The sequence below is a fragment of the Humulus lupulus genome, chromosome 4 (assembly GCF_963169125.1).
Source record: "Humulus lupulus chromosome 4, drHumLupu1.1, whole genome shotgun sequence".
NCBI classification, from domain to species: Eukaryota; Viridiplantae; Streptophyta; class Magnoliopsida; order Rosales; family Cannabaceae; genus Humulus; species Humulus lupulus.
In genome coordinates, this window is record NC_084796.1 from 34,227,402 (window position 1) to 34,299,490 (window position 72,089).

The window sequence follows — 72,089 nt, forward strand, 5'->3', positions numbered from 1 at the left end:
AATTGTAGAAAGATTAACCTTAAATGTTTCTCGTGCTCGACTTTATCCTTTGAGTACACCAAGATGTCGTCGATGAAAGCTACGATGAATTTATCCAAGTAGTCCTTAAAGACCATATTCATTAAATCCATAAACGCGGTTGGAGCGTTGGTAAGACCAAAATATATAACTAGAAACTCATAATGTCCATAACGAGTTCTAAAAGACGTCTTGGGAATATCCTCTTCCCGTACCTTGAGCTGATGGTACCCGGATCGTAAATCAATCTTTGAAAATACAGTCGCACCTCGGAGTTGATCAAACAAATCATCGATCCGGGGTAGTGGGTACTTATTCTTAATTGTTACTTTATTCAGCTCGCGGTAGTCTATGCACATCGGCATACTTCCGTCCTTCTTCTTCACGAATAGCACTGGTGCTCCCCATGGTTAATGGCTCGGCCTAATAAAACCCAAGTCTAGGAGTTCTTGTAGCTGCGTCTTTAACTCCTTGAGTTCCGTAGGTGCCATCCAGTACAGTGCCTTGGAAATAGGCTACGTGCCTTGTACTAATTCTATCGTGAAGTCAATTTCCCGAATTGACGGAAATCCTGGCAAGTCATCAGGAAATACCTCTGGGAATTCTCTTACAATACAGACGTCTCCAACCTTGAGTGGTGTTTCCTTTACCACATCTATGATGCTGGCTAAGAATACTTGAAATCCTTTTCCCATCATTCTTTGAGCTTTGAGAGATGCTACTAACAGTGTGCGTAATCCTGAAGCTTGTCCCATGAAGCATAGTTTCTGGCCATCAGGAGTCTCGAACATCACCTTCGTGCGTTTGCAGTCGATGGTTGCGCCATGCCGTGCTAGCCAGTCCATGCCTAGTATCACGTCAAAGTCCTTTATCACCAGTTCTATCAGGCCTCCTTCTATTTCTACGTCCTCAATCTTGATCAGTACGCCTCGTACTATCCGTGATGATAGAACTACTTCACCCAAAGGCAACTATGTCACAAACCTAGTTCTACAAGGTTTGTCTAATTTCTCTATCATTCCTAACGAGATATACGAGTATGTTGCTCCTAAATCAAGCGATATTAGAACATATACTATCGAGGATAGGAATCTGACCTGTAACTTCTTGTTACTAGCAAGGGCTCCTCCCTGGGTCAAGGCAAAGACTTTGGTCTGGAACCATCGTTTAATTCCTCTTCTCCTTCTGCTTGAGCTATGGACATTCCTTCTTTTGATGACTTTCCTAACCACAGTTGAAGCATCCCTTGATGTTTGCATGAAATTCCTCAAGATGTTTCTTTTGGCCCTTAGAGCATTGCGGGTATTCTACATAACCCGACTTATTGCCTCCATTGTTTGTTCGTGCTTTTTTTATCACCATTGGCCTGCTTATCATTAGGATTCCTTCTCTCCTGACCATGACTATTATTATTGCTATGCTGACAACTATTGTTGTGGTTGTTCCGACCATTTTGAGGTTGACACTGCTGTTTACAGGTCAACTATTCTAGAAACTGTTGTTGTAACGACCCAACTATTCTAGACCTTGGACCATTAATAACTACTATACTAATCTTAAGAAAACGTACATATGAAATAACCATAACTTTATTTAAAAACTGTAAAGTAAAGGTTAAATACATAAAAATTCATTTAGGATATGGGATCCCATTGTTTTGAAAATAAAACAAAACATAACTTAAATAAATTGGTTACAAAATTAAGTGCGGAAAAAAAATAATACATAGAAATCATAACTATAAAAGACTAAAAAAAAACTTCATCCTCTAATTGAACGCTCAGTCTATCGATTCCATCCTGCCTCAATACACATCCCCAAGCTGCCAAGAATCTTTCTGCCGCCATAACTATTTTCCTGCACATATAAAACATAAAGGAATGAGCCTAATGCCCAGCAAGGAAAGTCTAACACATAATTCATATACATAAAATTCATGACGTAGCATATAATAAAACATATCATAAACATATGTCACACATACTATAATGGCCATTATTACTTGGGGTCCCATAACTAAACAAGTCATATGCCCATTAGCTTTGTGGGGCTTGCTAGCTAAGCAAGTCATATGCCCATAAATTTATTGGGGCTTGTTAGTGTACAGGTCATATGCCCAAGTCTACAAACATACATAACATACAAATCATAAGTTAACAGAACACATAAATCATAAGAAAACATATGACATCACACATAATATCCTATCCTATTTTCCTTACCAATATACCGGGATGATGAGAACAAAGTCGAGATTTTGGAACACTCCTAAAAACCATAATATAGAAGTGAGTATTCTAAAAGAAATCGATGAATGAACTAAAAACCACCGAGAATATTCTTACCGACAAGAAACCTCAAGTTCGAAGAAATTAGATGCCTAACCAAGAATGTAGAAGACTGAGTTAGGACTATAAAAATAATGAAACAATACTGAAAAGAACTAAGAATAGGAATACCTTTGAAATTGCTATGATCGAACTACACATCGAAACCGAAATACACACTATGAACCTTACTTCCCAAGTGTTTATTAAGCTTATAACCCCAACCCAAGTGTTTATCACTCTATAGTCTCACTAGCACTTGGAAGGTTCTGATCAATGCTTGAAGAATGAATGAAAAGGCTTGGTGCTAGGTCCTATTTATAGAGTTCTAGGAATAAAAATCTTCTTTTTGGCTTTGAATAAAAATAATAAATTTAATTAAAATATTTGAATATCCTTCAGCCAAAGGCTTAGGAATTGATCAATTTTTTCAGAGATATTTAAGGATTCAAAGCTTGATTTTTAAAACAAAAATAATAAAAACAAATAGAATCCTAACTTCTAACTCACTAAATCTCGTAACTCTAAACTCCCCTACAGTAAAATCAACATATCTAGAGCTTTAGGACTCCGATTTAGACTCTCTTTATACCTCTAGAAATCTAATTAAATTATCTACAACTTTCTAGAAATACTATTTTTCAAAATTCATAACATAACTGGGTCAAAAATAGGTTGGAAGTTACAGTACCCTAAAGTTACGAAAAATCTATTTAATTATCTAAATAACACAAATAAATAAAATTGTGATAAATGTCATGCTCCTAACAGATTCTGGTGAAGACAAGTCTTATATTTCCCTTATTTTATCATTAAAATAATAATTTCTTAATAATCATGCATATGACAAATGACATAATCCTATTGGCTCTATCTAAACCTTAGGAATAATCATGCTCATGACAAGTGTCATATTCTTATTAGCTCTATTTAAACCTTAGGTTATAATAATTATCATATTAATAACCAGCAATATTAATCAAACCTTATGTTATAATTAATATTCTCAAACTATAGGTTAAACTTATAAAATCCATAACTATTGCTAAGAGTTTCTTAACTATTGCTCTGATACCAACTTGTAACGACCCAGTATTCTAGACTTTGGACCATCACTAATTACTATACTAATCTTAAGAAAATGTACATATGAAATAACCATAACTTTATTTCAAAACTGTAAGGTAAAGGTTCAAAACTATATAAAATTCATAAGTAGGACATTGAGATCCCATTGTTGAAACAAACATAACTTTGACATAACGACAACTTAATTAAAGCTTATTACAAACCAAATGCGGAAAAATACATAGAAAACCATAATTAAAAAGACTTCATCCTCGAATCAAACGCTCGGTCCTTCAATTCCATTCCACCTCAATACACATCCCCAAGCTTCTAAGAACCTTTCCCGCCACCAAAGCTATTTTCCTGCACATATAAACATAAAGGAGTGAGCCTAATGCCTAGTAAGGAAAATCTAACACATAAATCATATACATAAAATTCATATAAACATATACTAAAACATATCATAACATATGTCACATATACTATAATGGCCATTATTACTTGGGGTCCCATAAACTAAACAAGTCATATGCCCATTAGATTCGTGGGGCTTGCTGGCTAAGCAAGTCATATGCCCATAAATTTATTGAGGCTTGTTAGTTGTACAGGTCATATGCCCAAGTCTACAAACATACATAACACACAAATCATAAGTTAACATAACACATAAATCATAAGATAACATATGGCATAACACATAATATCCTATCCTATTTTCCTTACAAAAGTACTGGAATATGAGAACAAGATCGAGACATTAGAACACTCCTAAAAACCATAATAGAGAGGTGAGTATACTAAAGAAAAGAGATGGAAAGAATAAACTACACCATTGAAACGATACTTACCAACGACAACCTTAAGTTCGAAGAACTTAGATGCCTAAACAAGAATAGAGAATACGAGTTAGGATTTGAGTAGAAAAACTATAAGAACTTAAGGAAACAATACATAAATGAACTAGAATTTGGAATACCTTTAATGCTTCTATGACCGAACTACTCCTCAAAATTGAAATATACTATAAACCTTACTTCCCGAGTGTTTATTAAGCTTATAATGATTAAGCTCACTCTATAGTCTCACTAGCACCTGGAAGGCTCTGATCAATACTTGAAGAATGAATGAAAAGGCTTGGTGCTAGGTCCTATTTATAGAGTTCTAGGAATAAAAATATTCTTTTTGGCTTTGAATAAAAATAATGAATTTAATTGAAAATATTTGAATATTCTTCAGCCAAAGGCTTAGGACTTGGTCAAATTGTTTAGAGAGAGGTTTAAGGAGTCAAAGATTGATTTTTAAAACAAAAATAATAAAAACAAATAGAATCCTAAATCTCGTAACTCTAAACTCACCTGCAGTAAAATCAATATATCTGGATCTGTAGAACTTCGATTTAGACTCTCTTTATACCATCAGAAAGCTAACTCAATTATCTACAACCTTTTAGAAATACTATTTTTCGAAATTCATAACATAACTGGGTAAAAAATTGGTTGGAAGTTACAGTACCCTACAGTTACGAAAAATCTATTTACAACCTAATCCACAAATAAATAAAATTGTGACAAATGTTATGCTCCTAACAGATTCTGGTGAATGCTAAGTCTTATATTTCTCTTATTTTATCATTAAAATAATAATTCCTTAATAATCATGCATATGACAAATGTCATAATCCTATTGGCTCTATCTAAACCTTAGGAATAACCATGCTCATGACAAGTGTCATATTCTTATTAGCTCTATCTAAAACTTAGGTTATAATAATTGTCATATTAATAACCAGCAATATTAATCACACCTTATGTTATAATTAATATTCTTAAACTATAGGTTAAACTTATAAAATCCCTAACTATTGCTAGGAGTTTCCAACTAAGTCCTGTCTTGAACCAAAATCCACAGTCATTAACATACTACAACTACTACTAGCTATTACTATTACTACTACTATCTAACTAGCTAAGTAAAGTTCTTGGACTCTACAGAACTCCTAGCTAGTGTGGTGGATACCACTTAGGTTGTGCCAATGAGATTAGGACAGACTGGATTAGTCTGTGAGGTGCTGGATGTATCTCCAGGGGATTTTCCAGGGTTACCTTTACATAAAAAAAGAAAGATAAATGGTGATTGGATTAGTGCCAGGGATGGAATCAGATCTAGGGCACTGTTTTAAACGGCTCAACAGAGTTGTAAGAACTAAAGGCTCAGTTATTGAGTAAGATGGTATTCTCCAGGGCAGATCTTTGATCTGGTTATTACCAGCTAGAGATCAGGGAGAAGGATATGCAAAAGACTGATGTTATATTAGATAAAGGCACTGAGAATGCTAAGTTATGTTTCGAGGATTTAATTAATGGCAAGTTGTTTTTATGAATTAGATGAACAAAGTATTCAAGAATATTTGAATTGGATTTATGATCGTCTTGATCAATGGTATTATGGCATACTCTCAGTTGGAGATTTGCCAAGGTCAAGGAACGCCTCAGGGGGTAGGAGTTTCCTTGGGCAGGCATGATTGTACATATACTTTGTAGATGAGTTATGAGTCTTCTTACAGACCAGAATCAATTGGTAGGTTGTTATAACACCTCAGTGTCATGGAAATAGGAATTTCCTATGCATCATGTTAGTTAAAGGATCTTACCAGGACTAGAGTAGAGTTTCTGGTGGGCCAGGTGGCCAGAGTTACACTTGAGTTTACTCTTTCAAAGAAGATCAAAGGGAAAACAGTTAAGTGAAATCATGGATGGGAAGAAGTGAGTAAAAAGTCTTAGCTAAGGATTATGCAGTGTCAGGTATGAGTTTATTGCGGTATAAGGATCAGACTTGGGATTCGATGGACACTGGGATTAAATGGGAGATTATGGATGAATCTTATATTATCCTCTTATTCTCTTCATCCAGGCATCATGGAAATGTACAGAGTTTGAAAGCCTCATATTGATGGCCTGGGATGGAGAGGGACATAATGGAATATGTGACAAAGTTCTTAACCTATTAGCAGGTCAAGATAGAGTATCAGAAAGCAGTAAGGCAATTGTAGCCTTTGAGTATTCTATATTGGAAATAAGGAAACATCGCAATGGGTTTCGCGGTGGGGCTGCCAAGATAGTGGGTTAGCGTGATTTGGATTGGGTCGTTATGGACCAGTATTTAAAGTGAGCCCACCTTTATTAGTAAGGACAAGTAACACAATTGATTAGTATTCAAATCTTTATGTGAGAAAGGTGGTATGCTTTCATGGGAATTCAAGGTCCATATTATCATATGAAGACTCTATTATTACTTCCAAGTTTTGGAAGGGTTGCAGAAGGTGTTGAATACACAGTTGGAATTTAACACAGTTTACTACTCTTAGGCTGATGGTAAATCAGAGAGAGAGAGAGAGTTATCCAATTATTATTGGAAGAGCATCTTATAAGATGAATGAGATATTATATCCGGATCCTAAGATAGTTCAGGGGAGCATGGAGGTTTTTGAAAAGGTTGAAGCTTGGATGCTTACTTGTCAGAGTAAGTGGAAAAGTTATATTGATTCGAGATGCAGGAACATGGAGTTCCAAGTAGAAGATTGTATATTCCTTAAAGTATTACCATGGAAAAGGGTGAAGAGGTAAGAGAAAGTTGAGCTCTAGATTAGAAAAGACCGTATGAATCCTGGATAGGACCGGTCAAGTAGCCTTTGGATTGGCCACGTCTTTGGCACTGTCAGCAGTATACAGTGTATTATGTATCTCCATGTTAAGGACATGGGTTAGAGGAGACTCATGAGTTGAGTTATGAGAATTTGAAGATTTAGGCTAAGTTATCATGTAAGGAATAGCCAATCCAGATATGAGATAGAAAGAATAAGGTTCTAAGAAAGAAAATTGTACCTTGAGTCAAGGTAATGATACAGGAACAGTGAGGTCGAGGAAACGACCTAGGAAACTGGAATCAATTGTGCGGAATTCATATTTCGTGTAGTTCAGATAAATTTCGAGGACAAAATTTCTGTAAGGAGGGGGCGATATATTGCCTCCTTCAGTATATTTCAAAAGTTTTTGAATTCTTTTTCCTTTCAGCCATTCAACTTCTTGATAAGTCCAACACCTTTTTGAACGAGTCTTCAGCCTTTGCTGAACGATTATTCAAATCATTTTCACCTAAAAAGCTATTATTTTTATTCAAGTAAAATTTAGATCCTTTCATTCCTAAACTCTATAAATAGGACCTAGTACTCAGCCATTATTCATCTTTTGCTCTAAGTTCAGAGGCTGCAAGTGCTAAGTGAGTGTGAGAGTGTAAACACCTGGGTTGGGGAATCATAAGCTTAAACATCATAAGCTTATCAAACACTTTGGGAAGTAAGGTTTTATAATATTTCAGTTTGAGGTGTAGATTGGTCTTCCAAGTCTTCAAGGTAACCCAAAACTCTAGTTCATTGGTTTTATGTTATTTTCTTTCTCATAGTCTTCTACTCAGTCTTCTAACCTCACTCTTATTTTGGTTAGGAAATCTAAGAACTTGCTCATAAGTTTTTGGTAAGTATGTTTCTCAAAGGTTTAGTCATTCCATTCCTTCCATTCTTTTCATTACTTTTTCTTCAATCTACTCACCCTGTTATACATGGTTTTAGGAGTGTTCCAAAAGTCTCAACGCTGTCCTCTTATCCCGGTAACTTTGGTAAGGAAAATATGATAGAAATGCATATGTTATATGTTCTATATGTTATCTTATGTTTCTTATGTTATGATAAGTGTTATGATATATATGTTTGTAGGCTTGGGCATATGACCCATATGACTAACAAGACCCCAAATAGATTATGGGCATATGACCGACTTAGCTAGTAGGACCCCACTAATCTCATGGGCATATGACTTGTTTAGTCTATGGGACCCCAAGTAATAATGGCCATTATAGTATGTGTATGTAATAAGTGTTATGTTATGTCCTTATGTTTATTATGAAATGTATGTATATGAACTATATGTTAGATTTTCCTTGCTGGGCATTAGGCTCATTCCTTTTTGTTTATATGTGCAGGAAAATAGCTGTAGTGGCGGTAAGATTCGTGGATGCTTGGGATTTTGTATCGGTGGTGAATGGATTCAAGGAGTCGAGAGTTCGATTTCGAGGATGTAGTCTTTTATTTATGGTTTACATGTATTTTCCGCACTTGTTATGTAATTCCTTTCATTTTAAATCATGTTTTGTTTTTAAAGACAATGGGATCCCATATCCTACTTCTTTTATGAGAGTAACTTTTATTTCTACAAGTTTCTAATAAATTTATGGTATTTTCGCAAATGTAAGTTTTGTTAAGGATTTGTATGTATAGTTTTGTTAATGGTCCAAAAGTCTAGAGTAGTGGGTCATTACAGTTCTTAACAAAACTGTTACCATTATGTGACGCCCCACGTCACTATGGCTGCTTTCTAGAATGACGACTGGCCCTACAAACCGAGACAAGTCTTTCCAGCGTGTTTTGTCCTCACTAGCAAACTTCCTGGGAAAACTTCCCAGGAGGTCATCCATCCCTAGATTACTCCAGGCCAAGTACGCTTAACCATGGAGTTCTTAAGTAATGGGCTACCGAAAAGAAGATGCACCTTCCTGACCACAGTTGAAACACTCCTTGGTGTTGGCGCGACATTCTATAGGATGCTTCTTCTGACAATTAGAACATGGCGGGTATTCCACGTAGCCCAGCCTATTTCCCCCATTATTCACACGTGCCCTATTATCGCTGTCGAACTTCTTGTTATCAGGATGCCGTATTTTCTGGCCACTACCGTTGTTGCTGGACTGATTGTTGCCGTTATGGTTGTTGCTCCGACTGGCCTGAGGTTGGCTCTACAGTCTAGGTTCCGGCTTGCTGGCTTCTTCTTTGCTTACATTGGCCTGCAACCTTTCTACTTCGATTTCCATCTCAAGAACGTCGGCATATGTAGTGTTTCCCGGGTTTGCTAGCTTAACCCACATCTCGATCTTCGATCAAACTCCTCCAACAAACTTGTTCACCCTCAGAAAATCGGTTGGAACCATCTCAGAGGTGAACTTGGCTAAGCGGTCAAACTGACGAGCATATTCCGCCACTGATAAATTGCCTTGCTTCAAGTTGGCAAACTCCTCAACTCTTGAAGCGAGTACAACTGAGTTGTAGTACTTTTTGTGGAACAGCTCCACAAATCGGCTCCATGTCATGGTGGCAGCATCATGGGATTGCTGGACCAAGTCCCACCATATCCTGGCATCTTTCTTGAGCAAAGACGAGACGCAGGATATGCGGTCCGCATTATTGAGATTCATGTGGGCCAGAATCGGCTCCACATTCCTTAGCCACTCTTCTGCCTCAAAGGGGTCTGTAGTCCCTTCGAAGTTTGGAGCGTGCTGCTTGCGGAACCTCTCATACACTGGCTCCAAGTGCTGTACTGGATACGGCGCGTAGTTCGTCATTGGCCATCCCCCAAATGGACCAACTTGTTGAGGTGCTGGGGCCATTGGCTGTGGCTGCGGCTGTGGCTGTGGTGGAGGCTGAGGCTGAGGCTGAGGCTGAGATTGAGCCTGTTGGCGTTGTTGCTGCAAAAGTTCCTTGACTTGCTGTCGCAGTCTGGCAATCTTCGCAGCACCCCAACAAGTTGGTCCATTTGGGCACTGTAATGACCCATTACTCTAGACTTTTGGACCATTAACGAAACTATACATACAAATCCTTAACAAAACTTACATTTGCGAAAATACCATAAATTTATTAGAAACTTGTAGAAATAAAAGTTACTCTCATAAAAGAAGTAGGATGTGGGATCCCATTGTCTTTAAAAACAAAACATGATTTAAAATGAAAGGAATTACATAACAAGTGCGGAAAATACATGTAAACCATAAATAAAAGACTACATCCTCGAAATCGAACTCTTGACTCCTTGAATCCATTCACCACCGATACACAATCCCAAGCATCCACGAACCTTACCGCCACTAAAGCTATTTTCCTGCACATAAAACAAAAAGGAATGAGCCTAATGCCCAGCAAGGAAAATCTAACACATACATCATGTACATAAATTTCATAATAAACATAAAGACAGAACATAACACTTATTACATACACATACTATAATGGCCATTATTACTTGGGGTCCCATAGACTAAACAAGTCATATGCCCATGAGATTAGTGGGGTCCTACTAGCTAAGTAGGTCATATGCCCATAATCTATTTGGGGTCTTGTTAGTCATATGGGTCATATGCCCAAGCCTACAAACATATATATCATAACACTTATCTTAACATAAGAAACATAAGATAACATATAGAACATATAACATATGCATTTCTATCCTATTTTCCTTACCAAAGTTACCGGGATAAGAGGACAGCGTTGGAACTTTTGGAACACTCCTAAAACCATGTATAACAGGGTGAGTAGATTGAAGAAAAATTAATGAAAAGAATGGAAGGAATGGAATGACTAAACCTTTGAGAAACATACTTACCAAAAACTTATGAGCAAGTTCTTAGATTTCCTAACCAAAATAAGAGTGAGGTTAGAAGACTGAGTAGAAGACTATGAGAAAGAAAATAACATAAAACCAATGAACTAGAGTTTTGGGTTACCTTGAAGACTTGTAAGACCAATCTACACCTCAAACTGAAATATTATAAAACCTTACTTCCCAAAGTGTTTGATAAGCTTATGATGTTTAAGCTTATGATTCCCCAACCCAGGTGTTTACACTCTCACACTCACTTAGCACTTGCAGCCTCTGAACTTAGAGAAAAAGATGAATAATGGCTGAGTACTAGGTCCTATTTATAGAGTTTAGGAATGAAAGGATCTAAATTTTACTTGAATAAAAATAATAGCTTTTTAGGTGAAAATGATTTGAATAATCGTTCAGCAAAGGCTGAAGACTCGTTCAAAAAGGTGTTGGACTTATCAAGAAGTTGAATGGCAGAAAGGAAAAAGAATTCAAAAACTTTTGAAATATACTGAAGGAGGCAATATATCGCCCCCTGTAGGCGATATATCGCCTGGGCCAGTATGCCCGAGGCTGTCGTGCATCGTCTCGTGTTTTCCGTATCTACGTGCTGCGATATATCGCCCCCTATAGCTGCGATATATCGACACACGCTGATTAATTAATCACGAAATTACACATTTTTAGCTAAGTTTGAATGGAGTAAACAGCCTTGACTAAGCCCTCAACGTATTCAAAGCTGCTGATTGACCTTATAACATTCAAACTTTACTCCTTATTAAATTTAATCCTCAAAATACTTAATTCTTAATCACCCATTCATAACATGTGCTTAAAATCCTATTGGTTGTTATCTAAACCTTATAGTATAATAAATATTATCCTTAATATCAGTCATATAATCAAACCTTAGGTTAACATTAATATTCTTACACTATAGGTTAAACTTAGAAAATCTATAAGTACTACTATGAGTGTCCAAATAATTTCCAGTCTGAACCAAAAATCCATAGTTACAAAGATAATACTATAAATATTATAATACTACTATCTAACTAGCTAAGTAAAGTTCTTGGACTCTACAATTCTCCCCTACTAAAAAAGAATTTCGTCCTCAAAATTTACTTACCAAATAATTACGGATACCGGCCTTGCATGTCCTCCTCCAACTCCCATGTTGCCTCTCGTTGAGAACTATTACTCCATAAGACTTTGACTATAGGAAAGCTCTTGGACCATAACTGCTTCATCCCTCTATCTAGGATGCTAACCGGTCGTTCCTCGTAACTTAAGTCTTTCTGGAGCGCTATCGTATCGTACTTGAGGACGTGAGATGGGTCTGACACATATTTGCGTAGCATCGAAATGTGGAAGATGTTGTGACTATCGGCTAGTGCTGGCGGTAGGGCTAGTCTATACGCAACTGGTCCCACTTTGTCCAATATCTCAAAAGGACCTATGAATCAGGGACTAAGCTTGCCTTTCTTCCCGAACCGTTTGACACCTTTCATAGGAGATATCTTCAGGAAGACTTGATCTCCAACTAGGAACTCCACATCGCATCGCTTGGTATCCGCATAGCTTTTCTGACAGCTTTGAGTGGCAAGCATACACTGTCTAATTAGCGCTACTACTTCTTGAGCTTGTCTAACAACTTCGGGCCCTAGAAGCTGCCTTTCTTCTACCTCGTCCCAGTGCAACGGTGATCAGCACCTTCTTCCATACAGCAACTCATAAGGTGCCATCCCAATCGTCGACTGGCAGCTATTGTTGTACGAGAACTCGATCAGCGGCAAGTACTTGTTCCATGATCCTCCGAAATCGAGTACACACGCGTGTAGCATATCCTCTAAAATCTGAATCGTACGCTCGGATTGCCCATCTGTTTGAGGATGGAAAGCTATACTAAGACTTAACTTAGTACCCATAGCTTGCTGTAAACTTCCCCAAAATCTCGACGTAAACACCGATCCTCTATCTGACACTATCGTCTTGGGGACTCCATGCAGTCGTACAATCTCTTGGATGTAGATGTCTGCATATTGGTCTGCCGTGTATGAAGTTCTAACAGGCAGGAAATGAGCTGACTTGGTTAGTCTATCTATCACTACCCAAGCGGAATCATGCTGCTTATTCGTCTTTGGCAGACCCGTCACGAAGTCCATGGCTATATCGTCCCACTTCCATTCTGGCACGCTAAGTGGTTGTAATAAACCTGCAGGGCGCTGATGCTCCGCTTTCACTTGCTGACATACCAGACACTTAGATACATACTCCGCTATATCCTTCTTCATCCCTGGCTACCAATAGATTACCTTGATGTCATGAGTCATCTTGGTAGACCCTGGATGAACTGAGTACGGGGTGCTGTGCGCTTCTTCCTGAATCTTCTTCTTAATACTTTGATCATTTGGCACGCATACCCGGTCCTTATATCTCAATAAGCCTTGGCTAGATATTGAGAAATCGGTATTCTTGCCTTCTCTGACTATCTCTATATGTGCTGCTAGCGATTCATCATGTCTCTGACCAATCCGTATGTCCTCTAGCAGATTCGATTGGATAGACAAGTTAGCCAGCTTGCCTACAACCACTTCTATTCCGGCACTGATAAGCTCCTGCTGTAGCGGCTTTTCTATTCCGGATAAGGCTGCTAAATTCCCATAGCTTTTCCTACTAAGTGCATCGGCAACCACGTTCGCCTTTCCTGGGTGGTATATGATTTCGCAGTCGTAATCCTTGACTAACTCTAACCACCTGCGCTGCCTCATGTTGAGCTCCTTTTGAGTAAAGAACTACTTTAAACTTTTGTGGTCCGTATAAATCTCACACCATTCTCCGTAAAGATAATGGCACCAGATTTTTAACACAAAGACCACCGCTGCCAACTCCATATCGTGAGTTGGATAGCGCTGTTCGTACTCCTTTAGCTGTCGTGAGGCGTAGGCTATTACCTTTTCGTTTTGCATCAGCACACATCCCAATCCTAGCTTTGATGCATCGCAGTAGACAACGAACTTATCGTTGGGTGTTGGTACACTAAGGACTGGTGTTGAGCAAAGCTTATCCTTGAGCAATTGGAAGCTTTCCTCACACTTATCATTCCAGTTAAACTTTTGTTGCTTTCAGCTCAGGTTGGTGAGCGGAGTGGCTATCTTAGAAAAGCCCTCTACAAACTTCCTATAATAACCTGCTAGCCCTAGGAAGTTTCTTACTCCAGATTCGTTCTTTGGCCTGGGCCAATCCTTCACGGCCTCGACCTTTGATGGATCTACTACAACTCCGTCTTTCAATATAATGTGCCCGAGGAACGCCACTTGCGAAAGACAAAACTCGCATTTCTTGAACTTTGCGTAGAGTTGATGCTCCTTCAATCGCGTCAAAATCAACCTCAAGTGTTCCTCGTGCTCTACTTAATCCTTGGAGTAAATTAAAATGTCGTCGATGAACACAACGATGAATTTATCCAAGTAGTCTTTGAAGACCTTATTCATTAAGTCCATAAACGCAGCTGGCACATTAGTAAGACCAAAAGACATAACCAAGAACTCGTAATGTCCATAACGAGTCCTAAGGGCTGTCTTAGGAATATCTTCTCCCTTTACCTTGAGCTGATGATACCCGGATCGTAAATCGATCTTAGAAAATACAGTCGCGCCTCAGAGTTGATCAAACAAATCATCAATCCGAGGTAGCGAGTATTTGTTCTTAATTGTTACTTTATTCAGCTCACGATAGTCTATGCACATCCACATACTTCCGTCCTTCTTCTTCACGAATAGTACCGAAGCTCCCCATGGTGAATGGATTGGCCTAATAAAACCCAAGTCTAGGAGTTCTTGTAGCTGCGTCTTTAAGTCCTTGAGTTCCGTAGGTGCCATCCGGTATGGTGCCTTAGAGATAGGCTCAGTGCTTGGTACTAATTCTATCGTGAAGTCTATTTCTCGATTTGGCGGCAATCCTGGCAAGTCATCGGGAAATACCTCTGGAAATTCTTGTATAACTCGGACATCTCCAACCTTAAGCGGCGTCTCCCTTTCCACGTTCGTGATGCTGGCTAAGAATGCTTGACATCCTTTCTCCATCATTCTCTGAGCTTTGAGAGATGACACTAACGGGGTGCGCAATCCTGAAGCTTGTCCCATGAAGCATCGTCTCTGGCCGTCAGGAGTCTCGAACATCACCTTCTTGCGTTACAGTCGATCGTTGCGCCATGCCGTGCTAGCCAATCCATGCCTAGTATTACATTGAAGTCCTTGATCACTAGCTCTATCAGGTCTCCTTTTAGTTCTATGTCCTTAATCTTGATCGGTACGCCTCGTACTATTCGTGATGATAAAACTACTTTGCCCGAAGGCAACTCGGTTACAAACCTAGTTCTAAATCTTTCACTAGGTTTGTCTAGTTTTTCTATCATTCCTAACGAGATATACGAGTGAGTGGCTCCCGAATCAAATAATACATGACATAAGTTATTGAGGATAGAAACCTGACCTGTGACCACCTTGTTGCTAGCATCAGCCTCTCCTTGGATTAAAGCAAAAACCCTAGCAGGAACCATCTTTTTGTCCTTCTTCCCTTCTGGATTTTGCTGAGGACAGTCTCTTTTACGATGCCCTTCTTGACCACAGGTGAAGCACTCCTTGGTGTTGGCGCGACATTCTCCAAGATGCTTCTTCTGACACTTAGAACATGGCGGGTATTCCACGTAGCTCGGCCTATTTCCCCCATTATTCGCACGTGCCCTTTTATCGTTGTCGAACTTCTTGTTATCAGGATGCCGTCTTTTCTGGCCGTTACCGTTGTTGCTGGACTGATTGTTGCCGTTATGGTTGTTGCTCCGACTGGCCTGAGGTTGGCTCTACTGTCTAGGTTCCGGCTTGCTGGCTTCTTCTTTGCTTACATTGGCCTGCAACCTTTCTACTTCGATTGCCGTCTCAAGAATGTCGGCATATGTAGTGTTTCCTGGGTTTGCTAGCTTAACCCCCATCTCGATCTTCGGTTGAAGTCCTCCAACAAACTTGTTCACCCTCAGAAAATCGGTTGGAACCATCTCAGAGGTGAACTTGGATAAGCGGTCAAACTGACGAGCATATTCCGCCACTGATAAATTGCCTTGCTTAAAGTTGGCAAACTCCTCAACTCTTGAAGCGAGTACAGCTGAGTTGTAGTACATTTTGTGGAACAGCTCCACAAATCGGCTCCATGTCATGGTGGCAGCATCATGGGATTGCTGGACCAAGTCCCACCATATCCTGGCATCTTTCTTGAGCAAAGACGAGACGCAGGATATGCGGTTCGCATTACTGAGATTCATGTGGGCCAGAATCGGCTCCACATTCCTTAGCCACTCTTCTGCCTCAAAGGGGTCTGTAGTCCCTTCGAAGTTTGGAGCGTGCTGCTTGCGGAACCTCTCATACACTGGCTCCAAGTGCTGTACTGGATACGACGCATAGTTCGTCATTGGCCATCCCCCAAATTGACCAACTTGTTGGGGTGCTGGGGCCATTGGCTGTGGCTGTGGCGGAGGCTGAGGCTGAGATTGAGCCTGTTGGCGTTGTTGCTGCAAAAGTTCCTCGACTTGCTGTCGCAGTCTGGCAATCTCCGCAGTGTTGTCAGCTGGTGGTGCCGGCGCGTTGCGGCGAGCAGTAGCACGCACTCCCCTTTGGCGAAATGGAGGGACTTCATTGGTTCCTGGAACATCGTTGGAGGCGTTTCCGTTGGTGCGTGCAGATCTTCGAAGCGACATCGTAGCAGAGTTCTAACAGTTGAAAGAAACATGTTAGAACTTTACCTAATAGGCTCTAAGGCAAAAAATTATTCTAAAACAAACATATCTCGGACCTATTTATTTTGACTTCTTATGAAAAAATTATATAAGTCTTTATTATTATTTAGAGTGGGTTTCTATACTTAGAAAAACAAGTCATCTTTATTTTCTAAGTGTGTTTCTAATCATCCTATATGACTTAATTCTCAGGCTTGAAACTTATCTTTGTTCCAAAGTTAACCATATTGAGGGAGGGCTGGGATCAGTAAAATCGTTCCCACTACTAAGGCCCCCTAACTCTCAATAAGGAAACTTGGTTCATTGATTTGTATCCACCCTCACCGAACTTAGTCATTATTCATTTTATTTAGTATTTAATATGATTGCGAAAATAAAATCAAACTCATACATGAAAATAAAATAGCATGTTATTCATTTGGAAAAATAGTTTTCACTTATTACAATCATAAAAAATTAAATAAACAAACAATAAAAACTACTAATCTAAAAATCGGGATCTTCTACATCTGATCCCTCATCTAGCATATCGTCATCTATCTCTTCATAATCATCATTGTCATGAGCATCAAAATGTCCTCTAGGAAGGTTTGTGAGAATCCTATGTTTTTGCTCATTTGTGAACTGAAACTCGAATTTTGCGGTTAACCTAACTAAGAGGAAGTAATAACGCATTGCTAATGGTAGTTCATCCTCATCATTCATGTTTTCCCATATTTCTTCTAAGGCTGCTATTACAGGATGGAAGTCTTTAAATAGCCTAATTATAAGTACATATTGTTCCGTTGATCTTAACATTATTTGCTTAGACTCTTGAAGGTGACCTATTTCTTGGTGGAACAAGAGCAGTCTTCTTGTGATTCTTTCTAGTGCTCCTACAGTGTTTCTTGGCTCCCTTATTCTTTTTAAGGCCTTAATGGCTCTGATATCTTGGTAGGTTAAAGCTCCGTTCATACTTAACTGAAAACATAAACACTAAAGTTGTTAGCTATACACATAAGCAAAATAACTTGTAACTTAAATACTTACTTGGTTGTCAGATTCGGAGCTTTTGAGTGTGTGTATCGAGGAGAACTTCATGCGAAGGAACCGTTTTCTTTGATACCAACTGTAATGACCCACTACTCTAGACTTTTGGACCATTAACGAAACTATACATACAAATCCTTAACAAAACTTACATTTGCGAAAATACCATAAATTTATTAGAAACTTGTAGAAATAAAAGTTACTCTCATAAAAGAAGTAGGATGTGGGATCCCATTGTCTTTAAAAACAAAACATGATTTAAAATGAAAGGAATTACATAACAAGTGCGGAAAATACATGTAAACCATAAATAAAAGACTACATCCTCGAAATCGAACTCTCGACTCCTTGAATCCATTCACCACCGATACACAATCCCAAGCATCCACGAACCTTACCGCCACTAAAGCTATTTTCCTGCACATAAAACAAAAAGGAATGAGCCTAATGCCCGGCAAGGAAAATCTAACACATACATCATGTACATAAATTTCATAATAAACATAAAGACAGAACATAACACTTATTACATACACATACTATAATGGCCATTATTACTTGGGGTCCCATAGACTAAACAAGTCATATGCCCATGAGATTAGTGGGGTCCTACTAGCTAAGTAGGTCATATGCCCATAATCTATTTGGGGTCTTGTTAGTCATATGGGTCATATGCCCAAGCCTACAAACATATATATCATAACACTTATCTTAACATAAGAAACATAAGATAACATATAGAACATATAACATATGCATTTCTATCCTATTTTCCTTACCAAAGTTACCGGGATAAGAGGACAGCGTTGGAACTTTTGGAACACTCCTAAAACCATGTATAACAGGGTGAGTAGATTGAAGAAAAAGTAATGAAAAGAATGGAAGGAATGGAATGACTAAACCTTTGAGAAACATACTTACCAAAAACTTATGAGCAAGTTCTTAGATTTCCTAACCAAAATAAGAGTGAGGTTAGAAGACTGAGTAGAAGACTATGAGAAAGAAAATAACATAAAACCAATGAACTAGAGTTTTGGGTTACCTTGAAGACTTGTAAGACCAATCTACACCTCAAACCGAAATATTATAAAACCTTACTTCCCAAAGTGTTTGATAAGCTTATGATGTTTAAGCTTATGATTCCCCAACCCAGGTGTTTACACTCTCACACTCACTTAGCACTTGCAGCCTCTGAACTTAGAGCAAAAGATGAATAATGGCTGAGTACTAGGTCCTATTTATAGAGTTTAGGAATGAAAGGATCTAAATTTTACTTGAATAAAAATAATATCTTTTTAGGTGAAAATGATTTGAATAATCGTTCAGCAAAGGCTGAAGACTCGTTCAAAAAGGTGCTGGACTTATCAAGAAGTTGAATGGCTGAAAGGAAAAAAATTCAAAAAATTTTGAAATATACTGAAGGAGGCAATATATCACCTGGGCCAGTATGCCCGAGGCTGTCGTGCATCGTCTCGTGTTTTCCGTATCTACGTGCTGTGATATATCGCCCCCTATAGCTGCGATATATCGGCACACGCTGATTAATTAATCACGAAATTACACATTTTTAGCTAAGTTTGAATGGAGTAAACAGCCTTGACTAAGCCCTCAACGTATTCAAAGCTGCTGACTGACCTTATAGCATTCAAACTTTACTCCTTATTAAATTTAATCCTCAAAATACTTAATTCTTAATCACCCATTCATAACATGTGCTTAAAATCCTATTGGTTGTTATCTAAACCTTATAGTATAATAAATATTATCCTTAATATCAGTCATATAATCAAACCTTAGGTTAACATTAATATTCTTAAACTATAGGTTAAACTTAGAAAATCTATAAGTACTACTATGAGTGTCCAAATAATTCCCGGTCTGAACCAATAATCCACAGTTACAAAGATAATACTATAAATACTATAATACTACTATCTAACTAGCTAAGTAAAGTTCTTGGACTCTACATTTTAATGCCCCAAATTTCCTAATAAGGTTTAGGACCTTGATTAGGAGGCCAGGAGGGCCATAATTGATTTATTGTGTTATTAAATTATAAATGCATGCATACGGGTCCACATTTTATTATAAGGGCATTTTGGTAATTTGGTCCATTGAGGGTGTAATTGTGTATTTTCATGCATGTTGGTGAATTTTGAATAAGATCACATTATAATGTAGATTTGTTCAAGCCATTCGTCATGAGACGATCTTTGAATGCAAGTTATCGGTTTAGTCATAACGGGGTTAATTTCGAGGCTCGGGCTGAGCCTCAGGGTAATTTAGCGATTAGAACATTGCCGTGAATTAAAGGGTAATGGGATGTGATTTATTAACATTTGAGAATATTGGAAGTAACGGGAATTGGTGGGTGTTAATTATGATTAACGAGATAGGCGGGAAAGGACGATTTTGCCCTTGGTGGTTGTTAAGGGTTTTAATTAGGCATGAGGGCATTTTGGTCTTTTGACCATAAGGATAGATATAAACCATTAAGCTGCAGCAAAACAGAGCATCTTCATCTCCTTCAACCGTTCATCTTTTCTTCTTGAATTTTGAAGTTTCTTTCGAGGAACCAAGCTAGGGAATCAAGTCTTGATAAGCTAGGGTTATGTTCTACCATTGAAGATAGTTGATTATGAGATTAAAGTGAGTTTTTAACCATTAAAACTCTTGTTCTTGCTCTATTTTTCTATTTGAGTTTCAGTTGGATTTTGAGTTGGATAATGGGAATTTGTGGGAGTTTTTGGCAAGAGTTACTTGGGTTATGATGCCTAGGACTTGTGTATATGGTATTTGGGTTCATTTGCGGGTTTGGATGAATTTTTGATGTTGGTTTTTCAGGTTGGAAATGGAGGAATCTAAGGAGGGAAAAACCAGGGTGATTCTACCTGGTCCTAGCACTATAGCGCCCTAAGGGTAGCGCTATAGCGCTAGCCAGGGCAAATCAACCCTGGTTGTAGCGCTGGGGCGCTAGGGGGCAGCACTGTAGCACTACCCTATTTTTTATGATGCATGTTTTAGGCACTTTTGAGGGTTTTTGGCTCGGGGTTTCAATTCCTAAGGCTCGGGATCGAATCTACTCACCGTTTGGGTACAATTCGGGGTCTCAGGAGTGAGGTTTAGGTCAAGACCCTTTTATTGTTGATTTCATTAATCAGAGATTGTATTTGGTTATGATTAGGTGACCGTTAAAGAATCAAAGGATCGATTGCTCTCAAGGGTCGTTCTTAACGTATTTCTCGCTCGAACCAGAGGTAAGAAAACTGCACCCCATATGTGGCATGCATGGTTATTATTGAGGCATGTTGAGTGTTTATTGATTGAATATTAAATGCTTAACAAATCTTGCTCACTTGTGAATGGCACTGACTTATTAGTCAGAATCAACAATGGTGTCGGTATTAAATGTGAAGTTGTGACTTACTAGTCAAGTTCGGCAGTAGTACCGAGCACTGGTCGTATGTTATTTGCTTATGAGTCAAGAACGGTCTTAGCGTGTTTAACGCAAGCCGATAAAGATTAAGATCTAATCCACATAAGCGTTATTGTCCTGAGCATGAAATGCTTGACCGAACTTAAGTTCGATGAAAAACAAAAGCGCTTGTCTAGTCTAAAGGCTAGTTATTTAGAGCTAGAGCCGGAAAGGCTAAGGTGGCCTACACGTCACATGGCTAGGAGGGTATGAGACCTCAGGGATAGACTTATCATTCATTCAACCAAGATAGACTTATTGGTCATCTAACTGAGATAGACTTATCAGTTATTTAACCGAGATAAACTTATGAGTCATCTAATTAAGATAGACTTATTAGTCATCTAACCGAGATATACTTATCAGTTATCTAACTGAGATAGACTTATCAGTCATCTGACCGAGATGGACTTATCAGTCATATGACCGAGATGGACTTATCAGTCATCTGACCTTTAATGCCCTGGTTACCCCAGAATAGTTACGGTGAACGATGAACCGGAAATTTGACCCGTTACCCGAGTCCTTTGGTTAAAAATGTGCTCTAAGTGTGATTAACAGGTTAAGGTGGAGAAACTAATAAAAAGGAATGGATATTTTCATTACAAACTGCTCTGCAGAGGTAATCAAAACATTTACAAGTTGTTCTCAGTACAAAATAGTCATTACTGTTTCAAATTTACAACCCCGCCGACCTAAGCGGCAAAAATAGGGTAAACCCCTTTAGTTCCTTTGAGAACACTTTGGCCGTGGTGGTCAAGCGGCCGCATATGTACTCATCACCACCTAAGCTCCACTCAAGGCTGGGTGAGCTTTTCTTTCCCTTTACCTGCACCACATAGCACCCATGAGCCAAGGCCCAGCAAGAAAACACAATAAAGCATGATATAATATCAACAATGATCGTAATAATCATTCAGAACCTTCAGTCCAAACAAATAGGTGACAGTCGCAACAGTCACAAAAGTGGGTACAACCCCCTATAGCCATGTGACGTTAGGGTCACTCGGGCTTAACTGATAAGAGAACCTTTCATAAAATTGATCAGGATAGGTGTATGGTGACTGGTCACCAACATAACCCTCCTCATGACTTAAAGTCATAACCCTGGAACAACGTTCCCTAGCCATGTGACAAACAGTCACCAGGGCCATATGCCCTGGCTCTAAATAACTAGTCTTAGACCAGACAAGCGCTTATAAGTTCATTGACCTTAGGATCGGTCCAGCGTTAATACCCCATATGAGTCATTCAACGCTGATATCGATTAGATCTAATCTTCATTTGGCTTGTCGTTCATGACGCTATGCCATTTCTGACTCTTAAAGTCAGTGTCCCTGACTAGTCGGTACATATACAAGTATTCAACATTTGCTAGCATTCCATAGGCAATCCATGTCCACATTTATTAATCAACATGCCTCAATAATAATCACGCATGTCACATATACACAGGGTGCAGTTTTCTTACCTCATATTCGAGCTAGAAAGATTAAAAGAACGACCCGTGAGAATGATCAACCTTTAGTCCTTTAGCGGTCACCTAATCATAACCAAACACGGGACATCATCAATAATAATGATCAACATAGGTTTTCACACCAATATCTAGCCTCCAGAAGATCAATCCCAACTAATCCAAGTAGTAGGAACACTCCTGAGGCCTATAGCTAAGTTACTGGGGTCAAAACGAGCAAACGGGGTGAAAACAGGGCAAGGGCTGCGGCCCTGGCACCATGGGAAGCGGCCCCCGACCCTGGGCCATTCCCAAACGTGTTTTCAACTTCTCCAAGCTTCCAAAATCATACCTAACCATCCCCAATTATCAAAACAAAGTTCCCAAGCTTCCAAAAACTCCAAAACCCTCAAAACCCAAGGTTCAAACCAACCAAAAACTCAACAATTCACAAAGTCCAATTCAAAGCTTAGAAACTCGGAAAACTCAAAACTTTAAACTTAGATTACCTTTGATTCGGTTGTTTTCCATCAAATCCTTTGGTTAAGAAGCTTCTAATCTTTCCTAGGATCGCTATGCCTTGATCCTCGCTTGATTCCAACTCCTAGATCTCGAGATATCTTCGAAAATGCTCAAACGGTAAAACGAACTATCGAAAGGGAGAACGAGCAGTTTTCTAATCGTACGTTCTATCTGACAGCTACTTCAAGCTTAAGTAACCTCAAATAAAACCTAATGCTCGGGGTCCCAAAAATACCCCTGGGGACATTATAGTCAAAACCTCCGAAATTTCACCCTGATCTCATATGACCATCTCATGCCAAATAGATCGAATATATCTCCATAATAATGGAATCTCATTCACAAATCAAGTTATGCACCCAAATACACATATTCACCCTCAATGGGCCAAATTATCAAAATAGCATAATTATTCAAATGTGGACCCACATGCACGCATATAACATCATATCATAATATAATTCACATATACATGCATAATATCATTTAATGGCATAATTAAACAAGTATGGCCCTCCTGGCCGACTAATCCCGCCATTAAACCATATCGGAGAATTCGGGGCATTACATGACCGAGATGGACTTATCAGTCATCTGGCCGAGATGGACTTATCAGTCATCTGACCGAGATGGACTTATCAGTCATCTGACCGAGATGGACTTATCAGTCATCTGACCGAGATAGACTCATCAGTCATCTGACCGAGATAGACTCATCAATCATCTAACTGAGATAGACTCATCAGATATCTGATCGAGATAGACTCATCAGTCATATGACCGAGATAGACTTATCAGTCATCTATTTAGAGAGTGACTTATTAGTCAATTGTTCAAAGAATGACTTAAGTCATCTACCCCAGAGCCTCATAGCGGGAGACTTATTAGTTGTCTACTCATAGTGCATGACTTTACAAACATTTATTTGTACCTGCTTGCATGCATGAGTAGGGTTATTACTGCTAGGCATGCCTATTATGACTTAGTAACATGTTATTACTTGTTCATGAAAATATTGTTGGGCTTCGGCTCATCGGTGCTATGTGGTGCAGGTAAAGGCAAAAGAAAGCTGGACCATCCTTGAGTTGAAGAGCTTAGGTGGCGTTGTGTACATATGCGGCTGCTCGACTGCCATAGTTGAGGGTTTAAAGAGGAACTAGGGTTAAACCCTATTTTGCCGCTTTGGTCGGCTGGTTGTAAATATTTTGTTGTAATAAACCTTTAAATTATATTTTTGGGATCCCAATGTATACGTTAAACATTTTAGTGAAACGTTATATCTTAAACAAAAATTGTAACCCTTAATCGCTAATCATACTTAGTTACACGATTATGGCTAAATGACTCGGTTAGCGAGTTTAGCACTGTTTAAATGCACACCGTAACAGTCCCTAGAGATTAGGGCGTTACATAATCCATCCTAAAACTCATGAAAACATAAAATTCAATCAAAGCTTAAAAAATTTAAAAACTTAGAACTAAAACTTGGATTACCTCTGATTGAGTTGTTTCTCAACTAAATCCTCTGGCTAATAAGCTTCTAATCTTCCATAGAATTGCTATGCCTTGATCCTTGCTTGAATCTGAGTCCTAAAACTCAAGTTTCCTTTGAAAATGTGATCGGGTGTCAAAAAGGGAACGAGAGGAAGAGATAACGTTCTGAATGTTCTTTTATAAATTTAACAGGTTACTTCAAGCTTAAGTAACCTCAAGCAAATCCTAATGCTCGGAGTCCCAAAAACGCCCCCGGGGTAAAATAGTCAAAATTCCCAGAGTTTCCCCCTGATCTCACTAACTCCCAGTTTATCATCAAATATTTATTCCCTGTTATCCCTCAATAATACGATGATGGTGTGGTGAATGAGAATGTGACACGTGGCATCACAAATCATGGAAAAAATGACAAAGTATTGAAAAAAGATAGACGGGCAAATAAGATAGGTAAGTCGATCAAGCGTAAACCCCCTAGGGGTGGTCGGCTTGAACCCTACCCCTAGGGGCGGTCGGCTTGACCTCTACCCCAGGGGTGGTCGACCCCAATGTATCCAAGAGAGTGGTTGGCCTGACCCCTACCCCAGGGGTGGTCAGCCCCAGTATGCCCAAGGATCCCTAGGGGTGGTCGTCCTGACCCCAACCCATAGGGTGGTCAGCCTGACATGCTCAAGAACCACCTGGGTGGTCGACTCACCCTATTCTTCATAGGGTGGTCAGCTCAAACCCTAAAGTACACTTCACTGAAAAATACTCACTCTCGTTCAAACTGAGATCAATAGGCCTAGCACCCAGAAGGTCACAGGCCTAGCACCCAGGGGATCAATAGGTCTAGCACCTAGAAGGTCACAGGCTTAGCACCCAAGCTCGGATTGTCAAGCCTAGCACCTAAGTCTCACATACCAACAGAGACTTAACATCTTCCTAGAGGTTTCTATCGTGCATTATCCACCACGATCCAGAGAAACAACGAGAAGACCCATGATCTCATAATCATGGGGAGGTGGAGACCTATCTCCACTACCTGATGATCGTGTACCAAGCTACGATCTCCAGTATTACTGATCATGTAACAACCCCTGGGTACTATAAATAAAGGACCCAGGGCTTCATAAAAGGGACTTTTGGGACTTTTTTTTCCCTTGGAGGGCTTTTTCTAGAATTTTGGAGATCTAAAGAACATTTGGGGATAAATTCTGGGCAAGTGAGATGAGTGAATACTTTGGTTCAACAGTGTAATTGTCGAGTGATTCAATACTAAAAGCTAAGTGGATTAGGTTATTACTGTTCATCAGAACAGGGCTGAACCACTATAAAATTCATGTATGTTTATTTAAGATAATTGTACTCTGTCGTTTATCCTATTTATTTTTTTCAAAAGGTGTCGTATACTGTACATGCGACCGTTGGCCAATTTCATAGGTCAACATTTTGGTGCTTTTATTGAGAGTACAAAATCAAGAAACACACTTTCATCAGTTTATGATGCCTCCAAAACCCAGTCAGACAAAGAAGATGAATCCCAAGGATTCCAACACTCAGGATCCCATCGATCCCGTTAACGAACCTCAGGTGGAGGTTGCAGAACAACTTGATGCAGAAGATCCACAGGATGCTCACCAGGAGGAGATGGTGCAATTTCTGGCTAGGCAGGATGCCTTTGCTGCAGAAATTTCCCTTCTGAGGGCGACTATGGAATGGGAATGACGAGAGATAGATGAGTAGGTCCAGAGAATGACCCAGTGGGAGCAAGAAGCTGACCAGATACACCAAGAGGCTGCTGTGGCCTTGGAGGCAGCTACTCAATTAGCCCGAGTTAACACTGAAGCTACTGCTCAGGCGGTGAAGGAGGCTCAGGCCAAAGTATTAGGAATGCGAGACAACAGTAACAGAGAGTCCCAGGGGAGGAGGAGGACCCCAAGGACACTCTCAGAACCACTTTCCCAGAGACAGGATGAAGAGGCACAGTCCAAGACTGCCTCCTCCATGACTAAGAAGAATGACACTTCATCTCGGAGTAAGAGTATTACCAACCCGAAGGCCCCCTCCCAAGGGGACCAATGAAACAACGTAGGAGATGAGGGTCAAACATTTGAGAGGCGTGACAGGAATGGAAATGGTCGCTCGAAGTCTCAAAGTCTTGTAGGAGGAGAGCTCAGGGGCAGGGTCGCACCGACAAGGGCAAGGCAGACCTACCACCCCTACACCCTCAGTCTCGCAAGGGAAAAAAACCGATGAATAACACCAGTACTGTGTTCGATAGTTTGGGGAAAGATGCACAACCTCAGGATTTGAGGGAGGTCATCAACAGGAGGACCAACGCTCAGGAGGGGGTACCAGGGACATCTACCCCACCTGGAGTAGTGATCCCACCAGCTGTGCAGGCTCAAATATATGCACTCGTTATGGCTGTTCGGGGTCTAATAAAGAAACCTTCAAATATCGAGCTGACTCGTAGAAGTGGGAGTCCTTTCAGTGCCAAGATCCAATCTGCCCAACCACCACCGAATATAAGACCTCGAAACTTCCTAAATACACTGGGAAGGAGGAACAAGTATGACACATTGGGAAGTTCGAGGATCAGATGGAGTTGCTCGGTGTAGAGCATGATTATAGGTGCATGGTATTCCCTACCACTCTCTGACTCAGCTCAGGAATGGTATTGGAAATTCAAACCTGGATCCATTACTTCCTGGAAGCAGTTCAGGAAGGAATTTTGCAAGGTCTTAAGTGTCGGGTAGATTCAACCAGTTTATGCCAATCAGTTAGCTGACATCAAGCAAGGGAAAGATGAATCCCTGAAAGACTACATTCAAAGATTCATTAGAGAGGCAAACCGAACGTCCACAGTAGGAGATGAAGGGAAGTTCGTTGCCATCTCGGCAAGAATAATTTATCGTAGTCCCTTGTGGGATAGATTACACATGAACCCTATCAATACCTTGCAAGAGTTTCTGGACCGAGCCGAAAAATACATGAAGCTAGATGATGCTATCATGAAGGAAGAAAAAGGCATAAACCATCCGACCACTGTCAAGGAGAATAAAAATGTTGCCAACCCTCAGGGGGCAACGGTAGGAGAGGAATACCTCAGGGGCCAAGTGATAACTCTACAAAATAGAGTTATTTTACCACTTTTTATGTGCTAATTGTTGCTTAATTCTTGATTTTTTAATTGATTTATTAAGTTTTTAGATAATTTTGAATTTATTAGGTTTATTTTAATTTTATAGATTTTTGTATATTTTTATAGTTATATTATTGTAAAATGTTATAGTTTAATTATTTAAAATTAATATTGTTAAGATAGAAGTAAAAAGATGCAATGTTGAGCTTAAATATTAGGTAAATTAAGTTTTAATTAATATTTTCATGAAACTTTAATTGTATAATTTATTATTGAAAATATTTTATTTTAATTTAATTTATGTTTGTTTTATAGGGAATTGGTTGTATTTTATTGGCTATTGAAAAGCAAGAAAAATGATGAAAAAAAGTAGCAATTTTTGTGAACAATAAAAGAAAAGTGGCATTTTCTCAAAGGCCCAACAACAACACAGCCCCCTTGGGCCCGCCACTAGTCCCTCTTCAAACGTTCAGCTACCACCCGGGCCCCTGCCACCTTCTAGGCCCACCACCGAACTCCTTCAGCTGCTGCCTCTTCAAGCCCAGTCTAAAGGCCCACGTTCAGTTGCTGCCTCCCCAGCTCACGCCCAGCAGACACCCACTCCTGCCTTCAGCACCTCCAAGCAGTCCGCCTGCCTCCAAAGGACCACGCCAAGCCTGCCACCTTCGGCCCAGCACAACACAGCTGCCCCTCCACAAAGCTGCCACAATCCCCTTGATCCCATCAAATTGCTACAATGTCCCTTTGTCCTTTTTCAAAAAATGCCACATTTTTTACCCGAACTTTTCTACACATTTTACCCCAAAACATCATTATTACACCCTATAATTTACCCCTATTTGCCATAATATAATTAATTTAAATTGATTGTTTTAATACCTCATTTTGGCTATAAATATGGAGTTTTGAAGACCATTTAGGGTGTCAATTTGAGAAAAAAAAAGGGGAGGTTACCACACTACACAAAATTCGACACATTTCAAAACCTCATCATTCTCTTCATCTTCTTCTTCTTTTTGGTTATTTTTCTATGTATTTTTAGAGGAACAATTTGGGGGTTTCTCCTCCAAATTTTCCTATCTATGTTTGTAATTTTTTGTTTGTATTTTCTATTCTAGTTATGAGTTTTTAATCTTTTTAAGATTATTAAGGTGATGATGAAACAATATGTAACTAGATAGTGTTTATTTTGTATGTTGATTTCCCATTTTGTGCAACAAAGTTTATGGAATTTTCTTCTTCAAATATCTTCTTTCATCTTAAATATCATGTATTTTGGATTGTTAGCACATATTTACTCTTTGTTCTTCATTAGTGCAAAAACATAATATTCTTTGTGTAAGATGTGTCATTAAATTGTACACATCCATGCTTAGAACAAATATATTATGTTTTTCCTTATAATAAATGTTCATTGATTTATATGTTATTTCATTAGATTGATTTACACTAAATGCTTTGAAATTATAATTTTGAAAAGTGAAGAAAAATCCTATCTTTGTAGAAGTAATTGGTGCTTAAAATTACAAATCTATTTAGAAAAAGATAGTTTGATTTATTTTAACTATCACTAAAACTTGGGAATCAATGTATGTAATGACCCAACTATTTCTAAAACCTTGGACCATTAGATCTACTATACATATCTACTATTTTGGGAAAGGTACATAAGAAATAATATAACTTTATTAAATCTCAAAATATTGTATCAACTACATAATAATAGAAAATATGGCATGGGTACCCATTGTTTAAAACATAAAACATAATTTTAAACTAAAGAAAATTATTTACAAAACTAAATGCGGAAAAAACATGATTTAAACGACTAAAAATAAATAAATTCATCCTCGATCGACACGCAGTCCACACATTCCATCCATCCTCAACACACAAGCCAAGCTACCAAGAATCCTTCTGCCTTCCATATTCATTTTCTTGCATCACACTAAAAAAATAAAGGAATGAGCCTAATGCCTAGTAAGGAAAACCTACTAAAAACATACATCATATATCATAAGCATAAAACTACATCGTAAACATAAACTATAAAACATATACCATATATCATAAGCATACACTATAAAACATATACCATATAGGACTACAATATTAATGGCCATTAACTCATTAACATGGCATGCGATAAACCATCTAGGTCCCTTGTCTAATATCTGAGGTAGGTTAGATCACATGGTAGTATATGATAACCCATCTAGGTCCCCTGTCTAATATCTGAGGTAGGGTAAACCATAACTCTAAACCATGAAAATGATAAACTAATCTTGGGGCTTGCTATCTAAGCAAGTCATATGCCCAAGCGACTAAAAACATAATCTTGGGGCTTGTTATCTAAACAAGTCATATGCCCAAGGACTACAAAACATAGCATACATATACTTATTATAGCATAAACATATCATAATATAAACTTATCATAACATATCATACAAACATACAAGATCTATCCTATTTTCCTTACCAAAATACCGGGATGATGAGAACAAAGTCGGGATTTTGGAACACTCCTAAAAACCATTAATAGAGAGGTGAGTTTTCTAAAAGAAAGAGATGAAGAGGAATGAACTAAGCCATCGAGAAGATACTTACCAACAAGAAATCTCAAGTTCGAAGAACTTAGATGCCTAACCAAGAATAGAGAAGATTGGGTTAGGAATTGAGTAGAGAAAAACTATAAGAACTAACAATACAGAAAAGGAACTAAGAATAGGAATACCTTTGAAATTGCTATGACGGAACTACACCTCAAAACCGAAATACACTCTATGAACCTTACTTCCCAAGTGTCTAATAAGCTTAGAATGACAAAGCTTATAACCACAACCCAAGTGTTTATCACTCTATAGTCTCACTAGCACCTAGAAGGCTCTGATCAATGCTTGAAGAATGAATGAAAAAGCTTGGTGCTAGGTCCTATTTATAGAGTTGTAGGAATACAAATCTTCTAGTTATAATCCAAATTTAAAATAGAATCCTAACTTCTAACTTTCTAAATCCCGTAACTCTAAACTAACCTACAGTAAAATTAACATATCTGGAGCTGTAGGACTCTGATTTAGAATATCTTTATACCGTTAGAAATCCAATTAAATTATCTACAACTGTTTAGAAATACTATTTTTCGAAATTCATAACATAACTAGGTCAAAAATAGGTCGGAAGTTACAGTACCCTAAAGTTACGAAAAATCTATTTAATTATCTAAATCACAAATAAATAAAATTGTGACAAATGTCAAGCTCCTAACAAATTCTAGTGAAGATTAAGTCTTATATTTCCCTTATTTTATCATTAAAATAATAATTCCTTAATAATCATACATATGACAAGTGTCATATTCCTATTGGTTCTATCCAAACCTTAGGAATAACTATGCTCATGACAAGTGTCATATTCTTATTGGCTCTATCTAAACCTTAGGTTATAATAATTATCATATTAATAACCAGCAATATCAATCAAACCTTATGTTATAATTAATATTCTTAAACTATAGGTTAAACTTATAAAATCCATAACTATTGCTAGGAGTTTCCAACTAAGTCCCGGCTTGAACCAAAATCCACAGTAATGAACATACTATAACTAATACAAGCTATTACTACTACTACTACTATCTAACTAGCTAAGTAAATTATGGGACTCTAAAATTCTCCCCTGCTACAAAGAATTTCGTCCTCGAAATTTACTTATCAAACAACTCTGGATACTAGGCTAACATGTCCTCCTCCAACTCCCACGTTGCCTCCCGTGCAGAACTATTACTTCATAGGACCTTGACTATCGGAAAACTCTTAGACCATAATTCTTTCATCCCTCTATCTAGGATGCTAACTGGTCGTTCCTCGTAACTCAAGTCTTTCTGGAGTGCTATCCTATCGTACTTGAGGACGTGAGATGGGTCTGACACATATCTACGCAGCATCGAGATGTGGAACACATTATGGTTATCTGCTAGAGCTGGCGATAGGGCTATTCTATATGCAACTGCTCCCACTTATTCAAATATCTCAAAAGGACCTATAAATCAAGGACTAAGTTTGCCTTTCTTCCCAAACCGCTTCACACCTTTCATAGGAGATATTCTTAAGAAAACTTGAACTCTGACTTTGAATTCCACATCACGCCGCTTGACATCCGCATAACTTTTCTAATGGCTTTGAGCAGCGAGCATACGCTTTCTAATCAGTGTTACTACATACTGAGCTCCTCTAATAGCTTCAGGTCCAAGTAGTTGCCTTTCTCCTACCTCGTCCTAATGCAACGGCGATCGACCCTTCTTCCATAAAGTAGCTTGTAGGGTGACTTAAACATCTGCATATTGATATGATGTGTACGAAGTCTTAACAGACAGGAAATGAACTGACTTGGTTAATCTATCTATTACTATCCAAGCCGAATCATGCTGCTTACTTGTTCGTGGTAAACCCGTCACGAAATCTATGGCTATATCATCCCATTTCCATTTTGGAATGCTAAGTGGTTGCAATAAGCCTGCAGGCCGCTGATGTTCTGTTTTCACTTGCTGGCATACTAGACACTTAGACACAAATTCTGCTATGTCCTTCTTCATCCCTGGCCACCAATACATTGCCTTGTGTCATGTGCCATCTTGGTCGACCCTGGGTAAACTGAGTACGGGGTATTGTGCACTTCTTCTAGAATCTTCACCTTAATCCCTTGATCGCTTGGCACGCATACCCGATCCTTATATCTTAATAACCCTTGACTTGATATTGAGAAATCTGTGGCCTTCCCTTCTCTAAATGCATCTATATGTGTTACTAACGTGTCATCATGCACTTGCCCATTCTGTATATCTTCTAACAGACTTGACTAAATGGACAAGTTAGCCAGTTTACCAATGACTACTTCTATTCCAACATTGATCAACTCCTACTGTAGTGGCTTTTCTATTCCAGCTAACGCTGCTAGACTTCCATAATTCTTCCTACTTAGCACATCAACAACTATATTTTCCTTGAGGCGTAGGCTATCACCTTATCATTTTGCATCAGCACGCAACCCAACCCTTACTTCGATGCATCGCAATAGACTACAAACTTATCATTGGGTGTCGGTACACAAAGTACTGGTGTTGAGCATATCCTTAAGCAACTAGAAACTCTCTTCACACTTATCAGTCCAGTTGAACCTTTGCTGCTTCTGGGTCAGGTTGGTAAGTGGAGTGGCTATCTTAGAAAAGCCTTCTACAAACCTCTGGTAATAGCCTGCTAGTCCCAGAAAACTTCTTACCTTAGACGCATTCTTTGGTCTTGGCCAATCTTTACAGCCTTTACCTTAGATGGGTCTACAGCAATCTCGTCCTTGGATACTATGTGGCCGAGAAATGCTACTTGTGAAAGCCAAAATTCGCATTTCTTGAACTTGGCGTAAAGCTGATGCTCCTTCAGTGTAGCAAGAATAACCTTAAATGTTTCTCATGCTCGACTTTATCCTTCGAGTACACCAAGATATCGTCAATGAATACTATGACAAATTTATCCAAATAATCCATAAAGACCATATTCATTAAATCCATAAATGCGGTTGGAGCGTTGGTAAGACCAAAAGACATAACTAGAAACTCGTAATGTCCATAACGAGTTCTAAAAGACGTCTTGGGAATATCCTCTTCTCGTACCTTGAGCTGGTGATTCCCGGACCGTAGATCAATCTAAAAAAAACAGTTGCCCCTCGGAGTTGATCAAATAAGTTGTCAATTCGGGGTAGCGGGTACTTATTCTTATTTGTCACCTAATTCAGCTCGCGATAATCTATACATATATGTATGCTTCCATCCTTCTTCTTCACAAATAGTATCGGTGTTCCCCATAGCGAATGGCTCGGTGCCCGGTACTAGTTCGATTATGAAGTCTATCTTCCGAGTCGGCGGCAATCCTGCTAGTTTCCAGGAAATACCTCTAGGAATTCCTTTACATTGAGGAAGTCTCCAACTTTTTGTGGTGTTTCCTTTACCACAAATGTAACGCTAGCTAAGAATGCTTGACACCCTTTTTCTATCATTCTTTGGGCTTTAAGAGTTGATATTAGCAGTGTACGTAGTCCTAAATCTTTTCCCATATAGCATCGTTTCTGACCGTCAGGAGTCTTGAACATCACTTGCTTACGTCTGCTATCGATGGTTACGCCATGCCTGCTAGCCCGTTCATGCCTAATATCATGTCGAAGTCTTTAATCTCCAGTTCTATCAGGTCTCCTTCTAGTTCTACGTCCTCAATTTTGATTGGTACGCCTCGTACTATCCGTGATGATAGGACTACTTCACCCGAAGGAAACTATGTCACAAACCTAGTTCTACAAGGTTTGCCTAATTTCTCTATCATTCCTAACGAGATATACCAGTATATTGCTCCCAAATCAAGCGATACTAGAACATATACTATCAAGGATAGGAATCTGACATGTAACTGCTTGTTACTAGCATGGGCTCCTCCCTGGGTCAAGGCAAAGACTTTGGTCTGGAACCATCGTTTAATCCCTCTTCTCCTTCTGCTTGAGCTATGGACATTCCTTCTTTCGATGACTTTCCTAACCACAGTTGAAACATCCCTTGATGTTTCTTTTGGCCCTTAGAGCATTGCGGGTATTCTACATAACCTGACTTATTGCCTCCATTGTTTGTCCGTGCTCTTTTATCACCATTGGCCTACTTATCATTAGGATGTCTTCTCTTCTGACCATTACTATTACTATTGCTATGCTGAAAGCTGTTGTTGTTGTTGTTTCGACCATTCTGAGGTTGACCCTACTGTTTAGGCTCAAGCTTACTAGCCTTCTCCTTACTAACATTCGCCTGAAGCCTTTCTACTTCTATTGTCGTTTCTAGAACATCGACATAGGTAGTATTTCCTGGGTTTGCTAGCTTAAACCCTAATTCAATCTTTGGTCTAAGTCCTCTAACAAACTTGGTCACCCTCATAAAGTCAATTGGAACCAACTCTGGTGCAAACTTGGCTAATCTGTTGAACTGCAGAACATATTCTACTACCGTTAAGTTTCCCTACTTCAAACTAGCGAACTCCTCGACCCTTGTAACAATGATTGCCGAGTTGTAATACTTCTTGTGGAACAGCTCCACAAATCTTGTCCATATCATGGTGGCGACATCGTTAGTCTACTGAACTAAGTCCCACCATATTCTGGCATCCTTCTTAAGCATAGATGAAACGTAGGATATGCGGTCCGCATTGCCGAGATTCATATGTGCTAGGATCGGCTCTACATTTCTGAGCCATTCTTCTGCCTTAAAGAGTTCAGTTGTCCCTTCAAAGTTTGGAGCGTGTTGCTTACGAAACCACTCATAGATTGGCTCCATGTGCTGAGCTGGGTATGGCGCATAGTTCGCCATTGGCCATGCCCCATAAGGACCTACTTGATGGGGTACTTGAGCCATCTGCTGAGGATGTGGTTGCGGCTGCGTTTGTTGTTGCTGTAGTAATTCATCCACTTTCTGTCTAGTCTTGCAATTTCTGCAGTGTTGTCAACCGACGGCGACGACACTCACTCTTTAGCAGCAGCATTGGTTGCACGCCTTCCCCTTCTGTGAACTGGAGGGCTTCATAAGTTTCAGGAGCAACGCTTGAGGCATTGGTGTTGTTGCGAGCAGATCTTCTGAACTACATCTTCCGCAAAAGTTCTAACAGTCGAGAACATGTTAGAACTTATCCTATTAGGCTCTAAGGCAAAACTTAATCTAAGCAAACATAACTCAGACCTATTAATTATGACTTCTTATGAAAAAAAATGTGTGAGCCTTCTTTAAAATTAGGGTGTGTTTCTAAACTTTTTAAAAAAATAAGCCATCTTTATTATTTTCTAAGTGTGTTTCTAATTATCCTATATGACTTAATTCTCAGGCTCGAAACTCGTCGTTGTTCCAAAGTTAACCATACTGAGGGAGGGCTGGGATCAGTAATATCGTTCCCACTACTATGGCCCCCTAAACTCTCAATATAGAACCCGGTCCATTGATTTGTATCCACCCTCACCGAACTTGGTCATTATTTATTAAATTTATTATTTATTATGATTGCAAAAGAAAAAAATCAAACTCATACATAACAATGATATTTATTTTGAAAATTTTATTTTTCACTATGTACAATCATAAATGCAAAGATAATAAATAAAGAAAATAAACTAATTTACAGGTATTCTTAACTAAAAACATAAGGGCTAAAACGTTTTACTAACACATAATCATAACAACTATAACATAAGCACTTACATTGGCGATTAGATTCAGAGCTTGAGTGTGTGTATCAAGGAGAACTTCATGCAAATGGATCGTTGCTCTGATACCAACTGTAATGACCTAACTATTTTTAAGACCTTGGACCATTAGATCTACTATACATAGCTACTATTTTGGGAAAGGTACATAAGAAATAATATAACTTTATTAAATCTCAAAATATTGTATCAACTACATAATAATAGAAAATAGGCATGGGTACCCATTGTTTAAAACATAAAACAAAATTTTAAACTAAAGAAAATTATTTACAAAACTAAATGTGGAAAAAACATGATTTAAAAGACTAAAAATAAATAATTTCATCCTCGATTGACACGCAGTCCACACATTCCATCCATCCTCAACACACAAGCCAAGCTACCAAGAATCCTTCCGCCTTCCATATTCATTTTCCTGCATCACACTAAAAAATAAAGGAATGAGCCTAATGCCCAGCAAGGAAAACCTACTAAAAACATACATCATATATCATAAGCATAAAACTACATCATAAACATAAACTATAAAACATATACCATATATCATAAGCATACACTATAAAACATATACCATATAGGACTACAATATTAATGGCCATTAACTCATTAACATGGCATGCGATAAACCATCTAGGTCCCCTGTCTAATATCTGAGGTAGGTTAGATCACATGGTCGTATAGGATAACCCATCTAGGTCCCCTGTCTAATATCTAAGGTAGGGTAAACCATAACTCTAAACCATGAAAATGATAAACTAATCTTGGGACTTGCTATCTAAGCAAGTCATATGCCCAAGCGACTAAAAACATAATCTTGGGGCTTGTTATCTAAACAAGTCATATGCCCAAGGACTACAAAACATAGCATACATATACTTATTATAGCATAAACATATCATAATATAAACTTTTCATAACATAAACATAGCATAACATATCATACAAACATACAATATCTATCCTATTTTCCTTACCAAAATACCGGGATGAAGAGAACAAAGTCGGGATTTTGGAACACTCCTAAAAACCATTAATAGAGAGGTGAGTTTTCTAAAAGAAAGAGATGAAGAGGAATAAACTAAGCCATCGAGAAGATACTTACCAACAAGAAATCTCAAGTTCGAAGAACTTAGATGCCTAACCAAGAATAGAGAAGATTGGGTTAGGAATTGAGTAGAGAAAAACTATAAGAACTAACAATACAGAAAAGGAACTAAGAATAGGAATACCTTTGAAATTGCTATGACAGAACTACACCTCGAAACCGAAATACACTCTATGAACCTTACTTCCCAAGTGTTTAATAAGCTTAGAATGACAAAGCTTATAACCCCAACCCAAGTGTTTATCACTCTATAGTCTCACTAGCACCTAGAAGGCTCTGATCAATGCTTGAAGAATGAACGACAAAGCTTGGTGCTAGGTCCTATTTATAGAGTTGTAAGAATAAGAATCTTCTAATTATAATCCAAATTTAAAATAGAATCCTAACTTCTAACTTTCTAAATCCCGTAACTCTAAACTAACCTACAGTAAAATTAACATATCTGGAGTTGTAAGACTCCAATTTAGAATATCTTTATACCGTTAGAAATCTAATTAAATTATCTACAACTTTTTAGAAATATTATTTTTCGAGATTCATAACATAACTGGGTCAAAAATAGGTCGGAAGTTACAGTAGCCTAAAGTTACGAAAAATCTATTTAATTATCTAAATCACAAATAAATAAAATTGTGACAAATGTCAAGCTCCTAACAAATTCTGGTGAAGACTAAGTCTTATGTTTTCCTTATTTTATCATTAAAATAATAATTCCTTAATAATCATACATATGAAAAGTGTCATATTCCTATTGGTTCTATCCAAACCTTAGGAATAACTATGCTCATGACAAGTGTCATATTCTTATTGGCTCTTTCTAAACCTTAGGTTATAATAATTATCATATTAATAACCAGCAATATTAATCAAACCTTATGTTATAATTAAGATTCTTAAACTATAGGTTAAACTTATAAAATCCATAACTATTGCTAGGAGTTTCCAACTAAGTCCCGGCTTGAACCAAAATCCACAATAATGAACATACTATAACTAATACTAGCTATTACTACTAAGTAAATTCTGGGACTCTACAATGTACTTTTAAATATTATTGAACTTATATTTTGTGGATTCTATTATTTTAATAATCTTTATTTTACCATATTGTTTACAATTATTAATTTAGTAATATATATTGTCTTTAATTTCTATATTATTTTCTTTTATTTTATTTTCATTATTAAAAAAATCTCTTCAATCTTTGGAGCTATGTTAGAGTTTATTAATTTTGGTTTAAAATAGTTTTCTTTTCGATTTTAGACAACTCCTTTGGGTTTGATCTCATGCTTACACGAACACTATATTCCATATACGATTCGTGCGCTTGCGAGTATAAATTTTTAAAACATACCCGTTTTGGGTCCATCAAGTTTTTGGCGCCGTTGCCGGGGAGTTGCAAGAGAAAAGAAACGAAAATTATCTCAAGGTTAGTAAATTCTTCTACTAGTTATTTTAACTTTTGCACTTAAATAAAAAAGAAAAAAAACTATATATACAAAAATTTTAAAAATATATATCTATAAAAAAAAAATTGGGACGGTTCTACCACCCATAAAAAAAAACTTACTTATATATTTATATTTATTATTTTTTTAGTTGACGGCACTTGTGCCTCCTATCTATCCTTTTAATTTTTATAGTCGATGGCACTTGTGTCTCCTAATTTTGTAATAATTTTGTTGTAATTTATCTTGTTGTTATTTTATTTTATTTTTTTTGCAAGTTATTAGTTGATGGCAATTTTGTCTCCTAGTCTTTTATTTTATATTTTAGTTGATGGCACTTGTGCCTCCTAATTTTTACCTTAATTTTATTATGGTTGATGGCATGCTATGCCTCCCTACTCTTGCCTAAATTTTAGTCTTATTTAATTTTTTTCCTTATTTTTCTTTGTCTTTTATAATATTTTAGTGTAATATTGTGAAAAATACTTGAAAAAAAAAACTTAAATCTTGTCCTAGCTTTTGTTTTCATTTCTTAATATTGTTTGAGTTATCTTAATTTTATTTTTTTTCATTTTATTTTTTATTTTTGAGTTTAGTACTCTTCTTAATTTCTGTTATGATTGTTTTTCTTTAAAAAAATAATCTATTGAAATGGATCATTTTTATTATAGTTGGAATTCTGAGTACAACTATTATGAGCAATCAAATTTAAATTATGGAGAAACTAATGATATGTATGATATGCATGAGTCCTTTGATATTCATTTTACCCCCACCTATAATCCAAATTTTTCATGGAGCCATACCCAATCTTCAATGAATCAAGAGCATGAATTCAACATGCCTAATCCAAGTCATGCCCAATTCGACTTATCATATCCCATTGAACAAAAAACGAGCATATCTTTAGAGGATACCCTACAACAGTTTATGCAATCAACCTACCAAATCTTACTAGCCTTATCTCAGTCAATCTCAAAAATTGAGACAATAGTAGGACAACTTGCAACTGTTATAGAGTCAGAAAAACAAGTTTATCTCAACCAACCCATTCCTAATCCAAATAGTCAAATTCAAAGTGAAAAAGAGAATGAAGTAGTTGAAGAACTTGTAATATGCATTCAAACCCCTAATGAAACAAAAGAGTTGAATGAAATAATTTTCGAGGATCATGAGGAAAATGAAAAATATATAATTATATCTCAAGAGCCCATAAATGAACAAATTTGTATATTTACTCAAAATGAAAAGAAGTGTAATATAGATATGCAATTTTCTTATTTTATTGATATTCCATTAAAATTGCATATTTCTAATTTTCTTGTAGGTGTGATGTTATTAATTATTGTTATCCCCAAAAATGGAGATTGATGACGTGGAAATAGAGGTGACAAATGGCAGTACATGGTCCGTAAAAGACACATTAAATAGTCAATAAATACATTGACTCCTCAGAGTTGTGATAAAGTGACCCGGTAGACTGATGAAGAGTTTTGACTGCTTGTGAGTGTCACGTCCAAGCCAAGTACATCCGAGGAGCAGTCAAAGTGCCCGGTCGGACCTTGGTCCGATGAAAGGCCAAGGTGAGGTCGGACTTTGGTCCGAGGAGAGCCAAAGGGACCCTGGCCCAAGGAGAGCCCAAGGGATCTTGGTCCGAGGAGAACCCAAGAGAGTGGTCCGAGGAGAGCCCAAGGGACCTTGGTCCGAGGAGACCCCAAGAATGTGGTCTTTATGCATATGTCCAGCAAGTGCATGGTTGTCCAAATAAAGAAATGGCATGCTAGAGGAGAGTGCCATGTTAGACGAGAGAAATGGCATGCTAGAGGAGAGTGCCATGTTAGAGGAGAGACATGGCATGCTAGAGGAGAGTGCCATGTTAGAGGAAAGGAGTGCATGTCCTACCACCATGCACATGTCCGACCAGCAAATACTTGTCCTACCAGCACTTGCATATGTCCAGCATGCATGTGTCCGACCAGCACTTGCATGAGTGGCCAGTAGGAGATATGGGTCGACCAGATAGAGGAGGACTAAGTCAAGATTCCCATAAACGGCTTCAACAAGAACCGGTCTTTGCACACGCGGGAATCTCTCCTTCTTCCCACAAATTGGGGGTTTTGTTACATTTTGAATGTTTTTGTAATTTGAATGTAATAAATATAATAAAATATTCCTATTCTAGGGGATATCAGATATATGATCCAAAGCATATAAATATGTGGCTTATGGGATTAGAAAGGGGCTTCTTCTTCTTCTTTTTAGACTTTTTGGGAAAATTTGGGTCTGAGTTTTCTAGAGAGAGAAAGTGCTGGTATCATAAAGAATTCTTGTATTTTTGCAATCTGTACTGAAGAAACTCAGTTGACTCAGTCCATCTGATCTTGAGTGCAGATCTATAATCACAACTCTAAGTGGATTAGGCTATTACCAACATATTGGGGCTGAACCACTATAAAAATTGCTGTGTTATTTATTTTCTGTTCAAAACCCGTCTGTGTCGTTTTATTTTCTCTTGAAGGTTTGTCGTTTTTGACATTCTCATGTCGTTGGCCAAAAACGCGGTCAACAATTATTATTTATGGCATTTGCATCAAAGTCATAACTCACCCTACAAATGAAATTCTACACCATCGATTGGGTGTAGGTTAAAAGAAAAAAAATTATAGTCGAGCTAAAGACTATAAACTAAAGCGCTTTGTGGGAGGCAACCCATACTTTTTATGTTTCATTTTATATTTCACTTTTGTTGTGTGTTTTTGTTTCATGTTTTTAAAAGCTTGAAGGAAACTTCTTGTCCAAAAAGAAAAGAAGAGAAGAAAACAAATGAGCCAAATCAAGGAAGCATTCATCAAAGGGAGTATTTCTTAATTTTTTCCATTTTAGTAAACATTGAGGACAATGTTTCATTTACGTTTGGGGGTAATGTGTATGTATATTTTTTTTTGTGTTTATGTGTTTTTCTTTGTGTTTTTGCATGTTTTTCATTTGTTGTAAAATTCAATTTTTTTTTTTATTTTCTTTATTTGTTTTTATGTGATTTTCATTTGTTATATAATGTAAAATATATATATTTTCTTTGTTTTGTTTTAAAAAAAATATTGGTAATTTTCATTTCCTAATGATAAGAATTATGATTGAAATTGTTCTTAGTTCTTAGAAAAATTTAAATAATTATTAAGCTTTACTTTTAATTTTTAAAGTTAGTTTTGTTTAAATATATATTTTTCATAATATGTCACTTTTATATTCTATTCGAATTTGTGATATTTGGATATAGTTTATTTAAACATTAAATTCTTTAAATCTCTAAAAAAAAAATTGAAAAACCCTAGAATTTGCTTGACTATCTCTTGAGATTTAATTTATTTTTGTTTGCATAAGCTTGTCTAAATGTTCACATGATGATTTGGTGTTTGTATGTTAAGTATCTATTTTGAAAACAATTTTAACTTTTCAAATTAATTACATAAGCTTTACTTTTATTTGTGATTTTCTTTGAACTATTTCCATTATGTAATTTTTGAGTTAAACATTTGACATCACCAATTAAAAAAAAATGTGTGTCTTTTTAAGTCTTCTTTTGCTTAAGGACTAGCAAAATATTAAGTTTGGGGTGTGATAACTCTACAAAATAGAGTTATTTTACCACTTTTTATGTGCTAATTGTTGCTTAATTCTTGAGTTTTTAATTGATTTATTAAGATTTTAAGTAATTTTGAATTTATTAGGTTTATTTTAATTTTATAGATTCTTGTGCACTTTTATAGTTATATTATTGTAAAATGTTATAATTTAATTATTTAAAATTAATATTGTTAAGTTAGGAGTAAGAATATGTAATGTTGAGTGTAAATATTAGGTAAATTAAGTTTTAATTAATATTTTCATGAAACTTTTATTGTATAATTTATTATTGAAAATATTTTATTTTAATTTAATTTATGTTTGTTTTATAGGGAATTTGTTGTATTTTATTGGCTCTTGAAAAGCAAGAAAAATGTTGAAAAAAAGTAGCAATTTTTGTGAACAATCAAATAAAAGTGGCATTTTCTCAAAGGCCCAACAACAAGACAGCCCCCTTGGGCCCGCCACCAGTCCCTCTTCAAACGTTCAGCTACCACCCGGGCCCACCACCGAACTCCTTCAGCTGCTGCCTCTTCAAGCCTAGTCTAAAGGCCCACGTTCAGTTGCTGCCTCCCCAGCTCACGCCCAGCTGACACCCACTCCTGCCTTCAGCACCTCCAAGCAGTCCACCTGCCTCCAGAGGACCACGCCAAGCCTGCCACCTTTGGCCCAGCACAACACAGCTACCCCTTTGCAAAGCTACCACAATCCCCTTGAGCCCATCAAATTGCTACAATGTCCCTTTGTCCTTTTTCAAAAAATGCCACATTTTTTACCCGAACTTTTCTACACATTTTACCCCAAAACATCATCATTACACCCTATAATTTACCCCTATTTTCCATATTATAATTAATTAAATTAATTTAAATTGATTATTTTAATACCTCATTTTGGCTATAAATATGGAGTTTTGAAGACCATTTAGGGTGTCAATTTGAGAAAAAAAGGGGAGGTTACCACACTACACAAAATTCTACACATTTCAAAACCTCACCATTCTCTTCATCATCATCATCTTCTTCTTCTTCTTCTTCTTCTTTTTGGTTATTTTTCTATGTATTTTTAGAGGAACAATTTGGGGGTTTCTCCTCCAAATTTTCCTATCTATGTTTGTAATTTTTTTGTTTGTATTTTCTATTCTAGTTATGAGTTTCTAATCTTTTTCAGATTATTAAGGTGATGATGAAACAATTTGTAACTAGATAGTGTTTATTTTGTATGTTGATTTCCCATTTTGTGCAACAAAGTTTATGGAATTTTCTTCTTCAAATATCAAATATCATGTATTTTGGATTGTTAGCACATATTTACACTTTGTTCTTCATTAGTGCAAAAACATAATATTCTTTGTGTAAGATGTGTCATTAAATTGTACACATCCACGCTTAGAACACCAATATTATGTTTTTCCTTATAATTAATGTTCATTGATTTATTTGTTATTTCATTAGATTGATTTACACTAAATGCTTTGAAATTATAATTTTGAAAAGTGAAGAAAAATCCTATCTTTTTAGAAGTAATTGGTGCTTAAAATTACAAATCTATTTAGAAAATGATAGTTTGATTTATTTTAACTATCACTAAAACTTGGAAATCAATGTACTTTTAAATATTATTGAACTTATATTTTGTGGATTCTATTATCTTAATAATCTTTATTTTACCATCTTGTTTACAATTATTAATTTAGTAATATATATTGTCTTTAATTTCTATATTATTGTCTTTTATTTTATTTTCATTATTCAAAAAAATCTCTTCAATCTTTGGAGCTAGGTTAGAATTTATTAATTTTGGTTTAAAATAGTTTTCTTTTCGATTTTAGGCAACTCCTTTGGGTTCGATCTCGTGCTTACACGAACACTATATTCCATATACGATTTGTGTGCTTGCGAGTATAAATTTTTAAAACATACCCGTTTTGGGTCCATCACCAAGCATGGTGGATAAAATCCTAAGACATGGATACTTCTGGCCAACGATGAATGAAGATTCGATGGAATATGTCAGAAGATGCCACAAGTACCAGATGTTCTCCAAGATACCCCGGGCGACACCTAACAAATTGATGCAGATGCAAAGCCCTTGGTCCTTTGTTGTATGGGGGATCGACCTAATCGGAAAGCTACCTACGGGAAAGGGAGGAGTCCAATTTGCTATTTTAGCCATGGACTACTTCACCAAATGGATTGAAGCAGAATCGCTCGCCACCATAACCTCGAATAAAGTCTTAGACTTTATGGTGAAAAATATCATATGTCGATTTGGCCTACAAAGGAAGATAGTCTCGGACAATGGGACTCAATTCGACAATGATATGTTCACCGACTTTTGTATGAGGCATGGAATCACAAAGAGATTTTCCTTGGTAGCACACCCCCATGGTAATGGCCAAGTAGAAGTAGTGAACAAGACTATCAAAGACACTCTAAAGAAACGCCTTGAACAAGCCAAAGGAGCCTGTCCAGAATTACTTCTGGAGGTCCTATGGTCACATCGAACGACGACACGAACGATGACAGGGGATACGCCATTCTCTTTGGCATTTGGGTATGAAGCCATGTTGCCAGTTGAACTCACTCCCCCATCGCATAGACGGGAGACATATGATCAGGGGAGGAACCATCGACTAATAGAAGAGTCGCTCGATTTGATCAAAGAAAGACGAGAAAAGGCAAGTGTGAGAGTCGCAGCACATCAACAAAAAGTTGCCAGATACTTCAACTCCAAAGTGAAAGATCAAAAATTCCAAGTTGGGGACTTAGTACTCAGGAGGGTGTTCCTAAACACTAAGGACATTACAACAGGGGTACTAGGACCTAACTGGGAAGGGCCATACCTTGAGGAGGAGGTGATCCCACCAGGGACGTACAAGATAGCTCAACCGAATAGAGAACTAATAAAAAATTACTGGAATGGCGAACACCTCCGCTGGTACAATCAGTGAAGCTTTTCAGCAGCGACACAAGTTTTAATTTGCAAATGTAGTATTTTTCAAATTATCTATGTAACAACCATTGTGCTTCAATGAATGATTTAATTTCCTACGTTTCTCTTAGTTCTTTAAATTTCTTTCAACGAAGGAATTGTCCTTTAGACCTGTCAACCCCATAGGATCATGTTCGATTCTAGTCCTTGAGGGGCCTATCGACCCATAAGATCCAAACAAGAGACAGGTCCTAGGACCTTGTCGCCAAATTAATGGAACATGTTCAATCTTGGTTCTTGAGGATCCTATCGACCCATAAGATCCAAATGAGAGACTGGTCCCAGGACCTTGACGCCAAATTAATGGATTATGTTAGATCTTGGTTCTTAAATAGCCTATCGACCCATAGGATCCAAACAAGAGACTGGTCCGAGGACCTTGTCGCCAAACTATTGGATCATGCTCGATTCTGGTCCTTGAGGGACCTATCGATCCATAAGATCCAAACAAGAGACTGGTCTGAGGACCTTGTCGCCACACTATTGGATCATGTTCAATTCTGGTCCTTGAGGGGCCTATCGAACCATAAGATCCAAACAAGAGACTGGTCTGAGGACCTTGTTGCCAAATTATTTGATATGTTTGATCCTGGTTCTTGAGGAACCTATCCACCCACACGATCAACAAGAGAGACATGTCCTAGAACCTTGTCATTAAATTATGGATCATGTTTGATCTTGGTTCTTGAGGAGCCTATCGACCCATACGATCCAAATGAGATACCGGTCCGAGGACCTAGTCGCCATTATTTGATCACGTTCGATCCTAGTTCTTGAGGAACCTATCGACCCATATGATCAAAAAACAAGAGATTGGTCCGAAGACAAGTCGCCATCATCGGATCATAATCGAATCTGGTCCTTGAGGGACCGATCGATAATTTGATCTAAGATTCGTTACAGGCTCGATTAGCCCATCTAGACCTGGTTGGTCCAACTTAGACACTTCTGTCTACAATCATTATAACGAGTACACGTGAGATTATGTAGTTCACGATCGACACTTGCTACACAATATGCATCTCTGTATAGGTATCATTACTACTGAGTATGAAACCATCACCCGACTAACAATGAGGGACAAGCATTTGTTGCTTGCATCATTGGGTGAGAAGGATAGCATTATGTGTCTAAATGCTCGAAGCAAGGCATGGTCAAGTAGCAAGTAACCAAGGCTTTAAAACCCATGATCACTTGGGGGGCATATAGTACATACCGATCAGGGTATACATAAGCAATGGGGGTGTGACCTTAAGTACTAAGCAAGCTCAATTTTTTCTAGGACATTTGTTCAACATATGTTCCGAAAGTGCAAAAAAAAAAAAAAAATAGGCATTGGTAGGGAGATTCCTACCCATGTCCCTTATGGGGTGGTCGGCCAGTCCATCAATCCTATAGGGTGGTCGGCCTATCACCGTGGGGTGGTCGACCTGATCATTTTGTTCATGGTACTTGGTGAAGTATTGTACTACTCACATTACCATGGTTGTTAGCATGAAAAACATAAAAGAGTAAAGTTAGTATGGCACACAAAATACATGTGTTCAGAGTATACTGATACCTGAACCAATGAGGATTGTGAGTTGATATACTTAGTAAGCATTGGAAATAAAAAATTTCAATCAATACACCAAGTACTCATAACAAAAAAGCATAAAGGCATAAAATGTCATAAAAACTGTCAAGTACGAGGTGCCCCACCAATGGCATGGAAGGAAAGACAGAGTAAAAAACCAAAAGAAGACTAACTAGGGCGAGGAGTACCATCTGAAAGACCACCTTGAGCCTCGGCAGCCTCACGAGCCAGACACTTCCTAAGCTCTTTCGCTCGCGTCTTCTTGGGAAGGAAATCCAAGTTTAGATTTTTGTTGGACTTCCAGATCAAGTAAAAGCAAGAGAAAGCTGTCTCTGAATACTCCTCTCGAGCCTTGTTCTAAGTTGCTTTGACCTCTTGCTCCTTCTCGACAAGAGCATCCTTCCGCAATTGATCCATGTCAACAATCAGCTTTTCTTTCTCGGCTTCAGACTGTTGGAGATGATCGACAAGTTTCCCCTCCATCTAGGTTATTCTAAGAGTCAACTCGATCAATTCTTGCTGTTTGAGCTCCACGGTACTATGGAGGGTGTTGATCTTTTCATCCTTTGAAGAAATGTCAGCACCCCTAGAGCCAAGAACTCGCCTAAGGTCCAACACCTCATGGCGGACAACTTGACGCCCCAGAAATATGGATGAATATGAAGTAAGGCACCAAACTTGATGGTAGAGCATGTCTGTCAGAACCTGTGAATAGAACACTCCTGAGAGAGACTAGCATAGCGATGAGAACCCTTGGTATGTCCTTACTTAGAAGAAGATTGATGGGGAACCTGACTAGTATCTCGGTGCAAAGGGCGTTGCAATGAATCTCGCTGATCTAATATATCCTGCTGGGAAGAGTGACTCCACTGAGATGTGCCTTGGGAGTCGCAGGGCGACTGTGCTGAGAAGAATTCTGAGAAGAGCCAGGCAAGGAGCCTTGAGTGATGTGCTTGGAAAAATGTGGATCATCTTCAGAGGGATGCCAAGTCGTTTGTTTTACTCTCGCCATTGAATAATACCTTTTCAAGAAATCTTCCTCATGGAACAAATATAAAGCAGAGCGAGGGAGAATCCTTTTTACCCTTTCCAAGAACTTATGGGGAGTACGCTCACTTACGGACTTGTCTGATGAAGAGGAGCTGGACATTTGCAACAGAAGAAAATTGAAGATTAAAGTTAGTAAATGAGCATAATGAAGCCAATAACTGGGGGCATATCCATGAACTATGGAGTAAAAATGAAGAAATCAGGAGTAAAATTCTATATAGAGGGTCGGCCAGGGAGCCTAGCCTGGGCCGACCACCATGAATCCTTCAAATTACGAAGTTTGAAAAATGGGGCATAGGTGGTCGCCCTACAGTGCCAGAGGACCATGCAAGTCTCCAGAAAAAAGTAATTTTTACAGTACAAGGAAGGCCCCCAAGGAGATCAATTTAGGTGAAAAAATTATTTTTAGGGTCCCAGGTGGTCGGCTTATGCTTGGGCCAACCACCCTGGATCCCTGAAAATCGCCTAAGGGAAAGGGAGTACTCGGCCCATGAAGCTCTAGGGGTAGTCGGCCTAACCCTAATTCTAGGCCTGGAAATCGCCTAAGGCAAGGGAAGGGAAGTACTCGGCCCATGAAGCTATAGGGGTGGTCGGCCTAACCCTGTTCCTAGACCTGAAAATCGTACAAGGAGAAGCCCTGAAGGTACTCGGCCCTAACCCTGATCCTATCCCTGGAAATCGTAGGTGCTAGGGTTTGGAGTCCCAAAAATTGCCAGACTAATGAGGTGGTTGGCCTAGGATCTTACATCCCTGTAAATCGCCCATCCTAGGGTTTATAACCCTGGAAATCACCATTTTTCAGAGAAATCTTAATTCAAGTAAGTTAATTATTTTGGATCAAGATACACCAAAACAAGAAGATTCAGACAAAAATTCATCAAAAATTCAAAGTGTTCCTTCTAAATCTAAGCACATTTAAATTAAATGATGTGAGGATTAGAAGAAGGTACTTACCAAATATCTGAGTTTGATGAGGAACTGGAGAAATAAGACTTGGATCTTGTTTGGAAGTGGCGCATAGAGCAGGAATGAGAAGAGAAGACCTACTTATAACCTCCCAAGCAGACAAGATATTTTTAGGAATTCAAATTTCCTTGAAAAATATCTCATATGGTTAAAATTTAAATTCCTTGAAAAATATTTATAATTTTAGGAAATAAAATTCCTTGAAAAACTATCTTATATTTTTAGGAATTAAAATTCCATGAAAAATATTTTTTATTTTTAGGAATTAATATCGTTGAAAAATATATTATATTTTTAGGATATTAAAACTCCTTGAAAAATATGTTATATTTTTAGGATTTCAAATTTCCTTGAAAAATATATTAGATTTTTAAGAAATTAATTTTCCATGAAAAACCTAATTATTTTTAGGAATTTCTAATTGTCCCTAAAATATTCGTACTGAGCAAATTATTTATAGTTAAAAAAGTACTATGTAATGTCCCAAGGGACTTGACTATTTAAGTACTGCTACAGTATGTTTCTCGGGCCAGGATCAAGTTTACCGTAATGTTGAAAACATTACAATAAACTTGGGGGGCAAATGTTATCCCTCAAAAATACGAGGATGACGTGGCGAATGAGAATGCGACACGTGACATCATAAATTAGGGAAAAATGACAAAGTATTGAGAAAAGACCGACAAGAAAAAAAGATAGGTCCAGGACCTATGGGGAAGTCGACCAAGCCTAAACCCGCTAGGGGTGGTCGGCCTGACCCCTACCCCAGGCATGGTCGACCCCAGTGTGTCCAAGAGAGTGGTCGGCCTGACCCCAACCCTTAGGGTGGTCGGCCTAACATGCTTAAGAACCACTGGGGTGGTCGACCCACCCTATTCTTCATAGGGTGGTCAGCTCAAACCCCCAAGTACACTTCACTGAGAAATACTCACTCTCGTTCAAACTGAGATCAACAGGCCTAGCAACCAGAAGGTCACAGGTCTAGCACCCAGAGGATCAACAGGTCCAGCACCAAGAAGGTCACAAGCCTAGCACCTAATCTCGGGTCTTCGGGCCTAGCACCTAAGTCTCACATACCAACAGAGACTTAACATCTTCCTAGAGGTTTATATCGTGCATTATCCACAACGATCTAGAGAAACAACGAGAAGACCCACGATCTCATAATCATGGGGAAGTGGACAAGTATCTCCACTACTTGATGATCGTGTACCAAACCACGATCTCCAGTACTACTGATCATGTAACAGCCCCTGGGTACTGTAAATAAAGGACCTAGGGCTTCATAAAGGGGACTTTTTGGACTTTTTTTTTCCATGGAGGGATTTTTCTGTAATTTTGAGTTCTAAACAACATCTAGGAAGAAATTCTGGGCAAGTGAGAACGAGTGAATACTTTGGTTCAACATTGTAATTGCTGAGTGATTCAATACTAAAAGCTAAGTGGATTAGGTTATTACTGTTCATCAGAACAGGGCTGAACCACTATAAAATTCTTGTGTATTTATTTAAGATAATCATACTCTGTCATTTATTCTATTTATTTTGTTCAAAAGGTGTCGTATACTGTACATACGACCGTTGGCCAATTTCACAGGTCAACATTCTCATTACCCAATATCCCGGTAATGTGCTAAATACCCCTTGACTCACTCCGAGTCAAGTATGGATCTCGTTGTGACTTTCCCACTAGCTTTCCTCCTAGGATTGTCTCGTGCTGAGTAACCTTAGCATAACCAAATAATAATGAAGCACCACATACATACCACGTATATGCCAAATATACCCATAACTGGGCAAATTATGAAAATTACCCAATTAAACAGAAATGGGTCCACATGCATATTTAATACACATAAACATGCATATCAAGTCATTTTATGATATTATTCACATAATCACATAATGATACACATAAATGTCATATAATCACATAATTCCAAAATTTTCCATCCTGGCCCCCTAATCAATGCCCTAAGCTTTATTAGGAAATTTGGGTCATTACACAAGGGGGAGAAGATGGCTGCCTACGTGGCAAGAACCCAAGAGTTACTCCAATCTTTCAAAAGATACTTGATCCACCAGATCCCCAAGGAAGAGACACGCTGGCAAAATTGGCCACAGATGTTGAAGTATAACTCTCCGAGGTAGTCCCCATCGACCATCTACTCGGGCCCAAGATTCAAACTCCCGCAATCATCAATTCCATCGATTACACTACATCTTGGATGGGCCCTCTCATCCAGTATCTAATCATTGGGGAATTGCCCACAGACAGGGCCATCGCTAGGAAGCTTCAGTACCAGGATCCTAGATACGTCATGATGGATGAAAACTCTATTGCAGAGGGTTGTCCATGCCCTATCTTCGATGCGTGTCTGGGACCGAAATGAGCGCAATCATGCACGAAGTGCATGAAGGTTTTTTCAGAGATCACACAGCCAGACTCAGCATGTCTACGAAGAACCTCATGCAAGGATATTTTTGGTCAACAAAGAAGAAGGACTGTGTCAATTACGTTTGCAAGTGCGGACAATGCGAAAGGTACACGAAGATTGTAACACCCTGGATACCACAAGACCGTTACGGTGAATCGTGAATTTAACTCGCTACCCGAGTTCTTTGGTTAAAAACGTGCTTCTAGGTGTTATTAACAGACTAAGGTGGAAAATCAATCAAAAGGAAATGATATATTTTATTTAAAACATAAAACTGTTCATGGGCACTTAAAAACGTTTACAAGTTATTTACAACTCAAAATGGTCATTGCAGTTTCAAATATACAAACCCGCCGACCTAAGCGGCAAAAATAGGGTAAACCCTCTAGTTCCTCTGAGAACTCCTTGGCCGTGGTGGTCAAGCGATCTCATATGTACACAGCACCACCTAAGCTCTCCACTCAAGGCTGGGTGAGCTTTTCTTTCCCTTTACTTGCACCACATAGCACCCATGAGCCAAAGCCTAGCAAGAAAACACAATATTGCATGAATATAATATCAACAATGATCATAATAATCATTCAGGACTCTCAATCCAAAATAAAGGAGTGATAGTTGAAAAGTTACTAAGGTGGCTTCCATTCCCTTTAGCCATGTGACGATAGGGTCACCTGGGCTTTTCAAATAAGTAATCCCTTCACTAGCTTATCAAGAAAGGTGTTCGATGAACTAGTCACCAATATAACCTACCACATGACCATAGAGTCACAACCATGGAATTCCGCTCCCTAGCCATGTGACAACCGTCACCTAGGCCTTTGGCCCTGGCTCTCAGTAACTAGTCCTAGACTAGGCCAGCGCTTATAAGTTTCAACGACCTTAGGGTCGGTCCAGCATTAATGCTCCTAGATTCATTCAACGCCGATATCGATTAGATCTAATCTTTAATCAGCCCTGCGTTCAAGACGCTTATGTCGTTTCTGACTCTCAGGTCAGTAATACACGACCAATGCCGACCTTTACTAGTCAGTGTCGTACACAAGTAAGCAGGAGTTGCTAAGCATTTAATATGCAATCAGCGTCCACATTTAATAACCAACATGCCTCAACAACAATCATGCATGTCATATACACAGGGTGTAATTTTCTTACCTCTGATTCGAGCGAGAGTTAATATAAGAACGACCCTTGAGAGCGATCAACCTTTAAGTTCATTAGCAGTCACCTAGTCATAACCAAATATGGGACACCATTAATAAAATGAATAACAAAGGTTCCCGAACCAAGATCTAGCCTGTGGAACATCGAATCCCACTAATCCAGGTAGTAGGAGCGATCCCGAGGCCTAAAATTGAGTTCCCATGATCAAAACACTCGATTGGCCTCAAAACCCTACCTAAGTTGCGGCCTTAGAACCTTGAGCCGCGGCCCCCAGCCACACCAGGAGCAGGGGCTGCGGCGCCACTACTCAGTATCGTGGTGCCCAGCACAGGCAAAACTCCTCCTCCAGCTTCTTCGAGCTTGGGTCGCAGCCCCTACCCGGGAACCAGCCATAACTCTGATTTTCTTCATTTTAAACCTTCAAAAAACATACCTAAACACTTCCAAATCCAGAAATCAAAGTTCCCAAACATCCCGATGATCCAAAATCATCAAATCCTTAGGCTCAAACGAATCAAAAACTCATCGATTCACAAAATCCAATCAAAGCTTAGAAACTCTAAAAAATCAAAACTTAAAGCTTAGATTACCTTTGATTGGGTTGTTTCTCGTTAAATCCTTTGGTCAAGAAGATTCTAATCTTTCCTAGGATTGTTATGCCTCAATCCTCGCTTGATTCCGTCTCCCAGAACTCAAGATTTCTTTGAAATTGCCACAAACGTCACAAAGGTTAATGGGAGAGAGAAAAAGGTGTTTTAAATGTACGGTTCTATCTGACGAACTACTTCAAGTTTAAGTAACCTCAAATAAAACCTAATCCTTGGGGTCCCAAAAACACCCCCGGGGACATAATAGTCATAACTCCCAAAATTTCCTCCTGATCTCAACAGCTCCCAATTTATCATCAAATAAACATTCCTGTTATCCAATATCCCAATAAATGACCCCGTTATGACAAAATCGCTAATTTATAATATAAGACCGTCTCATACCGAATAGCTTGAATATATCCCCATAATAATGGGATCTCATCCATAAATCACAATATGCACCAAAATACACAAATATGCCCTCAAAGGGCCAAATTACCAAAATGTCCTAATAATCAAATGTGGACCCACATGCATGCATTTAACATCATATTATAATATAATTCACATAAACATGCATATAATCATTTAATGGCATAATTAAACAATTATGACCCTCCCGGCCTACTAATCTAGCCTTTAAACTGCATTATGGATTTTAGGGCATTACAAAGATTCTGCAAGCCCCTCCAACGGAGATAACCTTGATGACCAGTCCCTGGCCTTTTGCAGTTTGGGGAATTGATTTGGTAGGATCCCTCCCGAGTGTGAAGGGCAGAGTAAAATATGCCATTGTATTCGTTGACTATTGCAACAAGTGGGTCGAAACGGAACCAATGAGCACCATCACCTCCAAAAAGGCCCTATACTTCGTCAACAACAACATAGTGTGCCGATACAGCCTCCGTCACGAAATCGGGACCGACAACAGGAAACAATTTGATAGCGTCCACTTCACTGACTTATGTGAAAGACATGGCATCATCAAAAGCTTCTCCGCAGTCGCAAGACCTCAAGCAAACGGGCAAATAGAGGTCGTGAACAAAATTTTGAAGGGGACATTAAAGAAAAAAGCTACAAGCCTGCAAGAGCAAGTGGCTGGAAGAGTTTCCCCACGTCCTATGGGCATATCGGACCACATAAAGAACATAGACCAGACATACTCCCTATTCAATGGTGTACGAATGTGAAGTTGTCATCCTAGTGGAAACTCCAGTCCTGTCTCACAGACGAGATACGTACAATCCTGTTTGGAACCAAGCTTACTCCAAGAATCCCTAGATCTCATCGAAGAGATGTGGGGAGAATCACAAGTGCAGTTGAAGATGTATCAGGGAAAGATCGCAATGCATTTTAACTCGAAAGTTAAGAGTCGAAGGTATGGAAGCGGCGATCTAGTCCTGAGAAGAGTCTTCCCTACATCTCAAAATCCAGAGTGGGGGTTCTGGTACCAAACTAGGAAGGACCCTACGAGATCCAATACAAAGTGTGTCTGAGAACATATCACCTAAAGTGGCTAGACGGAAGAGAGGTCCCAAGGGCCTGGAACACAGAAAACCTTCGCTGACACTATGAGTAATCGGGAGGATTTAATTATGCTCTTTATAACATTTTCAATTTCATGTAATGTATTCCCCAAGGCCATCTCTTATTTAATTAAAATGGTGTGGAAAAAACAGCATAAGAAATGTTGTAAGAAAAGAAAAAGTTCAAGTCCGTCTTTAATTTTTACAGGAACAAGTGACCTAAGACTACACTCTTTGATCACTTGGGGGGGGGGGGTAAGAAAATCTATAGAAGTCTATGATTAAGAACAAAAAATGATGCAAATCTTAGAGCTTAGTCCTAATCCAGACTCGTATAGACTGGGGGTTCAAAACCCAACTCTCAGCAAAAAAGGATGCAAGGCTCAAAGCCCAATCCTAACCCGGATCCGTGTGGTCCGAGGGGTTCAACCAAAAATGGGATGCAAGGCTTAGAGCCCATTCCTAGCCCAGACCCATATTGTCCAGAAGGTTCAAAACCCAACTCCTAAAAAAAGATGCAAGACTCAAATCCTAGTCCTAACCCGGATCCATCTTGTTCAGGGGTTCAGAACCCAACTCCCACAAGATCGGTCCAGACCTAACGTGGTCCAGGATAATGTAATCATGGTTCCCCTATAATGGTCCTGGGTCAATGGAACTTAAGTCTTAGGTTTTAAATTGATTAAATTTAGTCTTGTAAATGGTCCAGGCCGTTAGAACCTAAACCTCAACTTTGAGATAAGTTAATCAACTAATTTCTACCTAAGTCATATTTTTAACGGTCCATGCCATTAAAATTAAGTCATGTATGAAAGTTCCATAACGATCCAGGCCGTTGGAACCTGAACATCAGAGTTAGGACAGAATTGATAGATGACAATTAATAAATCCATAACGGTCCAAACCATTGGAACCTGAATCAAAGAGTTTGGTTAAACCAGTGGAGTTATATTTGGTAAGTCCAAGACGGTCCAGGCCGTCGAGACCTGAACTTTGGTCTCAGGACAATATAATTATTGTCTACAATTTTTCCTAATGGTCCTGGCCATTGGAATCAGGACTCCACATCTAACCTTAATTCATGCATAGTGGTAAAACACTTAGTGAATTTCTGAGGAAAAATAAATGAATGTACAACAGAAATTATTGTGCAAAGACAAAAAAGCCAATATAATAACACTACGAACAGATAAACAATTGTCTTAGATGCACTTGTGCCCATAAAAAAACATGTTTACAAAAACAAAGAAAAGGAAAGAGGGAGCCCCAAATTAAAGTACAAAGGCTCAGGCCTGGGCTTCGTCCTAGTCCGAGACGTCTAGAGCGTTCTCATCTTACTGATCCCCATCAAGAAATGCCGCATCCTCCTTTTCCTTGGCTTCAAACTCGACCCTCTTTGCAGCTGGGTCTAGATAGAGGAGGAGATTCATATCCTTATCTTGGAGCTAGGCCATGTAAATGACCTCGTCAAAAGCGTCCGCCAGCAATTCGTCAACCTACACCTTCTCCTTGCGAGCCTCCTCGCTCCACTTCATCTCCAGCTGGGTCGTGGCCTCCAAAGCCTGTTCTGCGCCCCAAGAGATGCCACCTTTTCTCGCTCCTGGGGAAGTTGGGCCTCAGCCACCTCCAAGAGCATCTTAGTAGAAGCCTCCGAGCCACGAGCATGGGATAGCTCCGCTTCTAGGTTCTCCACAAACTTCTTGTGTTTGACATCTCTCTGGGACAGAGCCTCCTCATGCTTAGCCTGAACTCGAGCAGCCCCCTTGGCGAGGGCCTCCTTGGAAACTTCTCATTGATTGACAGCCTGGAACAAAGTAGAGTTCAAAAACACAAAGAACAATGGTATCAAAGAAACAAGATAGACAAATGGCTTACCGCAGTGACTTGATGATGGATGGCTTGAGAGACAAAGAATGCTTATTTGCTCGCCAAGGTGGCGTAGAGTTGAGCTAAAAAGTAGACATGGTAGTCCCCACCTGAGCCAGCAAGTCCGTAGCAAGTGGGGCTGTGTCCTGCACCAACTTAGGCCAAAACCCCATGTCGGTTGCCAGATGATCCACAATCTGCTGAGGGGCATTGAAGGCCTCCTGACATTCGAAAAACTCTACCTTCCAAAGTAGGATCAAGGCCCAAGCTACCTCATCCCATTTATCGCGCCCCTCATCCCAAGCCCGGGTCACCATCTTCATCCTCTCCTCCAGGATGATTGAATCCTCTTCCCCAGGAAGGGCCGAGTTGATGGGAAGCTCGGGAGCATCCGAGAGCTCTGTTGTAATAACAAGGCTTTCACCAGAGGAGTGCTCCTCAGCCAGGGAGAAATCCTTTGTCTTGGACATCTTGACCTGCTTCAAGGACTCCGCGGTGACAGAGTCCGTCTTCCTTTTACTCTACCCACCTCCTTCCGAAGGCTCATGCTCCAAGTTAATAACCTGGAGACGAGCAGATGGGGATAGATGCTGCTCGATCGGCGCTGCCGGGAACAAAGTTGCAGCTTGAACTCCCTCGAAAGGTCCCTGGTCCACTTATGAGTCCCTAAGTATTAGTTTGATGATTTTATTCTTGGCCGGTGTAACTACCCATGTAACGCCTTGGATAGCCAAGACCGTTACACTGTGTGTTTATAAAAGTGCCTGACTTGCTAATCAAGTCATTTAATTAAGAACGTGTTTTTGAAACTATAATGGAGCTAGGGTTAAAATGTTTTGGTCTCAAAAGTCACATTTCTTATAAAGAAACATTTCCTATTTACACGGGATCCCAAAAATATTAAGATTAAAACCATTTACAAAATATTCAAGAATTAAATATAGTATTAGCCATATTAAGGCAAAACATACAATTAGGCAATCTCTGTCCTGATCCACTCCTCGGTCATGGTGACCGAACAGCTGACTATGTACATTCAACCCCGTAGCTCTCCATCTTAGGATTGGTCCAACTTGCCTTTGCCTTTACTTGCACCACGTAGCACACGTGAGCCAAGGCCCAGCTAGAAAACACAACAACAGATCATAAACAATCAATAGACAATTCAATATCTCATATCGCATAACATGTACTCAACCATATAAATATTCAGAATAACCAAGTATTCAGCATACTAAACATATCAACTCATATCATATATCAATTTACAAATGATAACTAGGGTTATCGCCCTCAGGCCACACCCTCTGTTATCCCACTGACTCCGGCCTGCTTAAACCGAGCTCAGTGAATATTAAGCTGTCCTCGGCTACCAGTGGCCAAGTCGCGCCCTGTGCGCAAATATTGTGTATGGCACCCTTAGGCCGCTATCACATGTCCCATGGCATAATACCATCATTGACATCATACAGATATCAGGAGCTCTTAGTCCCATCACAGACATATAACCGGGTGCAGTTTTCTTACCTTTGGATTTGCTGGCTTTGTTCACTGTGATCCTCAAGCGCGATCCTTCCCGAGCCCTAGCGCGAACCTAAACACAATCATAGGCCGAAGTCATCACCAATCCTTAAGTTCAAAACCTAGCCTCGGGGCCAATCCCGATCCCCCGGGAAGTCCTAATTCCACCAAACAGGGTGGTGGAATCGAACCCCAAACCCTTGGTCAAAAACCTTTGAAAATAACCCTAAAATTCCTTTCTGAAGACAGGGTAGCGCTACAACGCTCATTGGAGGGCGCTAAAGCGCTACAAACAGAACCAAAATTCCCTCAGCAATCTTGGCCTAGCACTACATCGCCCAAAGGCTAGCGTTGTAGCGCTAGTCACAAACTGCCAACACCACATTTTCCCTTCCTGCGATTTCCCCGAGCCAAACTTAACCAAAACTTCTCCGAACCTTCTCCAAACTCAAAATCAAGCTCACTAACATGTCCAACTCATCCCAAGCATCATAACCACATAAAATCTAACCACATGCACCTCTAATCCAAAAATTCACCATAGTCACTCCCAGACTTCAGAATTCAGCAAAACACAGTCAAAACTTCAGAGTTTAAAGTTCAAAATTTATACCTTTGATGGAAATTTGATTTCAAGTTAACTTCTTGACCTCCTTAGCTTGTTCTTCCCCAATTCCTTGGCTTGAATTCCCCTAAAGTTCCCATCAACTCAGCTTAGACACCATAGTTAAAACTAACCAAACCAAAAACTGAAAACTCTAAAGGCTTACCTCAAATATTGATGTGTTCTTGCTAATCCCTTGCCAACCTCTCAAGTTTAGCTCAATAAACTTGTTGCTCAGCCTAACCTAGCTCCCTTATGAGTTTTCTCCAAGAAAATTGAGGAGAAAGGGTGAGAGAATCACCAACCGACCCTAAGAAAACTGCACTGTTTTCCTTCCTTTTTCTTTTTCTTTCTTTTCCTTCTTTTCTTTCTTTCCTCAGCCTTCTACCTTTTTCTAAAATTCCCACTAAGTATAAAGCCTCAACATACTTATCTCTTGCAAGCCAAATGACCATAATGCCCTCCCTTTTAATTTTAAACCTTTAAGTGCATCTAGGGCGTTTTGGTCATTTCACCCCAATTCCTGCTAATTCCTCGGATGTCTCTAATCTCCAATTATATTCCTCAATACCAAATAATTGCCAATATATTCACTAAATTCCCATTTATACCCCCAGGCTCGCCCCGAGCCAGGTATAAATCCCCACTGTGACTTTTTCGCTAACTCGCTCACTAGGATCGTCTTGACTCACAGATTACAGATATATCCACATAATAATGTGGTCTTAACAATTATCACATATATACACAGTTATGCCCGCAATGAGCCAAAATTACGATTATGCCCTTCTAACCTATTCAGGGCCTACATGCATACTAATACACGTAGTCATGCATCTCAGATATTCACATAGCCATACAACATGCTTTAAATCATTAAATCACATATATTCCAATTATGCCCTCCCGGCACACTAATCAAGGCCCTTAAGCCTTATTAGTAAATTTGGGTCGTTACAACTATCCCCTCCTAATGAGAATTTCGTCCTCGAAATTTACCTGAATAACTCGGGATACTGATCCCACATCGCTGTCTCAAGCTCCCAGGTCACCTCCTCGACCTTACTATTCCTCCACAACACTTTAACAAGAGGAATCGTCTTATTCCGCATTACTTTATCTTTTTGCTCCAAGATCTGAACTGGTTGTTCTTCATAAGCCAAATCTATATGTAATTATAAATCTTCATACCTTAACACATGAGTCGCATCCGAGACGTACTTCCGGAGCATAGAAACATGAAATACGTCATGGACTCCTAACAACGATGGTGGCAAGGCTAACCTGTAGGCCACCTGACCAATCCTTTCCAGGATTTCAAATGGTCCAATGAATCTGGGGCTTAGCTTGCCCTTCTTTCCAAACCTCCTCACCCCTCGCAAAGGTGAAACTCGAAGGAACATGTGGTCCCCAACCTGGAACTTCACGTCCCTACGCTTAGGATCAGTGTAGCTTTTCTGTCTGCACTGAGAGGCGAGCATCCTAGCTCGAATCTTCTCTATAGCTTCACTTGTCTTCTGAACCATGATAGGTCCCAAATATCTCCTTTTACCCATCTCGTCCCAATGAATGGGTGATCTACACTTTCTCCCATACATCATCTCATAGGGAGCCGCTCCAATCATTGACTGATAAGTATTGTTATATGAAAATTCAATCAACGGAATATACTTACGCCATGAACCTTCAAAATCAATCACACATGCTCTGAGCATATCCTCCAACACCTGAATCGTCCTCTCAGACTGTCCGTCAGTCTGAGGATGAAAGGCTGTACTGAACTTCAACTGAGTCCCCAAAGCCTTCTGCAGACCACCCCAAAACATGGAAGTGAAAATAGGATCCCGGTTTGACACTATAGACTTAGGAACCCCATCGAGACGTACACTCTCCTTCACATACAACTCAACATACTGATCCACAGTATATGTCGACCTCACTGGAAGAAAATGGGCTGACTTGGTGTATCTATCCACTATCACCCACACCGATTCATGAAGCCCAACCATTCTGGGTAAACCTCCCACGAATTCCATAGTAATATCCTCCCATTTCCATTATGGAATACCCAAGGGCTGAAGCAACCCTGTTGGTCGCTGATGCTCAGCTTTCACCTGTTAACAGGTTAAGCATCTGGCAACGTACTCCACCACATCCTTCTTCATCCCGGGCCACCAATACAACGTCCGCGAATCTTGGTACATCTTTGTGGTACCCGGATGAAGTGAGTACGACGTCATATGAGACTTATCTAGTATCTCTCGTCTGATCCCCTCATCAGCTGGAACACATATCCATCCCTGATACTGAAGTAACCCAACCTCGGAAACAGTATAATCCTTAGCTATTCCCGCTAAGACATCCTCCCTAATCCTCTGTAACTGAGCATCTGCCAACTGTCCCTCTTTGATCCGCTCTAGTAAAGTCGACTGCAGAGTAATATTGGCCAACCGGCCTACCACCAATTCTATCCCTGCTCTGACCATCTCATCAGCTATCTCCCTTGAGATCTGAATAAAACTATTTAACTGACCTGGGCCTCTCCGGCTTAATGCATCCGCCACCACATTGGCTTTCCCCAGATGGTAAAGAATATCACAATCATAGTCCTTTACTAACTCGAGCCAACACCTCTGCCTCATGTTCAGGTCCTTCTATGTGAAGAAGTACTTCAGACTCTTATGATCAGTATATACCTCGCACTTCTCCCCATACAAATAATGTCGCCAGATCTTCAGTGCAAACACAACTGCTGCCAGCTCCAAATCATGGGTAGGATACCGCTGCTCATATTCCTTCAGCTACTGTGATGCATAAGCTATGACTTTCTTATTCTGCATCAGCACACAGCCTAAATCCAACCTCGATGCATCACAGTAAACAATAAACTTCCCTTCCCCCGAAGGAAGACTCAACACAGGCGCTGTAATCAGTCGTTGCTTGAACTCTTGAAAACTGTCTTCACACTTGTCTGACCAGATAAACTTCAGATTCTTCCGTGTCAATTCTGTCATCGGTGCTGATATCTTCAAGAATCCCTCTACAAACCGTTTGTAGTAACTTGCCAAACCTAGGAAACTCCGCACCTCTGAGGCGTTCCTTGGCCTCAGCCAATCCCTAATTGCCTCTACCTTAGATGGATCCACCTTAATCCCATCTGCACCCACGATATGTCCAAGAAATGTCACTTCTGGTAACCAAAATTCATACTTCTTAAACTTGGCGTACAACTGATGTCCCTCAGCCTCTGAAGAACCTGTCGAAGGTGAAGCTCGTGCTCTGTCTCTGAACTAGAGTACACCAAGATGTCGTCGATGAAGACAATAACAAATTGATCCAGAAAGTCCTTGAACACCCTGTTCATTAGATCCATAAAGGGTGCTGGGGCATTGGCCAAACCAAATGACATGACCAGAAAATCATAGTGCTCATACCGCATTCGGAAGGTTGTCTTAGGTATGCCCTCATCCTTGATCCTCAGCTGGTGATAACCAGATCGAAGATCAATCTTTGAGAACACTGTCTTATCATGCAGCTGGTCGAACAAGTCATCAATCCTTGGTAGGGGATACTTATTCTTGATAGTCAACTTGTTCAATTCCCTGTAGTCTATGCACATTCTTAAAGTCCCGTCCTTCTTTTTCACAAATTGAACTGGAGCACTCCATGGTGAGTAACTAGGCCTGATGAACCCCAAATCCAGAAGCTCCTGCAACTGTATCTTCAACTCTTTCAGTTCTGCCGGTGCCATCCTATATGGTGCCCTCGACACTGGCTTTGTCCCTGGAGCCAACTCAATAACAAACTGAATCTCTCTTCGCGGCGGCAACCCCGGCAAGTCCTCAGGAAACACATCTAAGAACTCACAAACCAATCTAGTCTCCTCCGGTCCCATTGGTGAAACTCTGGTGGTATCCACCACACTAACCAGGAAACCTATACATCCACCCTGTAACAAGTCTCTGGCTCTCAGCGCCGATATCCTGGGTACGCAGGGTCCATGCACCGCTCCCACAAAAACAAAGGGATCCTCGCCCTCTGGCTCAAAAGTCACCATCTTTGTCCTGCAGTCAATGGTAGCTCCATATCTAACCAACCAATCCATACCTTGAATCATATCAAAATCCTCCATACTCAACTCAATCAAATCTACTTACAACTCCCTACCATCAACTATCACTGGCAGTGCTCTAATCCACCTCCTAGATACTACCAGTTCCCTTGTAGGAAAAATAGTCCCAAACCCCGAAACACAATACTCACTAGGTCTACACAGTCTATCAATCACCTTACTAGAAACAAATGAGTGTGTAGCACCAGAGTCAATCAATATAGTAAAAGGAGTGCCAGCACTAGAAAGCTGGCATGTCACTACCGAGGGACTAGCCTCGGCCTCCGCCTGCGTTAGGGTGAACACTCGAGCTGGAGTCAAGCTGCCCACTTTCCCTGTATCTCCCTTCTTCACTGTCGGGAAATCTTTCCTGAGGTGTCCCACCACCCCGCACACATAACAGGCCTTAGCCCGACACTCGCCCGGATGGCGTCTCTTGCACCTCGTGCACTCAAGATAAGTCCTCCATGAATCACCGCCTCCCTGACGGTCACCCTGAGTACCTCAAACTCTTTTATCAGGACCAGGAGCAGTCGGAACATCAGGGGTCTTCCTCTTTAAATCACTGGGGCCTCCGCCCCTACCAGAACCAAAATATGGAGGCACCACCCTGCGACCCTCCCTCCTCACTGCACTCTCTCTCCATATCTTATTCTCCACTTCCTCAGCGGTCAAAGCCTTCTCCACAACCTGGGCATAAGTTGTCCCTCTAGGAACTGTCGTAATCCTCACATCTCGAGCTATCATAACATTCAGCCCTCTGATAAATCTGTCCTGCCTAGCTGCATCTGTAGGCACAAGATCTGGTGCAAACTTCGCAAGTCTGTCAAACTTCAAGGCATATTCTGTAACTGTCATACTGCCCTGAACCAGCCCCACGAACTCATTTATCTTCACTGCCCTGATGGCAACATTATAATACTTCTGACTGAATAGATCCTTAAACCCTTCCCAAGTCAAAGCAGTAACATCCCTGGTCTATGATGCCACCTCCCACCAGATTCGAGCATCCTCTCTTAGCATATATGTGGCACAGGCCACTCTGTCATGTCCCTCTACCCTCATAAAATCAAGAATGGTAGTAATCATGGTCATCCATTGCTCAGCCTTCAGTGGATCTGGTCCTCCAGGGCTGCTGCTTCCTGAACCGCTCATACAACGGTTCCCACTTGTTCCCAACCTCAACTAGCTGCACAACAGGTACCACCGCTGGTGGCACAATAAGGGCAACACTCCCAGATGGAGCCTGCTGCCGCAGAATTCAGATCTGTTCATCTTGGCTCTGTAGCCGAGCCTGCATGTCTACCATCAAGTGCTGCCAGTTCTCAGGGACTGGTGGAGGGGTCTGACCCTGATCATTATCGCTAGTCTCGGACCTACCGGCTAGTCGCGTAGATTTTCTTGGACGCATAATTATCCAAGTCAATCTGCAATCAACGACTCGGTAATCAGACTATGATGATAGGGTAATAATCCTTTCACAATCCATCACTAGAACTCCAATCCATCAATTTATGACAATTTATACAGATATTCATCCACATGCATAGCAGTGCTGATAAGCACGCCTTAATAACATCATGCAATAGTCAAGGGCCAGGCCCTATGAGTATCTAATGCTCCCTATAATCAAATAGATATCAACAATCATATCTCACTCAAATCATTTAAAAACATAATCAGGTGTACACAATTACCAAACCCTGAGTTGAGCTTGTCTCTTGCGGCGAATGTACATATCCAGCCAGTCTTCAGGAACCCATAAACCTAGGACGCTCTGATACCAAGTTGTAATGCCCTGGATAGCCAAGACCGTTACACTGTGTGTTTATAAAAATACCAGACTTGCTAATCAAGTCATTTAATTAAGAACGTGTTTCTAAAACTATAATGGAGCTAGAGTTAAAATGTTTTGGTCTCAAAAGTCACATTTCTTATAAAGAAACATTTCCTGTTTACACAGGATCCCAAAAATATTAAGATTAAAACCATTTACAAAAGATTCAAGAATTAAAAACAGTATTAGCCATATTAAGGCAAAACAGACAATTAGGCAATCTCTGTCCTGATCCACTCCTCGGTCATGGTGACCGAACAGATGACTATGTACATTCAACCCCGCAGCTCTCCATCTCAGGATTGGTCCAACTTGCCTTTGCCTTTACCTGCACCACGTAGCACCCGTGAGCCAAGGCCCAGCTAGAAAACACAACAACATATCATAAACAATCAATAGACAATTCAATATCTCATATCGCATAACATGTACTCAACCATATAAATATTCAGAATAACCAAGTATTCAGCATACTAAACATATCAACTCATATCATATATCAATTTACAAATGATAACTAGGGTTATCGCCCTCAGGCCGCACCCTCTGTTATCCCACTGACTTCGGCCCGCTTAAACCGAGCTCAGTGAATATTAAGCTGTCCTCGGCTACCAGTGGCCAAGCCGCGCCCTGTGCGCTGTAATGACCCACTAATCTAGACTAATTGGACCATTATCAAAACTATACATAAAACTTACATTTTTACAAAAATACCATAATTTATTGAGTAACTTGAAAAATAAGAGTTATTTACAAAGAAACAGAATACTAAGAAGGATTATGGGATCCCATTGTTTTTAAAACAAAACATGGTTTAAAATAAAAGACATTACATAAATGGTGCGGAAAATACATGTAAAAAGACATAAAACAGAAACTACATCCTCGAATCGAATAACGCTCGGCCCCTTGACTCCATTCATCATCGATACACATTCTCCAAGCGTCACGAATCTTTCCGCCTCTAAACTTATTTTCCTGCACATAAACAGAAAGGAGTGAGCCTAATGCCCAGTAAGGAAAATCTAACACAAAGTCACATACATAATTTCATAAGAAAACATAAAGACTTAACATAATACATATAACATACACTTATTATAATGGCCATTATTACTTGGGGTCCCATAGACTAAACAAGCATATGCCCATGGGATTAGTGGGGTCCTACTAGCTAAGTAGGTCATATGCCCATAACCCATTTGGGGTCTTGTTAGTCATATGGGTCATATGCCCAAGCCTACAAACATACACATATACATATCATAACACTTTTAATAACATAAAACATATAGATAACATAAGCACATAACATGTTGATTCTAGCCTATTTCCTTACCAAAGTTACCGAGATTATGGACTGAGTTGGGATTGTTGGAACACTCCTAAAACCATAAGAAAGAGTAAGTCTAAAGAAAGAGTAAGTCTAAAGAAAGGAGATGAAATGAAAGAGATGGAAAGACTAAACCATAGAAAACATACTTACCGACTTATATGCTTAAAAGCTTGGATTCCCTAACCAAAATAAGAATAAGGTTAGGGGACTGAGTAGAAGGTTTTGAGAAAGGAAATAACATAAAAATACAGAAAAGAACTAGAGTTTTGGGTTTACCTCAAAGATTGCAAGATCAATCTAACCTTCACCGAAATACTATAGAACTCACTTCCCAAAGTGTTTGATAAGCTTATGATGTTTAAGCTTATAGTTTTTCCCCAAACCAAGTGTTTACACTCTCACACTCACTTAACACTAGCAGCCTCTGAACTTAGAGCAAATGGTGAATAATGGCTGGGTACTAGGTCCTATTTATAGAGTTTGGGAATGAAAATATCTTGATTTTACTTGAATAAAAATAATGGCTTTTTAGGTGAAAATCATTTGAATAATCATTCAGCAGAGGCTGAAGACTCGTTCAGAAGATGCTGGACTGTTGAAGGAGTTTGAATGGCTGAAGGGAAAAGAATTCAAAAGTATTTGAATTCATGCTGGTGGAGGCGATATATCGCCCCCTATAGGCGATATATCGCCTGGACCTTTGTTCCCGAGGCGACCGTGCATCGATTCGTGTTTTCCGTATCTACGTGCTGCGACATATCGCCCCTTATAGTTGCGATATATCGGCATACGCTGAACACGAATTTACACATTTTTAGCTAAGTTTGAATGGAGTAAACAGCCTTGACTAAGCCCTCAACGTGCTCAAAGCTGCTGACTGACCCTATACATTCAAACTTTTACCCTTATTTAATTTAATCCTCAAAAATACTTAATCCTTAATTACCATTCAAAACATGTGCTTAAAATCCTATTGGTTGATGTCCAAACCTTATAATATAATAATATAATCCTTAATATTAGTCACATTAATCAAACCTTAGGTTATACTTAATATTCTTAAACTATAGGTTAAACTTAGAAAATCTATAAGTACTACTATGAGTGTCCAAATAACTCCTGGTCTGAACCAAAAATCCAAAGTAACAATGATAACACTAAACATACTATAATACTACTAAATAATTAGCTAAGTAAAGTTCTTGGACTCTACAATTCTCCCCTACTAAAAAGAATTTCGTCCTCGAAATTTACTTACCAAATGACTCCGGATACCGGCTCTGCATGTCCTCTTCCAACTCCCACGTTGCCTCGCGTTCAGAACTATTGCTCCATAGGACTTTAACTATAGGAAAGCTCTTGGACCGTAACTGCTTCATCCCTCTATCTAGGATGCTAACCGGTCGTTCCTCGTAACTTAAGTCTTTCTGGAGCGCTATGGTATCGTACTTGAGGATGTGAGATGGGTCTGACACATACTTGCGTAACATCGAGATGTGGAAGACGTTGTGACTATCGGCTAGTGCTGGCGGTAGGGCTAGTCTATACGCAACTGGTCCCACTTTGTCCAATATCTCAAAAGGACCTATGAATCGGGGACTGAGCTTGCCTTTCTTCCCGAACCGCTTGACACCCTTCATAGGAGATATCTTCAGGAAGACTTGATTTCCAACTTGGAACTCCACATCGCATCGCTTGGTATCTGCATAGCTTTTCCGTCGGCTTTGAGCAGCAAGCATACGCTGTCTAATAAGCGTTACTGCTTCTTGAGCTTGCCTAACAGCTTCGGGCCCTAGAAGCTGCCTTTCTCCTACCTCGTCCCAGTGCAACGGTGATCGGCACCTTCTTCCATATAGCAACTCATAAGGTGCCATCTCGATCGTCGACTGGTAGCTGTTATTGTACGAGAACTCGATCAGCGGTAAGTACTTGTTCCACGATCCTCCAAAGTCAAGTACACATGCGCGTAGCATATCCTCTAAGATCTGAATCGTGCGCTCTGACTGCCCATCTGTCTGAGGATGGAAAGCTGTACTAAGACTTAACTTAGTACCCATGGCTTGCTGTAAGCTTTTCCAAAATCTTGACGTAAACACTGATCCTCTATCTGATACTATCGTCTTGGGGATTCCATGCAATCGTACAATCTCTTGGATGTAGATGTCTGCATATTGGTCTGCCGTATAAGAAGTCTTAACAGGCAGAAAATGAGCCGACTTGGTTAGTCTATCTATGACTATCCAAGCAGAATCATGCTGCTTATTTGTCTTTGGCAGCCCCGTCACGAAGTCCATGGCTATATCGTCCCACTTCCACTCTGGTATGCTAAGCGGTTGCAATAATCCTGCAGGCCGCTGATGCTCCGCCTTCACTTGCTGGCATACCAGACACTTAGATACATACTCCGCTATGTCCTTCTGCATCCCTGGCCACCAATAGACTGCCTTGATGTCATGAGTCATCTTGGTAGACCCTGGATGAACCGAGTATGGGGTGCTGTGCGCTTCTTCTAGGATCGTCTTCTTAATACTTTGATCGTCTGGCACGCATACCCGATCCTTATATCTCAATAAACCTTGACTGGATATTGAGAAATCTGTAGTCTTGCCTTCTCTGACTGCATCCATGTGCGTTGCTAGCGAATCATCATGTCTCTGACCATTTCGTATGTCTTCTAGCAGATTCGATTGGATAGACAAGTTAGCCAGCTTGCCTACAACCACTTCTATTCCGGCACTGATAAGATCCTGTTGCAGTGGCTTTTCTATTCTGGATAAGGCTGCTAAGTTCCCATAACTTTTTCGGCTAAGGGCATCGGCAACTACGTTTGCCTTCCCCGGGTGGTATAGGATTTCGCAGTCGTAATCCTTTACTAATTCCAACCACCGGCGCTGCCTCATGTTAAGCTCCTTCTGAGTAAAGAAGTATTTTAAACTTTTGTGGTCCGTATAAATCTCGCACCGTTCTCCGTAAAGATAATGGCGCCAGATTTTTAACGCAAAGACCACCGCTGCCAACTCCATATCGTGAGTTGGATAGCGTTGTTCATACTCCTTTAACTGACGTGAGGCGTAGGCTATCACCTTGTCATTTTGCATCAGTACGCATCCCAATCCTAACTTTGATGCATCACAGTAAACAACGAACTTGTCGTTGGGTGTTGGGACACTAAGTACTGGTGTTGAGCAAAGCTTATCCTTAAGCAACTGGAAGCTTTCCTCACACTTATCACTCCAGTTAAACTTTTGTTGCTTCCGGGTCAGGTTGGTGAGTGGAGTGGCTATCTTAGAAAAGCCCTCTACAAACTTTCTATAGTAACCTGCTAGCCCTAAGAAGCTTCTTACTTCCGACGCGTTCCTTGGTCTAGGCCAATCCTTCACGACCTCTACCTTCGATGGATCTACTGCAACTCCGTCTTTCGATATGATGTGCCCGAGGAATGCCACTTGTGAGAGCCAAAACTCGCATTTCTTGAACTTCGCGTAGAGTTGGTGCTCCTTCAATCGCGTCAAAATCATCCTCAAGTGTTCCTCGTGCTCTACTTCATCCTTGGAGTAAATTAGAATGTCGTCGATGAACACAACGACGAATTTATCCAGGTAGTCCTTGAAGACCCTATTCATTAAGTCCATAAACGCGGCTGGCGCGTTAGTAAGACCAAAAGACATAACCAAGAACTCGTAATGTCCATAACGAGTCCTAAAGGCTGTCTTAGGGATATCTTCTCCCTTTACCTTGAGCTGATGATACCCGGACCGTAGATCGATCTTAGAAAATACAGTCGCGCCTCGGAGTTGATCAAACAAATCATCAATCCGAGGTAGCGGGTATTTGTTCTTAATTGTTACTTTATTCAGCTCTCGGTAGTCTATGCACATGCGCATACTTCCGTCCTTCTTCTTCACGAATAGTACCGGAGCTCCCCATGGTGAATGGCTTGGCCTAATGAAACCCAAGTCTAGGAGTTCTTGTAGCTGTGTCTTTAACTCCTTGAGTTCCGTAGGTGCCATCCGGTATGGTGCCTTAGAGATAGGCTCGGTGCCCGGTACTAATTCTATCGTGAAGTCTATTTCTCTAGTTGGCGGCAATCCTGGCAAGTCATCGGGAAATACTTCTGGAAATTCTTGTATGACTCGAACATCTCCAACTTTGAGTGATGTCTCCTTCTCCACATTCGTGATGTTGGCTAAGAATGCTTGACATCCTTTCTCCATCATTCTCTGAGCTTTGAGAGATGATACTAACGGTGTGCGTAGTCCTGAAGCTTGTCCCATGAAGCACAGTTTCTGGCCGTCAGGAGTATCGAATGTCACCTTTTTGCGTCTGCAATCGATCGTTGCGCCATGCCGTGCTAGCCAATCCATGCCTAGTATGACGTCGAAGTCTTTGTTCACCAGCTTTATCAGGTCTCCTTCTAGTTCCTTGTCCTCAATCTTGATTGGTACGCCTCGTACAATTCGTGATGATAGAACTACTTTGCCCGAAGGCAACTCGGTTGCAAACCTAGTTCTAAATCTTTCACTAGGTTTGTCTAGTTTATCTATCATTCCTAACGAAATATACGAATGGGTGGCTCCCGAATCAAATAATACATGACATAATTTATTGAGGATGGAAACCTGACCTGTGACCACCTTGTTGCTAGCATCCGCCTCTCCTTGGGTTAAAGCAAAAACCCGAGCAGGAACCATCTTTTCGTCCTTCTTTCCTTCCGGCTTTTGCTGAGGACAGTCTCTTTTACGATGCCCTTCTTGACCACAGTTGAAACACTCCTTGGTGTTGGCACGGCATTCTCCGGGGTGCTTCTTCTGACATTTGGCACATGGCGGGTATTCCACGTAGCCCGACCTATTTCCCCCATTACTTGGTCGTGCCCTTTTATTGTTGTCGGCTTGCTTGTTGTCAAGATGCCTTCTCTTCTGTCCGTTATCGTTGTTGTTGGACTGACTGTTGCTGGACTGATTGTTGTTCCGACTGGCCTGAGGTTGGCTCTGCTGCCTAGGTTCCGGCTTGCTGGCTTCTTCTTTGCTCACGTTGGCTTGCAACCTTTCTACTTCAATTGCCGTCTCAAGAACGTCGGCATATGAAGTGTTTCCTGGGTTTGCTAGCTTCACCCCCATCTCAATCTTTGGTCGGAGTCCTCTCACGAATTTGTTCACCCTCAGATAATCGGTCGGAACTAACTCTGCCGCGAACTTGGCTAAGCGATCAAACTGATGAGCATATTCCGCCACTGTTAAATTCCCTTGCTTCAGATTGGTGAACTCCTCAACTCTCGTAGCAAGCACTGCTGAATTGTAGTACTTCTTGTGGAAGAGCTCCACAAATCGGGTCCACGTCATAGTGGCAGCATCGTGGGATTGCTGGACCAAATCCCACCATATCCTGGCATCTTTCTTGAGTAAAGATGAGACGCAGGATATGCGGTCAGCATTATTGAGGTTCATGTGGGCTAGGATCGGCTCCACATTCCTTAACCATTCTTCTGCTTCAAAGGGGTCCGTAGTCCCTTCGAAGTTCGGAGCGTGCTGCTTGCGGAACCTCTCGTACACTAGCTCCACATGCTGTACAGGATAAGGAGCGTAGTTCGTCATAGGCCATCCCCCATACGGACCAACTTGTTGGGGTGCTGGGGCCATTGGCTGTGGCTGCGGCTGCGGCTGCGGCTGTGGCGGAGGCTGAGGCTGAGATTGAGCCTGTTGGCGTTGTTGCTGCAGAAGTTCCTCGACTTGCTGTCGCAGTCTGGCAATCTCTGCAGTGTTGTCAGCTGGCTGTGCCAGCGCGTTGCGGCGAGCAGTAGCACGCACTCCCCTTCGGCGAACGGTAGGGACCGCATTGGTCGCTGGAACATCGTTGGAAGCGTTCCCGTTGGTGCGAGCAGATCTTCGGAGAGACATCGTAGCAGAGTTCTAACAGTTAAAAGAAACATGTTAGAACTTTTTCCTAATAGGCTCTAAGGCAAAAACTTATTCTAAAACAAACATATCTCGGACCTATTTATTATGACTTTTTATGAAAAATTATATAGGTCTTTATTTATTATTAGAGTGGATTTCTATACTTAGAAAAACAAGTCATATTTATTTTCTAAGTGTGTTTCTAATCATCCTATATGACTTAATTCTCAGGCTTGAAACTTATCTTTGTTCCAAAGTTAACCATATTGAGGGAGGGCTGGGATCAGTAAAATCGTTCCCACTACTAAGGCCCCCTAACTCTCAACAAGGAAACCAGGTTCATTGATTCGTATCCACCCTCACCGAACTCAGTCATTATTCATT